Source organism: Triticum aestivum, chromosome 4A (assembly GCF_018294505.1).
Source record: "Triticum aestivum cultivar Chinese Spring chromosome 4A, IWGSC CS RefSeq v2.1, whole genome shotgun sequence".
Taxonomy (NCBI): domain Eukaryota; kingdom Viridiplantae; phylum Streptophyta; class Magnoliopsida; order Poales; family Poaceae; genus Triticum; species Triticum aestivum.
The window spans coordinates 753,812,690-753,884,778 of NC_057803.1; the positions used below are offsets into that span (position 1 = coordinate 753,812,690).

General features: G+C 45.4%; 2 protein-coding genes and 5 pseudogenes across 2 annotated transcripts; 3 read left to right on the top strand and 4 right to left on the bottom strand.

Moving 5' to 3' along the window:
* Positions 1-1,425: 1,425 nt before the first annotated feature.
* On the top strand, positions 1,426-3,022 carry LOC123083682 (uncharacterized; annotated as a pseudogene).
* Positions 3,023-4,705: 1,683 nt separating this feature from the next.
* On the bottom strand, positions 4,706-5,307 carry LOC123083683 (2-oxoglutarate-dependent dioxygenase 11-like; annotated as a pseudogene).
* A 27,686-nt stretch (positions 5,308-32,993) lies between these two features.
* Positions 32,994-34,578, top strand: LOC123083684 (uncharacterized; annotated as a pseudogene).
* Positions 34,579-35,250: 672 nt separating this feature from the next.
* LOC123084651 (2-oxoglutarate-dependent dioxygenase 11-like) lies at positions 35,251-37,001 on the bottom strand. The gene is made up of 4 exons (XM_044506130.1): positions 36,307-37,001; positions 35,964-36,235; positions 35,532-35,874; positions 35,251-35,343 (listed from the first exon to the last, which is right to left on the bottom strand). The coding sequence occupies exons 1-4, from the start codon at positions 36,523-36,525 to the stop codon at positions 35,251-35,253; spliced, it is 927 nt and encodes a 308-aa protein (XP_044362065.1). The 5' UTR covers positions 36,526-37,001.
* Positions 37,002-38,346: 1,345 nt separating this feature from the next.
* LOC123083685 (uncharacterized) lies at positions 38,347-39,943 on the top strand (annotated as a pseudogene).
* Positions 39,944-41,626: 1,683 nt separating this feature from the next.
* On the bottom strand, positions 41,627-42,253 carry LOC123083686 (2-oxoglutarate-dependent dioxygenase 11-like; annotated as a pseudogene).
* Positions 42,254-61,080: 18,827 nt separating this feature from the next.
* On the bottom strand, positions 61,081-62,659 carry LOC123083687 (uveal autoantigen with coiled-coil domains and ankyrin repeats-like). Its single transcript, XM_044505649.1, has 4 exons — positions 62,092-62,659; positions 61,660-61,956; positions 61,532-61,582; positions 61,081-61,278 (listed from the first exon to the last, which is right to left on the bottom strand). The coding sequence occupies exons 1-3, from the start codon at positions 62,360-62,362 to the stop codon at positions 61,554-61,556; spliced, it is 597 nt and encodes a 198-aa protein (XP_044361584.1). The 5' UTR covers positions 62,363-62,659; the 3' UTR covers positions 61,081-61,278; positions 61,532-61,553.
* Between the last annotated feature and the right edge of the window lie 9,430 nt (positions 62,660-72,089).

A 72,089-nucleotide genomic window follows, 5' to 3' on the forward strand; every position in this document is an offset into this window, starting at 1 on the left:
TGGCTAGGGTTAGCCCCCCTCGGTCACTCGGAGGAGAGACGTGATGGGGTTCGCTGGTCTCTCAAGATGCCACTGTTGGCCATCAGCTGCCCCTTGTCTCACCATATTTTTATGGACACCAATGCAAACATAAGTTTGTATGTGACAGGCAGCTTATTTCGTTCCAAAATTAAAAAATGATGAACAATTGCAAGAAACGTGAACAATGAAACTTTCAAGTCACAGCGTCTGTTATTCTCATTGGTTGTGTCCAAACTCAGTGCTCTAGCTCTTAGAGTCTTACTTAGTATATACACCTGAAAACAATATACCACTCTTAAAACCAGCCGACTAAATTAAGCTAGTAATCCTACCATGGATTTGCAAAGTTAAAAATATCATGAAGGAATGCTGGAGAACGATGAGGGTAGTAGTAACAAAAATTGATGATACTTAATTGGTGGTGCCATTTTGTACCATCAAGTATGGGTAGGGATGCGGTGGCTCATTTAGTGTTTTTCAGTCATCCGGCCCCAGCCCATTGAACACTTATCAGGGACAGTTTGAGGTGGGTGGGTGTTATCTTAATTAGATGGTCCGCATTCAGATATATACATGCGATATTACTGAACAATTTGAAGGTTTTTTGATTCGCATGATTCTCAAGACACAAAAATAGAGTGCCATGTCCTCTTGTATTTTGTAGAAAGAAAGAAAGAAAAACCGGAATTTAGATGGAAGAGTGTTTGATAGCACATGAAAACACGGGAATTCTACTAAAATCTTTGAGTGGATGAAAATTTTCTTTCAAAATGAAAATAAATCCCAAAAATTTCCATCCTCTAAATAAAAGATCAAAGTTCTTAGGAATCAACTGCTCAAAAAGAAAAACCTATGGAATTCCATTGAATCAAAGGAACCCTGAAGGTCGACGAGTATTAGTTATGGTCTTTGATGCGGAGGTGAGCGGGTGATATTTATGGACTTAATTATTAGTTGCTCGATGAGCAATCGGATCTGAGCTTTATCTCGTGTATATTGTTCACACTGTTTGGGTCGTTGGCACATTGATTAATAATTAAAGCTCTCAGAGTGCATATAAATATGCATGCATCGACCACTTAGTGATGTCATGCCTGATGGCGTCATCAATACAATATAGTAATGTACGTGCACCAGTGTCATTTCCAGTCATAATGTACTGCTCCCTCTGTTTCATATTAGTTTTCACTGAAACGGATGCATCTAGACGTATTTCAGTGCTAGATACATCCATTTAAACGACAACTAATATAAAATAGAAAAAGTATTAGAAACGTACGAGCGTGATTCATGAGTGCACATGCTTAGTCGGTGATTAAATTTGAGAAGCACGTATCAACCACTTGTGTTGAACATCTATAAATAGGCTCTTTCCCATCCATCCATGGTACCAAGTTACAACTACTACACACGCACACAACACACACATAATCCTAGCTAATAAGCCACAATGTCGCCTCAGTCTTTCACCTTGGAGACCACCACCACGACGCCTGCTGCCAAGGGGGCAAACCCTTCCTACTTCCAATCCGCTCCAGCTGGCCATGAGATGATCCAGCACAAGGAGCTTCTTCTCCACTTGTACGCCTACCAGAACGTCCAGAAAAGCCCAGATGCTAACCAGGCAGTCATAGTTGAGTCAAAGCGCCCCAAGTGTTTCGGAATCCTCGCTGCTAATGACTGGACCGTGTACGATGGTCCTGGCCACAATGCAAACCTTGTCGCGCACGCTCAAGGTTTGCACCTCGGGGCTAGCATGGCCAAAGAGAACTGGTTCATATGTTTCAACATGGTCTTCGTCGATCAGAGGTGAATTATTATTTTTGTCTTGCTTAACTATCTCTCTTTGAAATTTTACCGCATTGATTAAGTTTGCACTGGAGCCATAATAGGGTTTATGCAATTCAAACACCGTAAAGAAAATACTTCATCTTGAAATCGCGTCAACTATGTCTATATACTTGGAATAGGTTTACAGGTTCTAGTTTCAAGGTGATGGGGGACTTTCAAGGCACTGCCCACAACGGTGAATGGGCAATCGTTGGTGGGACCGGAGAGGTTGTAATATGCACAAGGTGTCATCGCCTTCAAGAAGACCCAACAATCCGAGAGAAACGCTAGGATCGAGCTTCATGTTCGTGCTATGTGCCTCTCCTTCTTAAGACCTCTGGTGTGTTGCTAGGCCGCGCCTACCTAGCTACTCTAGTATGTCCATTCTCTAGCTTGTTTTAACAACACCCGAGTCCGACCAGCTTTCTCTAGGTGACGGGAGCGTCATCGCCAAGATCGGCCCTTGGGGTAAAATAAGTGCGGACTTACTCGACATCCCCACGACACCGCAACGTCTAGAGCGCATCACCATCCGCCACGGTGTTGTCATTGATTCACTTGCATTTTCCTTCATTGACAAAGCTGGTGAACCATATAACGTTGGCCCGTGGGGTGGCCCACGTGGGGATAACAAAGACACGGTGGGTTCATCCGTTTAACTGATATTTTTTTCATATGTAAGCACTTGTAATGTGATTCCTACATGCAATTCTATTAACTTGATGATCTCTTCTCTTGCATACAGATCGAGCTTGCCGCTTCAGAGATCGTTAAGGAAGTCTCTGGGACAGTTGGTGTCTTCGCAGAAGATAATGTCGAATATAATGCTATAGCATCCCTCACCATTACCACAAATGTCCGCACGTACGGTCCCTTCGGAGAAACACAGAGCACCACTTTCAGTGTTCCTGTGCAGGACAATAAGAACATCGTGGGTTTCTTTGTGTGCGCTGGTAAATACGTGGAGGCGCTCGGGGTTTACGTGCGTTCACCCGTTTCAACCTAGTACGTCCCTGGGTGTTGCGTCACACCCTGTATGTCTTCCATGTTTCTATGTTGTGGCAATAAGGAAGAAGTGTGGTATCTATTTGTGGTGTAATGTTATATTTTTGTAAGCTTGTTGGTTTACTTATCAGCACAATTATCTTATCAATCAATGCAAAATAATGTTTGTACCTTTTGCAGAGAAACTTTATCACGCTTACCATATTGTACTCTATTAGAAAATAAATAGTGATGCATGAATTGTTTATGACGAAAAAGAAGACTTTCATCAAGAAATACAAAATGAATAGAGTCCAAGGACCACAAAAATTGTGAAGATCATTGATATATTCGTTTTCACGAGTCTAACAAGTATCAAAACAAAATGGAATGGTGAAGATCACTTGTGTTCATGAAATTATCATGGAGATCTTTTCTACTATGTGTAGAATATATGAGCAATTTTCCATTAATGGGGTTAAGACTAAACTTCCTTACCCCACTTGTCATGCATGAATGGGCCATATGGACCTATGAGATTTCCGAAGGATTATGGTAAACAGTAAGTGGGCTAGGCCCAATAATAACACTACAAATTGTTCAATGTTTTGATAACTAGTACAGGACCCCTCATCGCATGCAGTTTGACAAACTTAGTAGTTGCACTGTTTCGAGCGACCGAATGCATGCAGTTTTTTTCTGGGACTCCTGGTTCATCACAAGACAAGAATCACTCGATCTTTGTCCATTGAGTATCACGATAGTTGGTGGTGAGTTCCACGGTCTTCGTGCACTGAAATTCTGGCAATAAAATTCAGAATCGCTCAATCTTCAAGTAGACGATGTTACTGTATGAAAGAATTCAGATAGATTTTCTTGAGCTCACCAAATAGTTGAACGAGTCTATTTTTCTCTAAAAACAGAAGATGAGATTTTTTTTTCACAAACAACAACAACATCCACGTAATCAAATGTATATATTACCCGCACAAAATTATGTAGATACTATCAAATACTTTTCCCAAACATTCTTTTGAACTCAAGACAAATACATACAAGTTAGAAAACACACACAATACAGCAGCACCAAACAATCTGGTTGTTAGCTAAGCATTGAATTGAAGAAGGCGATTATATTACAGATAAAACCCTCACTCACAGAACATAAACCATCTCTTAATTTATTATCCTTATATAGGCAATCCCTGATAAAACTCTGTAAATAAACGAATTAAAACTTTGAACTTTTATTTTTATTTCAGGGTCTTGATGAATCTCTTCACTTGACGTACGAATAACTAACATTCAAAGAGCCCAACTAAGAAGTTTTCAGTCGAGAAAAAGAAACGAAAGCCTTGGCCTTGATTTTCCCATATCTTGGTGGTCGGTTCATCCAGCAAACTAGGCGCCGGCTCCAGCACCGTTTCCGCATCCACAGCATAAAACCTGGCTAGTGAAAGCCTCTCCTTGTCGGCATTCGTCACCACCCTGTGAAGCGGGCTCCTAAAGATTCCGTTGGTCATTATCTGCAGGCATCAAATATTTATTTACATACAAAAGATATATAACATAGGGACATTCTAGGATTCAGAAAATATATATGATATACAACACTGTTGATTGTAGATATATTATTCAAGAGAGCAGGTGCTTAGTTAGCTTCATATATACCTCCATGCAGTCTGCTACGTTAATCACCAACGTACTCCCTCTGTTCCTAAATATAAGTCTTTTAAGAGATTTCATTATGGACTACATATAGAGCAAAATGAGTGAATCTACACATTAAAATATGTCTATATACATCCGTATGTAGTTTGTAGTGGAATCTCTAAAAAGACTTATATTTAGGAACAGAGGGAGTATAAGGCTTGGCTGGAACATTGTACCATTTCCCGCCTCTCTCAACTTGCAAGCACCGACGTCGTGGTCGACCAAAAGTACGGTAAGGAGACCACCATCAGTGTGAGGCCTCCTGCCCAAAACTAGGTCAGGTCTAGGACATGGAGGGTAGTAGTTGAATCTAGCAAACCCAATAGCCTTATTTGATATTTGGTTGACGAAGTAATCCTCATCAAGGTCGAGGAGCTTGGCTATTGATCGCAATATAAGGTCTCTTGTTCTCTTGGTTTTTCTATGCATACTCATGTAGCAAATCCCTGTATGTAGAAAGAATGACTCCAGAATTAATACACCTTACATTTTGAAACGGAGGATAAAGGAGTAGGTAATTAACCTGAATGATTCCGGGTGAGTGGGCCACTTGGCGAAATTCCTCTCGTCTTCTGGCTCCACTCTCAAATGCTCAGGCTCTGATCCTGGGTGGTCACTACTTTGTCATTTCCATAGCCTTCCATCTCAAAGTGCTTGCCGTTTATCAGGTTGCTGTATTTCTGCTTTTCTTCGGACGGTTGCCTGAAGAAGTCTCGCGACGCACTCATCATGGCATCCATAAGGGACTCCTCGATTCCATGGTTGGTTGCCTCTTGCCTGGACAAAAAACTCAGCAAAAATTGAATAATTTTAGCTAGAAACTAATTAAGGGTGCACACACTCACCAGGAAGAGGCCCCAGGTCTGTAGAGCCGCTCGGACCTTGTCGGCCTCGTCGGCTTCCGTCAGCCGGCTAAGATCGATCAGAGGGATGGGCTCCGGCATCTCATCAGCGACCAGCATCTCATCAACCATGTACTCTTGCACCGCGCGTTGTCCGCACCAGCGACATATCCGTCTCGTTAGACGTAGTCATATTCTGTTGTAGTCTTGGATACTTACCAAAGTTTCAAATAGAAGGCTCTATGCCACTTAATGGCAGCTCGTACAAAAAATTATGAAATGCTATAGCATCCATATTGTGCTTTTCAGCATAAATCAGAAGAAGAAAATGAGAAGAAAAAAAATAAGCATACAATCCGTCATCTATATAACATATATAAATATACTTGACAATTGACATTTAACAACTAACATCCATATATATTTGCAAAAATAACCGCATTTTTTTAAATGAAGAATAAAAGAAGCAGTACAGATTTACAATAGTATATGACCGTGCTAAGTGATTATTGCTTATTGATTCAGCACCGATTGCGGAAACTGTAGCCATGATGTACATCTCTAGCTATCAGTCTATTAGATCTGATATTTACATCTCTATTGGATTGGATTCTTGATGCAGCCACCAACAAAACAGTCTAGAACGCACGCTAGGTAGGAAATAGAAATGAGGAGCATAATTACCTGATGTGTTTTGCTTGCTCGATCTTTGTCGGAGACCAAGTGGAGGTCGATCTCGTTGACGGAAGTGGCAGCAGCGAGCTGTTGGAGGAGGACCTTGGGGCAGGAGGAGGCCGGCGGCGACCTGAGGTGAGGTGCTAAGTCCGCCGTCGCCGTCTGCAGCCAGTGACAGCCGCACGTTGGCGATTCTTTCTCTGGAGAAAGGGGAGACGAGAGAGAGGGCTAGCTCTTCTTTGTCGGCCATATATGTATGTCTTGTGCTCCCAAAATATCTGACTCGCATATGCCCTATTTCACCTAATTAGTCACTAGAAAGGTGTTTATTAAATTGCATGTATGGTTTTCTCTATATTTTTTATAGTTGCACGGTCAGTGTCGGTGGGTGTACAGAATACAGACCCCGCGCGCGCGCGTGTGTGTGTCCAAAATGCAAATCTGAATCTTGTCCATCTATGGTTATCCATCTATGGAAACTTGAGATCTGGATCATCACAATGCCATTCTTTTTCATTCTTTTCGCTGATGAATGCTGGCTACTCCACATTACCAGGCGACTACACAGTTGCAGATTTATCACTTGCATTGTTATGTAAGTCACCTTGTACAAAAGCATCCGTATATCAAAAGATGCCTAATAAGATATCTCAAGGAGTGCAATCGGAGTTCATTATGAAGCTAGCTAGTACCCAAGAGCTAACTAGGCTGTATAATTTCAGATCATGAGACCACACAAATTTATTAAGGTACTCGCGCATTTATTGATGACCAGGGGACTAAAATATCCTAGTCCTCATACTTAAATAAGTTCTGTGCATCCTTAGGTGATGCATAAGCCAGGGAAGTGAAATTATCCCTCAATTTTAAGAGACTTGCTTGCATCGCCTTCAGGGGGCGCCTCGGGCGAACCCTAGCCGTCACCACCCCGACCATCCCTCCCTCCCTGCTTCCCCGCCGCCGCCAGAGGAGGCCGGCGAGCGAAGCTCGCCCTGCGGACGGCGTATGGCGGGATCTCCTCTCTCTGCGAGGGGATCTCTGGCTGAGACACGATGGCGACCCTGAGCGCCCGGCGTGAAGGCGGAGTTGGCATGTTTGGGCGGCGGCTGGGCCACCACGGCTGCGAGGGCAGCATGGGCAGTAGTACCTTCTACCTTGAGCAATGGAGAGTTAAAGAGATCTGGACACTTCTTCTGTTTTTTCTTCAAATATATGCTCCTTGGTCCTAAAAAATGTGATGAAGCTGTGATAGAAAATACTATGCAAAAAGAATCCAACCCATTAAGCATCGGGAGATTGGTGGCCAACCAGCTATGCCACATGGCGCAAGTTGGTTGGCCACGGTGAGCAACCTTCTGCAATGTTTTTTAGATGAAGTTGAGGATTTTTTTTTTAATGTTTCTTTGAATGATGGTCAGAACCTTTTTTTTTAAATGCATGGTTATGCAAAGTGGCTCTCGCCGGTAGGCTACGGTGGTAATTATTTCTGTTTGGCAACACAGTTTTTCCAAATCATAGTAATTAAAAACCTCAGTATTTCAATGTGTGAGAAATGAATACTATGGTTTTTAAAAACCACTTTTTCTTTGTTTTAGCAAAACTACCAACGTGTTTGGCAGGTACGGTTTTTCTCAGTTTTCTGGTTTTGACTTTTGACTACTCATTGCATAGATAATCCTGAAGATAGCTAGCTGAACCAAAATGAGCTACACTCAAGTGTTATACAACTACGAGATCAGCCTATGTAAATTAACAGCCGCCGCTTGCATGTAGTCCTATCTCTTAGACGCTAGGATCTGTAGTAGAGTTATCTTGTACCTCTAACCTTTGTACGCATGAAATTGATCGGCTAGCTAGCTTAGCCTGCTCTGTACAACTATGCTCAAGTATCAATCGATCTAGACCTCCACGCATGCGGATGTGCTAAGTTGACGTATGTGTACGTGCGCTATCCAATAGGATCAAACGTCTAGCACAATCTAATCTACAGGCTATCTGTTCTTGCGTTAGCACAATAGTCAATGATTGAAGAGATCAACGGCCAGAAAGATGGACTTGAGCGAGCATTTCTCAGTTTAGAAAAAATAGGTTGGGACCTCTTTCTCATATGCACCAAAAAACCATGGTTCATAAAACTGCAGTAATTGTCGAAGCCAAACACGTCAAAGTATTTAAAATCAAGTTTTCTAAAAAAAACATGGTATTCTCCTAAAACTCTAGAAATACCGAGCAATCAAACGTAGCCTTATTGTTCCATTCTAATAAATTCTTTTTGCATGATAATATGTGTCTTATTTATATATTATGAAAACATAGTACAAGCCATGTATATATCGACAAGACAAAATTGAAAAGACAACATAACGCTAGTCTTTGCACAAAAGAACACCTGCCAAGAAGTAAAATTACAAACAAGAATGAGGAATCCTTTGAGCTCGACACCAACACTCGCCACTTGTCTCTGACAACACCATAGCAGCCACCCTTGTTTAAGAATTCGTCTGATTAACCAGTTAACTTGCCAATTAATCCCTACTCATAGGTTCATGAGTAGCCGATAAGCTGATAGATCGTCCAATTAATTCATTAACTTACCGGTTAGCCTAGTAATCCCCTACTCGTGAGCCAACCAAGCGACTACCAATTAACTATTTCCTCAACAATGACAACAACCAAAGGAGAAAAATGACGGATTATTTCCATACCCGAGGTTGACGCGGCTCCATCGCTGATATGTAGCTTTACGGACCTTCAAGATGATTCACCAAAGGTGAAACCATTATGTTTGAACGAATCAGACTGGGGCAACACCGCGGACACGCCATCGAACTCCAGATCCAGCACCACCACGTGACTAAGATGTCGGAGGACGAAACCATACCTTTCATCCACGAACCATGGACCCAGTTCGTCTGATGTATAGCAGGTGTTGCTTAGGGGATGGTACATTGTAGTATATCATATACTGTAACAGCTACACTAGTAGAAAACAGGTCTTTGGTTGAGGCCTAGGTAAAGGCATTAATCCCGGTTCACTCACAACCGGAACCAAAAGATGCATCTGTCCCGGTTCGTGAGGCCAGGGCACTGGCCGGGCCTTGCGGGCCATTGGTCCTGGTTCGTCTGACCCCAGCTCTTGCACTGTTGTGCGCATCAGCGAGATATATGTCTCGTCGGACGCAGCCATTTTGTTCTAGTCGTGGGTAAATAGCGGGCTATATATGCCACTTAAATCAAGTGGGAGAAACAGAAGAAGAATAATAAGTATATAATCTGGCATCTATACACACACACACACACACATTTACTAGCTAGCTACTATCAGTATATTGGATCTGATATTTATTTACATCTAGCTATATAGTAGTAGTACCAGAGTATTGGGTCTGAATCTGATGCACCAACCAACCAAAGAGTACGTCATCGATCGACATGAGAAGGTTAATTAAACGACGGTAATAATTACCTGATGGGCATAATTTTGCTGGCTAATTGTCGGAGACGGAGTGGAGGTCGATCGATCTCGTTGCTTGCGTTGCGTTGCCGGAAGTGGCAGCAGCGATGGCCTTGGGGCGACGACAGTGACCAGGGGAATGGGAGGCGGCGAGCTGCTCAGCTCGCCGTCGGCAGCCACTCGTTCGCGATGTTTTCCTGAAAGACGAGAGGGGCTCTTCTTTTGTGGGCCATATATGTTGATGTTGGTGCTCCCAAAATATCTGACTCTCGCATGCATTCCCGTACGTCCCGGTGGGCCAAAATTGTCATGCATGTCGGCAGCTCGTCACTATTAGGCTGATCATAATGAGGAGTAACTTATACGAGTGTCATGCATATGACATTAGTCTAAGTTACTATTTTTCCAGTGCAAAGTAACATAATAGTAGTGTCATAGATTGCTTCATTTAGGTGGTGTTTGGTTCTCTAGTCCTAGGACTTTTTCTAGTCCCTAGGACTTTTTGAAAAAGACTCTCAAGGAGGTACTTCTAAGGACTTTTAGCAAAAAGTCTCAAAAAAGTCCCACCCTGTTTGGTTTGCTAGGGACTTTTTCTAGTCCCAACACAAAAAAGTCCCTGGAACCAAACAACCCCTTATTAGCTCATAGACTCATTTTACCTCGGAAAGCGTACCACAAGCACCTCTTTCCTCATTAAATACTTGTCACATAAGCAAAATCGTCTTGCGATGTGTTAAGTTACTACCTAAATTACCCCCACTATGGCTAGCCTTAGAATCTGGTTTTTTCCTGACTTCCAGAACTTCGCCGAGTCCATTTTATCGGAAACTCGCCAAACTACAGCTTGGTTCAAAATTAAACTTGGCAGTGATAAACTGCTTGGCAAAACTCTGGCTTTGCCAAGTTCCAACGAAAAACGACTCGGCGAACTAAATAAACTCGGCAGAATCTCAAGTTCACCGAGTTCCGGCAAGGAAAAAAACTTGGCAAAGCCTGGCCGGTGGGCCTTGCTGTAGAGCAAGCGACGGAGCCGTGACGGCGGCCTTTGTTTGCCGGGTTTCGTCTAATGGAGACTCGACAGGCATTTTCCATTTTTCATTTTTTTAAATAGAAAATCCAGGGGTCACATCTTTGCCGACTTTCGACACTTGGTAAACATTTTCCTTTTTTCATTTTTTAAAAAATTGCAGGATTTGCCAAGTTTTTGATAAAACAAACTCGACAATGGTTTAGTCCCACCTCGCCGCGCGAGGAGCGCCTTAAATAGCCGTGTCGTCTAAAAGCGGTAAGCTTGAATCATCATTGCACACTGTGATGAATATGAACTATTATTATGTGTATCTTCTCGGCTTATACCCAAAGAAAAATATTCTATCTTCTCTGCGTATAACCAACCAGAGAAGATTCACACCATATCCCTTTGATGGTTGCTCAACTTTTTTTTGAATCATTTCATCAAGCTCCATCGGTCCATACTGCTCGCCTGGGTCGCTATATTTTTACTATGACATCTGCACGGTAGTTTTGAGCTCCTGGTGGTTTTAGGGGGGTTTGAGGCTCCTGATGGGTTTCGGGGTGTTTGAGGAGGCAGGGCCACATGGTGCAGAGGTCACCGCCACCGGACGCCGCCCCGTGCTCATTACTTCTAGGTCATCGATGGTTTGATCGTCGAATGATGGCCAAGGGAACCCGTATGCAGATGGATTCTCGTCTGCAATAAACATTATTTGAAAGTAAAAGAACAAAAGGGTAAGTGAAAAACCGATTTAACTTAAAAACTCTCTCTCAATGTGAGTAGGTGCATCAATCCTTGCTTTGTGAAAGAGCTAACTTTATTAATGAATTGCTAGATGTACATCGACCTAATCATACGTGCATCTAGTCACCCCACACATACGTCCAATGCCGCATATACATCCAGTAATCACCCCGCAAATACGCCCAATGCCGCATATCACTATATACCCTAATCATACCTGCATCTAGTCATAGATTTGCTCATGATGCTACACAACAACAAAAAATATGCTACATGTCATAATCCAAGGTTGTATGCACAAGTTAAAGCCATTAAACTGCAGCCCCCCGCGAGTGGCCAGGAGCGAACCCTAGCCGCCCCCACTAGCCACACCCCGCCGCCGCCGGCAGGAATCGCCGGGCGAAGCCCGCGCGGCTCGGCGGCGGGGGGTTCCTTTTACTCCTCCCGCTCGAGATGGTGCAGCGCGGGCCGGCCGCTCCAGGGGGAGCTCGGGCGCGCTGGCGCTCGGGGCGGCGCGGCGAGGCAGCGCGGGGTGGCGGTGCGCGGTGCGCGAGCGGGCGCGGCCAGGTGGTGCTGGCGCGGCGAGGGGCATGGCGGCGCGTGCGTCGGGTGCGGCCTTGATGCCCCTCAACGGGATCTGGCGGGGACGGCATGGCGATTGGCGGCGCTCCGGCGGCTCCTGGCGCGTGGATCCGGCGAATTGGGATGCGGTCGGCGGCTCCTGGCTGCTTGATGAGGCTCCTCCCGACGGTGTTGCGGCTGCAGTGGGTTGCTCCGGCTTCGGCCCGGCAGCCCTGCTCGGCGGGTTGGGGCGGGGTGGCGGCCCGCCTTCCCGGCTTGGTGCTGACGAGCTGGCCAGTTTGCTAGCCCGGCATGGTGGTGGCTGCCGGGGCGGCGGCCCCGGATTTGGTGGAAGCGGCTTCGGCTGGGAGGTGGTGCGCGCATCTGGGCGTGGTGGGTCTCGGGATCCCACGGCCAGTTCGAGGTCGGCCTCGGCAGGATGGGGTTCGTTGGCTGCGTTGATGCGGGCAGGTGGTGGTTGAGCATCTCCGGGAGAAATCCTATGTCCGGCCTCTGCCGGATCTAGCGACGGCGACGCCCGTGGGCGTCGTGCTCTTTCTTGGAAGCGTTGCTGTTGTGTGGTGCTCCTCCCCCCCTCCCCGCGGCCTTGGCTCCGGAGGGAAACATCAGATCTTCGAGATCGGGCGATGAAGGCGCCTTCACGTCTTCTTCCTCCTTGGGGGCATCGTCTCGGAGCCGGCCACAACCTGGAGACCAGTGGATGGCGGCATCTTCGCCGCGTGGGTTGCGGCATCTTCGCCGCGTGGTTTGCGGCATCTTCGCCACGTAGTTTGCTGAGGCGGCCATCTCGGGGGCGCTGATTTCTGTTTGGCAACGATGATGGCGTCGAGAGGAGCTTTGGTCGCGGCTCGGGCTTCGGTAGTCGGATCTTACCGGCGTGTCCGAGGTGTTCTTCCGTTGGTTGCTTGGTTGCTTGAAGTCGGAGCTGCGGTGGAGTTGTCCATGCGGTGACGATGACAGGCGCTCAGTGGTCGGCTTCGGCGGGCACGGTCGATGCAAGTCCTGCATATTCCCTTGTGATGATCATCGTCAGAGTCGGAGCTGTCAGTTGTTCGCGCGTGTGGCCTTGTGTTGGCATGTGCCGTCATGTTTTCGGTGCAGCGATCCTCTTTGTAGCTCCGTGATCCCATGTCGGTGGCCAGGTTGGCCGGTGGTTCCCATGCTATATGGGTTGGATTGTATCGGTTTTAGCCCGGTTTTCCGTCAATTAACCGGGCAATTCTCACTCCTTCTTAATGAATGAAAATGGCAAGTCTTTTGTCTCGTTTAAAAAAAATTAAACTGCAGCCCTACCACAAGCAAATTGTGCCGCACCCCATCAGATACCCATATAGCTGATGTCTGATGGGTAGTGCCATTGATTGCCTATTTTGCGAGAGCAATTTGGCTCTCGAGATGGCTTCTAGTCAAAAAACGTTCAACATAAAAACTGTTTGTCTTGTCAAAACGAATAAATATGATTTTGGAGTCATTTCCAACCGAGGTCCTTTACTACCTCAAAAGTGACCCGCAACGTGCAGCTAGCTTTTAAACCAGATAGTTTTGGAAGGTTCAAATTCCGAGTTAGACCCAAACTAGGGTTTTGGACGTGAATCGGAATCTTTCCTTGCATAGGAAGTCCAAACCAAAGCTCCATTTTTTCCAATCTAAAACATAATACAAAAAAATTCTAATCTAAATTAGCCTAGACAGGGGGGCCACGGCCCCTGCAGAGATGTGCATAGCTCCGCCAGTGATGAGGGGGTGACTGCCGATTGAAACAACGACACCCACACAACACACTAGTCACTTTTTCATCTACGTTTTGTCTCTTCCTCGTTCTTAGTCGTTTTTCGTGTTGGAGAGCTGCGAATCCCAAGGTTGTAGGGGTGGTTGAACCGATCTAGGGCAACCCATAACCGCCGCACTCCCCGACGGGGTCCCTCGCGGGCGTGCGGTGTTTTCGGGTCTCAAAAGCTCTCGCCGCTCTCCTATGACTCGCGCCTCGGGCGAGGTGTCTTACGTACCGCGCTCGACGCCGGAGGTACATGTTGACGTGTTCGTGTGCGAACACTACCATCATCAGAGGTTGGAGAAAGTTGTTATTCACGAGACATGAAAGCAAAGACTAGGTGATTTGGGGCTCTTGAGGTTGTATGACCCACAAACTGACGGACACGCCTTTCTTCGTGGAACCTGAGGCACTTACTGTCAGAACAGGAGCACGGCCAAATTGAACATTGAACATATAAACCCGGAAGAACTGCTAGGCAGGACCAAGGCCTCCACATCGCATTTAAATCGCTATGAACAGTACTCGTGCCACCGCCTGCAAATTTTGTGCCCCACCGAGGGCATTTTAGTCTTTTCACCTTTGGGTATAAAAGGCAGCCCGCCCATGGAGAAACCCTAGCCGCTCCCTCCGCCCGCACTCGAGCCCCGCACTCGCGCCTCCGCCCGCACTCTCTGCTCTCTTCCCCGATCCCCTCCCACGAACACTAGCCTCTGGTGCCGCACCCCTTCCTTCCCCCGTCCGTCCCCACCACCCCTCCCACGCGCCGCGAGCCCCTCCCTCCTCTTCGTGCCGCCGGTCGTCGCGGCGATGCAGAGCAAGACACCGAACTGCGGGAGCTCGCCGTGCGCGTGGAGCACCCAGAGAAAAAGCGGGCAGCGAGAGAAGGACGCCGCATCCACCGCTCCCCCGCGTCGAATCAGCCACCGCCATGGAGCAAGAGAAGGACGCCGCGTCCGCCGCTCCCCCGCGTTGAACCAGCCGCCGCCAGGGAGAAGGACGACCAGCAGGAGGGCCAGCGCTGGAGGAGTAGCCATCAGGGACCTCGTAGCCCTCAACGAGCACCGGTGAGCGACAGGGAGACCACCATCTCATCATATCCTCCCAGATTCTTGATCTGGAGCAAGGGATAGACGCTGCCACAGGCTGTCGGGGATGCCTCTACATTGTCGTCGACTAGATGAGGGAAGCAGCAAGATGCTGACGTATGCATCGAACGTGGGCTGCTTCAGCTTTAGGGGTGATTTGATGATGGTGCAAGGGCCCCCGCTTCCTTGTTGTGAGGGCATCTCCAGCCGCGCCCCCAACAGGCCCTCCCTAGGCGATTTTGCCACGCCAGCGCCAAAAAAAGGCCCCAGTCGTGCCCCCAGAAGCCCGTTTGTTGCCGGCTCGGGCCAAAACTGGTGCCGGCGGACCCAGGCCGAACCCGGCGCCCTGGGGGCGCTTGGGGAGCCGGCACAAGCGAAAAAGGCGCGTGGGCCCGCCCTGGAGGTGACCCGAGGGCCTTTTCCCGCCGTTTCTTGATGCTTTTCCCTCGCATCTCTCCCGCTCGCTCGCCTTCCTCCCGCCATTCTCTCCCTTTCTCCCGCCAAACCCCCTCCCCCTCCCGCTCGCCTTCCAGTCACCGCCATGCCGCCGAAGAAGTACGCCATGCCGCGCGCGGCGGCAACCGTGACTGGCGCCGTGGCCCAGCCGAAGCAGAGGAAGCCGAGGGCGCCGCCATGGAAGCCCGACGTGCCCTCGACAAGGCCAAGGAGACATACAAGCCGGACGCGACAACTCCGGGCGCGTCAGAGGGGCGGCCGGACGGCCACAAATTGGCAAAGAAGGGGAAAAACGCCGACGCGGCAACCGCGCGAGTGCAGGAGTCCATCGAGCATTGCCTCGCTGACGCCCAGGCCCGGGCCGTCCTACGCGAAGAGAAAACCGAGGCGCGGTGGTCGTCGCTAATGAAGAACAACGCCATCAAGCTCGATCTGCTCCGGACGAACGTCGCCGTGAAGAAGAGGAACACCGACATGGCTTTTCTGATGGGCGGGGTGGACATGCTCCAGAGCAACGACGAGAAGCTCAAGGCGTGGTGCCTGGTGCAGCGCGGCCTCATCCTGAACGAGCTCCCGACGGCAACGCCGACGACACCGACGACGCCCACGACCACACGGACGCCAAGCCCGAACGACGCCTCTACATCGCCGCCCAGCAGTGCCGAAGCCGCGCCGACGCAGCCCAGCACCGAAGCAGCTCCAACACCGCCAACGCCTGGAGCCGAGCCCGCCGAGTGAAGCGTTGCGCAGGCGAACTTGCGGCGGCGGCAATCTGTTTTTTGTAATGCCAGACTACGTCCGATCGCCGGATTTGCGGCGTCTTTTGAGAGCGGGAACGACCAAGTTTAAGTTTCCCGCATCCTGGGGACAGCGCGTCGGGGCGTGACTGGGAGCTAGGTCGCCCCCAGAGGCCGAACTAGCGCCGGCACGCCCCCAGGCCGCTCTATTTAGGCGCCCTGGGGGGGCGAACGGCTGGAGATGCCCTGACGTTGCAGCCTCACGGGCCCTTCTGCAGGTATGCTAGCTCCTTCTCTCCTCTTCTTTCATACTGATGCAATTCTCTCATACTGATGCAAAAGGAGAGGTGCAAATCTGAAGATTATTCAATGAGGTATAATTGTTAAATTTGCCTATTTTGGCCCTTCTGCAGGCAAGAGTTATGTCCAGATGAGCTAACGCTTTACTATCCAAACCTTCTGAAGGTCATTGGCTCTGATTCTTTGGAAAAAAGGTTGAGAGCTATACACAACAACGCTAAAGATGGATTCCACGCAGGATTGCTGGGTCAAACACAGTCAAAATCGAACGGGCCACACGAGCCGTTGACCAGATCAGAGGCCATCGAACGGGCAGAACGATGCGAAATCGAGGGAGCCCTCTAATGGGCGGGTCGGCCAGCCTCCTTATATGTTAGAATGCGTCAATTTTAAAATATCCATGACTTTTTATTTAAAAAATCGTTCATTGATTCACAAAATGTTCATGATTAAAAACTAAAACGTTGTGTCTACAACAAAAGTATTGATGAATTCAAAAATGTTCGTCACAAAAAAATGTTTCTGAGTTTCAAAAGTTTTTCACAAATTTCAAGAAATATTTGCCTACGCAAAAAAGTAAACTTGTTGATGAGTTCAAAAAAACATGTACGCAGTTTCAAAAAATATTCTCTAACTTGTAAAAAGTTCATGAATTTAGAAAACGTTCGCAACTTCAAAAATGTGGTGAACATTTTGGGAGTGCATCTCCTCACATATATAGGGAGTGCAACTTAGAAAATTCCAAAAAGAATGTTCGCAACATGTACAAAAGACCAAATATATAGGGCATGCATCTCCTCACATATCTCTCGCGCGCGCGCACACACACACACACTTGGTATTCATGAATTGATTTTTTCTATGTTCATCAATTCAAAAAAATGCACATGATTCAAAAGTAAAAGTTTCAGTATACAAAAAATGTCCTTGAATTTATGACAATATTCAAGAAAATGCTTGGGATTTAGAAAAATATATTTCGTAAATTTTGAAAAAATGTTCATTGATTCAAAAAATATTGATGAATTCAAAAAAAATTCATCACAAACTGTTTCTTAATTTCAAAATGTATTCACGAATTAAACAAAAGTGTTCGCCTATGCAAAAAAAACTTGTTGATGAGTTCCAAAAAACATGTACGCCATTTCAAAAAGTATTCACGAATTTGTTAAAATTTCATGAATTAAGAAAAATTTCGCAACTTCAAAAATATGGTGAATATTTTTCCAATTCTATAAACAAATTTGAAATTCGAAAAATGTTCAGCCCAAATTTAAAAAATGTTGACTGATTTGAAAAAAATCATGAATTAAAAAATATTCGAAATTTCTGTATGCAGTGGGCTCAGGGAGGGGAGGGGGGTATGCACCATGTTGCTCGTGCCAAATAGGAGACTGCCAAAAAAGTGAACACGTACAAAAAACCAAAACACATAGAAGACAGCTGGGCCGTAGCTATAAAACAAAAGAAACAGGCCCGTACAGCCCAAAAAAAGACTGTGAATACCTAATTATGCTACTGACGGTGCTTAAATAACCGAGAACAATGCATGTCTCAGCTACCACACATCTCGGATCCTCGGTTCTCAGCTAACACGCTTCTTCAATCAATTACAACTATCTTTTTACAAATTAAGAAAGTTCGACTCAGATAATAAAACTACATAAAAACATATAATCATGTCTTCTTCTGAATAAAATATTGTAGTACACAACAGATTCAATTATTGTGACCGCTATAAATATTTATCTTCTAGTGCAAATATTTATATCCCTAGTTATTATGACGGCTATCTATATTTATCTTCTAGAGCAGATACTTATATCCAGAAGACATACATTTGCAAGTGTTTCTTGGTGCCAAAACCTACGTTAAGCTAAAATAAGTAGACACAAGCTTCTATTAATAGTCCAAAGAGGCCAAGTATGCATGCTTAAACAATACACCATGTCTATTTAGTCACATGTGAGCTCTTCTTGATCATGAAAGGTACCAGGTACCACAAAAATAGTTCAGCACCATCCAAATTGAATAAAGACCGAATAAATTGGCAATGAATCCTAATGCAATGATTGGAATAAGAATAAGACAAAAAAAGAGAAGCAACATAATAAACAGAGAAAGATTAAACGGACAGGTGATATAATGTCTGCCTCTTCTCGGAAAATCTAATGGCAACTCTATCAATTTCAAGTACTCTTATTGTAGATAACATCAGCATAAAACTTATGTATATCTATTGATTCAAGGCTATGGATTTCTTTCTTGAAAAGGAACGCAATTTATATATGAAAGGTAGCAGCTTTCATCGAAAAAGATTCTTGCTCCTGACACATAATTTCTTTACCGGTTTCTCAGCTATGAAGAAGAAAATGATTTCTTCCTCGCGGACAGAACTAATGGGCACCAAGAGCATTTGCACATTTCAATTCACTTGATGCTTTAACAAAGTGCCTCCTCTGCCCGAACAACTGAACACAAATGCGTCCTCTCATAGCCATGGCGGTGAACCTGCAGAGCAAACGCATGCAATGACTGAAATGAATGGGATGCTTTGCTCGGTTCTTCGAGGCCCATGCATACTATAACAGATTAATACCTGTGTCCGTCCTCCAAACAGGGCACGGCCGGCACGGTCTCCTCCAATCAGTGCAACGGACCACATCCTGCTTTGTTCGGCGGCGTCGGCGGCGTCCGTGGGGATCCGTGGCCATTTCTTTTAATGATCAAACATGACTCTTGCATAAGTGATATCAGTATCTGATTAAGATGATTTTTTAAGGCACCAAAACAAGAACTGGGTGAAGACAATAATAATAGATATTAGTATCCGACTAAGATGATCTAGCTAAATACCTGTGGGTTGCCACAGAATAACTCCTCTTGACATGCACGTCAATTGCCTCCCTTTAATAGCCTCAAATGCATAAGTTTACAACTACGAGTCGTGCACGGGAACAAGATGTACACAAACATATATTCATTTCATTGATCAAAATAGATTTATAATAACTAATTTCATTTTTCAAAATAGACCAGCAATCCTAGAAGAAGAAAAGTAATATACAACATATATTGTAACTCCGCACTACAGCCACCGGCTACATCACCCATGCGGCTTCACCTTCGACAACTAATAAAACGGGAAATTTCTAATATCATCCACCTTGAATAATATAATAACATCCACTTTCATTTTATTTTTATCTTGGAGCCTCATGGTCACATGTTCTAGGAAATTTTAATTTCAGACAGCAATGATATCTACCAGCAATAAGATTTCTAGATGCCCAGAAATGCAGTATATTTCTATGTATGGAAATATTTTTCAGTAATAATGCATAGGGAAAAGATATAATCATTTTTCTGACCTCAACCTCGACAAGCACAACTGCATCAAGATGCCCACTATTGACACAATATCTCCAGCGCCCTTGCTCAGTCCCGGCCTCTTTGTTCCTCACTGTGTAGGAAATCCGCACTGACGAATTCCTAACTCCTCAATCAGAACAAATTCCTCAGCAACCAGAAGAACTTCGTCTCTGTTACTGAAGAAATTGACTGAACTGTATGAGATTTCCAATGGCTTCACTCGAAGAGATTGGTAGGTGTAGGATTTTGAGTTGAGCATCACATGGAAATTTTTCCTTAGTATTTCCTCGACCCCCTTTAATAGTACGGTGTTTCCTATGGCTCAAGAAAGAGAAAATGAAACTACGAAAACAAAAGTCTTCACGCTTCACGTTCTTCGAATGATTGCCAAGTCTTCAAGGTCACACCAATTTTTTCACTTTCAAAGTCTTCAGAAAGTCTTCAGAAAGTCTTCAGAAATCCAAAGTCTTCAGTTGAAGAACTTCATTTTTAGGTGTCGACTTTCTCTGTAAATATCAAACTCCTCATAGACTTATAGACCTGTGTACACTCACAAACACATCAGTCGCTTAACCTATAAGTCTTCAATACACCAAAATCACTAAGAGGCACTAGATGCACTTACAATCTCCCCATTTTTTGTGATTGATGACAATATACATTAAGTTTTCAACGGGGATAAACATATAAAGTGTAAATACTGATATTGAGGAATTTGATTGCAAGATATAGAAGAACTCCCCCTGAAGATGTGCATAGTGAGAAATTTACTTTTGAAGCAATGCACACTTGAAGAGTATAATCATGGAGATCTCCCCCTATATCTTGTAATTCATACACGCATTTGACATATAATATGAAGAATTTGAAATGCATGATGAAATATGGTGACTGATGTAATTCAACATGCGTGCATTAACATTAATGAGGAATAAGCATGTAGAAGAACTTAGCAAAAGTATCAGGCCACCATAGAGTTTATGTTTACAACTCGATCCAGCAAAGTCATCAAAAGAACGAGAGTTGTAACTTAGCAAAAAAACACCCATATAAGATAGACCCGCTTGAAGACTAACTCAAATTTCTCCCCCTTTGTCATCGAATGACCAAAAGGGTTGAAAATGAGGACTAATGCCCCTGAAGAATATCATGATGATGGAGGAGCGCCAGCGTTGTTGGGGCCGTGTGTCATTGTAGGGCCTACCGCAGTGTCGTCCAAGTCTTCTTACTCGTCCGTGTCGCGTGATGAAGAAAATGAAATGGCCACCAAGGAAGGAACCTTGACCTTCTTGTATTTGTTCGGTGGAGGAGCAGACCAGTCAAAATCTTCCTTGAAACCCATTTGCTTCAGATCTTCTTCACCATAAATAGAGATGTGACATAATAGCCCAGGTGCGATAGAAGACTTCATGGAGGTAGTAATTGTTTTTCTTCACTACATTATGTGTGGCAGTTATATTGTGAAGAATAGAACCAAACTGACGCTTAACCCATTTGTGGTTTCGATCCACATTCTGGCAAAGACTAAGAAGCAGCTCACGGTCAGTCATCACACGAGGAGCAGTGGCTTGAGGATTTGGCTTGGATGCATTGGAAGTAGAATCATGAGTGGTAGAGTCATCATTGATGGAATAAGATGCAGCTTTGCGAAACTGACCATCCAATGGACGAATGCCTTCATCAATAACAGCTGGTGCTTTGCCCTTCTCATTAGCTGAGGAATATGTCCGCTTGAGGACTTCAATCGGGGGCAAGTAGCTGAGGTGATTCTGAAAATCAGCTTTGTAGTTGAGTGAAGACCTTGTTCTGAGGAATCTCATAATCCAAGGGGCATAAGGCTTCAGCTCAAACGGAGAAATTGCAACATTTGCAAGAGTCCTCATGAAGAAATCATGATAATTAATAGAAATGCCATGCATGATGTTGAATAGCAGATTCTTCATGATGCCAACAATTTCCTCATCAGATGAGTCGTGGCCTTTGATAGGACTCAAAGTCTTCGTCAGAATGCGATAGACGGTTCTTGGCACATACATCAATTCCTTCATGAGGAATTTTGTCCTTGGGGCTTGACCAGGCTTCAGAGGCTTCATTAGCACTTGCATGTAATGAGCAGTGAGTTCAGGCTCTTGGTACAGACAACGAGCACCTTCAGGTGGAGGACTGATTGGCAGGGCATGAAGCAATTCATAAGCCGGTGCCTTATAATGAGTGTTTTTGGTCATCCAGTCCAACACTCAAGTGTTGATATCATCAGCATCACCTGTGATGTGCAGCGTTGCGTAGAACTGAAGAATAAGCTCTTCATTTCAATCAACAATGTCAGAGCAAAAGTTGAGCAATCCTGCATCATGAAGCACACTGAGGACTTGAGAGAAGCAAGGCATTGATTCCATATCGACGTGAGGAATATGCTTGTGGTAGACTTTGTCTTTGTTGAATAGCAGTGAAGAATAGAAGTTGGCCTGGCTGGCAGTCTAAAAGCGCTTCCTTCTAAGACGAGCGGAGTCATAGGGATTGGATTCAGTGAAGAAAACATGCTCGCTGAAGAAGTCATCAGCCTTGAATTTTTGCTTCTTCGAGAAGGGATCCTTTGGCTTGGGCTGAGGAGTATCAGTCAATTGCATCACCACCTCAGGAATCACAGTCTCAGGGTCCACAGACTGAGGAATTTCAGGCTCTTCAGCAGCTGTAGCCTGGGTCTTCAATTCTTCATTTACATTTTGATCCGCACTAGTGGCTGGAATTTCTTCATGGATAGATGGGGTTGCATGAGGTTCTTCAGATCCCATTTGTACTTCAGTAGCAGCAGGGGACTGAGGAATTGCTTGAAGTGGAGTGAACATTGGAGAGTTGGGTGCTGACTTTCCCAAAAGTCATCATTCAGCACAGGTGTGGTACAACCAATATCCACAAGCTCATCTTTCATTTCTTCAACGCCAGCCTCTTCAGCAGTGAACTGAGGCATATGCGAGGGGATAACTGGTGTTGAAGGGATTGTATCCACTTCAATTTCTTCATCCAACTGCTCTGACGAAGCAGCAGAAGGATTCTCATATTCGCTTGGAATCACATAATCTTCACCAAAAGGAATAAGGTCCTTTGATGGCATGAATGAGACAGGAACGGCATCAATTGGGTTGTCAATTGAACTTGTCAGAGGCTTCATCTTCTTCAGAGCTGAAGAATCTGATGAAGTTGATGCCTTCCTTTTCTTCACAGCTGCACGCTCTGAAGCCTTGGTCTTCTTCACATCTGATCCAGATGGAAGGATCGGTGTTGGTGTAGGCGCAGTAGCAGCAGAGAAATTTGGTTCATTTTCCTTCAGGCACAACTGATGCAGTTGCCCTGACTTCTTCATTTTCTTCAGGCGCAGCACTAGTGGATGCCCTGGCAATTTCTTCAGCGTCTGGAATGCAGTCATCAGCCCTAGTACTTTCATTTTCTTTAGCAGCCTAATTGTCATCAGCAGTGCTGGCATGTTCTTTAGTAGGCTAAGCAGATGCTTCAGCCTGAGGATTTTCTTGTTGCGTTGGGACTGCAACATTGAAGTGGGTTTATCAATAATCTTCACAAATCTGACTTTGGCTCCAAGCTAGTCAGCATAGTAGCGATCAAATTCATCACTCAGTTGCTTGATCTCAGCTTGCAAGGCAATGAGTTGTTCAGGGGTAAGAGTGAGGACATTGTCCTTTAGGTAGCGCTGCTTTTTGTACTACGCTTTCTTCACTCTTCTTCCTCCTTCAAATTTCCACTTCTCTTCTTTTATGAAGGCAGTCAAAACATGACTTTGACCAGGAGTGAGGTTCATCTCCGGCAAAGGCGTGTTTGGGTCCTTGTGCCATAGATCAATGAAATCTAGGATCAAATTTGGATCCAATAACAGGGCACATTGCTGCCTTTCACTCTAGCGGCCCTGGCCTGCCTGTCTCTCATGATTTTGGCAAGTTCTTCATCATCAGCCTCATCATCAGAAGGCATTTGAAAAGCGACCTGCTTCTTGTGAGGACTTGGTCGAGAGCCTCGTCCAACAGTGTCCTTTTTCTTCAGCGGAGAGGGGCCAGTTGAGGAATTTGGTGCAGCTGAGGAACTCGTAGAAGCTCCTGAGGCAATTGAGATGCCGGTAGTCCTTTGGCACGTGGTGAGGTGCACAGGTGCAGAGGATTTAGTGGGAGCAGCTGAGGACTTTGTCGGAGGAGCTGATGACTTTGAAGGAGGAGGAGCAGTTTGAGGAATTGGCCGTGAGGGCTTTGAAGAATCTGGCCGTGAGGGCTTTGAAGAATCTGGCCGTGAGGGCATTGCTGAGGAACTTGGCCGTGAGGGCATTGAGGAAGAAGCATTTGGCTTGTGCGCAGGCTTCTTAGGCATCGCCTTCTTCGGCTTGCTTGCAGAGGCATCAACGGTGGTAGCAGCAGCAGCAGAGTCTTCATTAAATTTCCTCACGGCTTCCTTTGCTTGTTTGGCCAGTTTGGCCTGGCGCTTTGCCCATTCATCAGGATAATCCACACCGCGCTTGAGGCTGGTGGGATCTGTCAATTGGTCAGGTGCCAACGGAGGTCTTGGGCATGGAGGATTGAGAGCGAATTTCTTCATATACTTGGTAGTAACATATTTGTACTCCCTCCATTTCCGTGCCCATCTCCTCTCAATCTTTTGAATGCGCACCTTGCGCTGATTTCTATCATCCTCAGGGGGTGTGCAGTACCCAGCATAAATGTCATCAGGGATTTCAAAAGCAGTATTGACCTCAGGCCTCTTTCCACCCTTCTGTGGCTTCTTTCCATCAGCCATTTTCTTCAGCTGAGGAATATGAACAACTGAAGTTTCTGAAAAGGTATGCAACTTTTCTTCGAGAAACGCTGCAAATGAGTTAAGTTGATGAGAACCTAGTGATTCAGCAGCGGACATGAGTACATGTGAACAGAGTATACTTGCGGGGAATTTGAAGAGGTCATATGCGTTCTTAGAAGGTTTTTCAAAAAGAATAAGTTTGAGAAATTTGACCAGATGAGTCTTTAAAAATTTCATTACTATCATCTCGGGGTAGATACATGTACTCTATACTACACCCCATACGAAAACAATCAAAAGCAGCATGTAGGGTATTATCTCTTCGAGAGAGCCCGGAGCTAGGTAAAATCCCGTGTCCATGTTACCATCGCTCCAAGACACCTAGCTTAGGACCCTATTACGAGATACGCCGGATATAGAACCGACATTGGTGCTTTCATTAAGAGTCTGCTGGGCGATCGTTACGGATTGATGAGATAATCAGGTGATATTTTTCTAGTTAAATCTGTTTTACATAAATCATGTTTCTTCGCAAATCATTGCTGCCGAATCGTGCTACTTTGTTTGTAGACGGATAAGAAAATTCCAGCAGCGGCGGCGGCTATGTGCGTCACCTGGTCATATGTCGGATCCGATGTCTACCACGGACTGGCAACAGACACAGCTCGGAGTACATGTTGCACGCATTATGGAAGATCATGGCCGACTGCGTCCCAGCCGAGGGGTTCCCCATTAGGCGCACCTGCAGACAGCAAACTAGATTTGCTGGAAGGAAAAATATACGGTTCCGCCGGCGGAGTTGCAGCCGAGGACAATGCCGAGGACAGGCCATGTCTAATTTCTCCATGGCAGTATATCCCATGGAGATCATATTATCCGGGAAGTGTTCTTACTTTTTATGTGAGCTAGCCCTGGAGAACTCAAGACCCACGAGACTACTAGTAAAGTCCACGTGATGAACTTCACTCGAAAGTGCTAATGGATTGTCACGCCTTCCAAGGATGCATTGATACACGTATAAGGCCATACTGCTCTGCTTATGTTCAGCCTTTTTCACCTCAGATCTCTGCGTATTGCTCCTCCGAACAAAAATATCAAGTTATATTTTTCTAAATTACTTGTATTATATAAATTATCACACAGAATATTTTCTGCTGGTTTGCATGTTCTTTTCTGTGTATGGTTTTAGCGACCGTTTAAAATTCGGTCCATCGACACGGTCCGGCCAGTTCCGATACGAACAATTTTTGGCTAGCCAATTTCAACAGACGCATCCAAGAATGGCGTGTCCCCATGACCTACTCCCAACCGTGCAGCAATGGACTAGCTAAAAGAAAAATGCAGGGAATAATACTGGTTGTGTACAACCATCGAGGTTTGATTGATGGATGGTGCTAGCCCTAGCTACCTCCCACGTAATGCCATATAGCGCTTCGGGAAGTTCCTTTACTACGATGGCTACGGATCAAGTGCACTTATTCCAGTTTTGTTATTATGTATAATTTAGTATATCCAAAAAATTCTTTGCTTTCGGTGTGCACTTTTGATATGCAGGTTCATTGGTTCGGACGTTGCCGCTCCGGCACCGAGCCACGCAGGTTCGCCGCCCCGTCGTCATGGCAGGCTGACAGCCACTGCACCCGACATCTCAGCACAACAAGTTTGGATCATGCCATGCCAACGGTGTCGCCTCGGCGCATGTCCCTATGCCGGCGTCTAAACGCGGCCACTTCATCGGCCGACCTCGGCGTCCAGGCCATATTCCTTTAATTATTTACTTCGCTTAAGTTAATTAAGTAGAAGATTTTTTTAATAACGGGTATATTATTATTATCATTACTTGTTAGTACTTTTGTCTTGCACTATTTTATGTGTGCATGCAATCAACTTCGACTGCATCACGCGGTCAACTCTGTGTGCCGACGTCGTTGTCCTGCCTGCACCGGTCAAATTGTGGTGTCGTCTCAACGCGCGTCCCTGTGTGAACCAACTTCGACCGGCATGTGTCATCACCTCGGCGAGACAACCTTTGCCAGCATCGCCATGCCGTCGCTTCATCGCCCGTCAGGCAGTGGGTGTGCGGATTGAGTCCCAACTTTGGGAGTAACCTTTCTTCAGATTGCTACAACAAACAAACCAGGTGTTATTAGTCCTAGTAATTTTTCTTGCGTGGGTTTATTTTTTCGAGGAAGTATTATCTGATTTGTTCCATCATCTGTACACAGGTCTGTCAAATGATGGCCGCATTAACGATGATTGCATGATGGTTCGGTCAGTTTCACGTCCACAGTTCGGCAAACGCCTCATCGAGGACCCGGACCGCCCTGTGAACTCAGGCTTTGTCACGCCGGCATCCCGCACCAACATTGTTTCGACGCCAGACCACATCTCTTTAAAAAATTATTTTGCGTAAATAAATTATGCGAGGATTTTTTGTATGTTTATATTATTATTTTTTGGACTGCACTATTCTAGACGTGTAGGTAATCGACTTTGACTGCATCACGCAGTCACTTCGGCAAGCGGACGTCATCGTCCCAATCGGTATAAATCGGCTCGCGTGATTACCTTGTCGGTCGAATTGCCATACCGACATGTTCGGTCGCCTCGGGGACTTCGGCAACGCTGAGAGAACTCTACCTCATCGAGTGTAAATGATCCGGGTTGGACAGCCCTGTCACCTTGGCTGGACCGGGAGCTTCATCAACACTTCATCAAACCTACTCTGGGGACTCCGGCATCATCAGCTGACCAGCTTTGTCACCTCGGCTGGACCGGGGGCTGCTCCTCAACACGTCAACCACGCTATGTCGCCACTTCGCCAAGCCGAGCTCTTTTCTTGGACACTTCGGAACCGGTTTGGGAGCTGGGACCTCGGCTAGGCCGAGGACTATGTCTTCATCCCGCCATAAGTCCGGACCTCATCATCAACACCGAGCACACTAACCAGCTAATTAAGTCGCTTTCATGCTCAATTTGTTCTAATGATTAATTTTTTTTCGGTTTGACCGTGCATTATATTTATGTTAAACAAAAACTTTGGTTGTTAAAAACACTTCCTTTCCCATGTTAATTAGAGGCTCTTAAATTCATGTGAGCTGTTTTATAATAAGTGTTCTTCTTCTTAGTTATTGCAAAGTCTTTTTCTATCACTCCTTTTTTCGACGCGAGTGTGTAGTCGATAGCCGAGGAACCTAATTTCTCTCTCAAAGTTTAGTTTGCTAAACTGGCCTAACGAGAAGTACTCCACCTTCGGGATAGAAGGTTGAAGCCGTAGGCTGACCCGCTTGAAGTCTTGAAACAGGATGTGTCATGTTAAAGCACGACAGAAGCACATTTTTTTCTCTAAGACCAATTTTCGGATTGGCACCGAACACTTGATTTAGTTCAGACGTCAATTTTTTACTACAGTTTTTTGGTTTTCCAAGCCTATGGCACTTTTAAACTATTTGTGTGTTTCCAGCATAAGTCTCGTAGTGCAACGCCAGACGCCTTTAGAGATTCGGAAAAAACATTTTCGGATATTGTTATATATGCATCGGTTTTGAATTGTGTTTTCGGTCAATAGTTGGGTTGCTCGGCTCCTGTGCTTGCCCCCTATGTTCCGCTTTGTTCGGCTAGGTGTGCAAAGGGAGAACCACTGCGATTGTGCTTCCAGCTCGCATGGTTAAGCGCCTCAGTGGAGAAAGCCGAAATCTGACTGTCGCAATAAGCGTAAAATGGTCAGCGATCGGATGACTGTGTTCAAACTATAAGATCGATGGAGGTCACCCCATGTTAAATGACATGCCGTTCATAAGATCGGCCGAAGTGTTTACGGCTTGACCTCGGCTGTTGCCGAACACTAACCGGGGGTTAGTAACTCAGCTTCCGTCTTTAAGCTCCTATGACTAAGTGAAAGTCATAAAGTCCGCATATCTGATTGCCTCGTTTCCGCTAACACAACCGCCTTCGGGCACCGAGACGTCGGCTAAGGGTTGTTTTGTTATTGCAGAAACACCCTACGCAGCATCTACAAGGGGTGGAAGCTGACGGCGGGCCACTTTCAATTGATAAACAGTCGCAACGGAGTCAAAATAAACATATAATCACCATTTGTATTTAATATACGAGGGCTGCCTTCTACAATCATCGTTATAAACCCATAAATATGCATCAATTTGACTTAAGATTTTGGCCAAGCTGGGTTGCCTGGCTCCTGTGCTTACCCCTACATTCCTGATTGTTCGGCTAGGCGGTAAAGGGAGTACCTCTGTGATTGTTACTACCGGGTCATCCGAGCTAGTACCTCAGACTGGATGAAACCGAAAGCTAGCAATCTTAAAGGATCACATTGGTCGGCAATGACGGAAGTGAAAATTTTGGTTCATTAATACCATAGAGTTCGGGAACTTTCCCCGAACTAAATCCTCGACATTTTTCTCCCACATTGATCGAATCAGAGGTGAGGTTTCATGATCATGATCATAACAAGCATGACTTTCATGCAAGAGGACACCTAGCCGATAGCGGGACTATTTTTTTTTGGAAGATGTTTCTTACGTTAAAACGTAATATAAAAAATCTCTCCGTGTACCTTTGTTTATAAAACCGTATGGCCGGATTGCTCCAACTTAGTAGGTTCACTTCCATCAACAATATCTGATGATGGAAATGTGCTGCCTCCTCAACTCCGGGATCTTAGTATAAGCAGTTGTGAGAATTTGGTGGAGGTACCAAAGTTACATGCATCTCTTGAAAAATTGTACATCGGTGGTTGTCACAAGCTGGAGTCCATGCCAACAATTCTTGAGGATGTCAAAAATTTGAGAGTGCTCAAAGTTGATGAGTGTGACGCGTTGACAACATTTTCTGATGGAATGTATGGAGTCACTGCGCTCAAAGAGTTGTGGATGCATAGGTGCCCAAGATAGAGACACTACCGGAGGGACTCCTGCAGCAGCTCCCAGCCCTTGAGGAACTCTATGTCCTGGACTGCCCCAACCTGGAGGGAGCCTTCTCAAGAGGGGGAGCTTACTGGAATTTGGTTGAAGCAATTCCATGGAGATTTGTTGGCGCTTACTGGTGAGCAGACTCCAGCACAAGGAGCCATTTGCTATATGTGTCGCTTGCATTTGATTGCGATGGTTGTGTCCATTTTTGTGTATACTGTTGTGCTTGTGGGACGACTGTTGTAGTCGTTGAGTCCGCTGGCTACATGTATGTGTAAAACGTACTCCCTTCGTTCGGAATTACTTGTCGCGGAAATGGATGTATCTGCTTCTAGATACATCCATTTCCGCGACAAGTAATTTCGAACGGAGGGAGTAGTATTTTGGGAAAACTACCCGACACCCAATATGACGTGTTAACCTAGTATTTTGCATAACGTAACTTGTGATGTTAATTAGATCTTCTTGTATTTTTCTTTTCTTCAAACCTCCTCTGCTGCTTATTTTTTATTCTCCCAAAGCAGCAAGGACGGCTTAAGTCATAAGTAATTTGGCTAGTAATTTCTGATTAGTTGTATGTCTAAACTTGCTATCGACCTATAACACCTACCCTTTAAATAGCTCCAGTGACTTCTCATGGCGCTCAAGCACCAAGCGTATGACTTGCATATGACAGATATGTAAATTGGCCGTTTGGCATCACTGCAAACAAAAGAATTTTTTTTTTTTGAGGAAAAGGGTTCACCCAAGTGTAGTACAGCAGTATGTGCCAGTACTCTGTTGTTTGACAGTATATGACAGTATATTTTCACCTGAGTATATTTTTTTGAAAGAAATGTTTGACAGAGTACTTTGTACAAGTAGTAGTGAAACTGGGACGTTATAGACCATATGTCAGTACTGAAGAATGTAAGTATATAGTAAAGTGTTATTACTGAATACCTCTCTTTTGATTCATAATATGTGTGAGATCATCCTATATTGGGAAAAGTATTATTTTTTTTGTCCTGAACTCTCTCAAAAGTATAGAAATGGTCCCTCAACTCTGAAACCAGCAAAACGCAGTCCCTCAATTTATCAAACCGGATTAGTTTAGTCCCTCTGCTCTCTTGAAGTGGTTTTTGGGTTGACGTGGCGTGGTTTTGACCGTTCTTTGTCCACGTGGCAACATTACTCTATCATTTCTTCTTATTACTGCTGTAGTCATTTTGTGGAGCACATGGCGTGTGGTGTCAGCCGCTCCTGGCAGCATGCCTCTGTCCTGAGGTTCAGCGATTCAGAGCTTGTGATGGCGACGAGCAGGTAGATAAGAGAGCACACGGTGTGCAAAAGGCAGTAACGACTAATGAGGGATTGTCGGATCGAGTGGCAGCCGCATCGGGGTCGAACTCGTACTCACCTCATGACGCCCGTACCGGAGCTAGCCGGTGAGCACGACGCAGCGGCGGGCTGAGCTCGGCTGCCACAGAGCGTCCAACATCATCAGAGCTCGTCCGAGGACGGCGAGCAAGAGCAGCACCTGCTATCGTGATTCGCAGCGCGGCAACTACGTATTGCTGGTTTCAAAGTTAAGGGACCATTTATATACTTTTGATAGAGTTTAAGAACGAAAAATATACTTTTCCTCGTATATTTGTGAGGACGCATTGTTCACCATCTGAGTACCTGTCAAGTTGAGAGTATGATGAACTGTTGGATGGTTCAGGCTAAGATTCATTCAGACAAAGAAAAGTGCCAACTTTGGGGCAGAAATTTTGGCAGGGGTTTTAACCCAAGTGTGAAGTTAGCTTCTTCCACTAATAAGGAGTATATTCAAGTCAAGTCAACCCACCAAGCCGCAAAGCTTCAGGTGAAGCAATGCTGGCGAACACACGGGCACATCGGTCTAATTACTGTCAAGACCAACTCGACACCAAGCAGGCGGCTACCGGAGAGAGCCCCAGCCCCAGGTGCACCACGCCGCCGAGACCCGCTGCCATCCATGTTGAATATGCAACACCGCTCCACCTCTTAACCACTCCAGCCAACACTAGCCAGGGCCCCGGCCAGCCCAACCCTCCGCAACCCATACAAGCGCTCGAGCTCGGCCAGGCTCCGCGCGCCCTACACTAGCACCACACCATCGCCCAAACTGCCGTCCCGCGCCACACGGCCTTGAGTTGAGCGTGGAAGAGAGAGAGCCCGGCAGCATGCGCTGGTGGAGGTGAGGGGAGGAGGCTAGATGGGATAGCCTTGCCCCAGCGGCTAGGGTTAGCCCCCCTCGGTCGCTCGGAGGAGCGACATGATGGGGTACCCTCACGTGTGGAAGGAGGTTCGCTGGTCTCTCAAGATGCCACTGTTGGCCGTCAGCTGCCCCTTGTCTCACCATATTTTTATGGACACCAATGCAAACATAAGTTTGTATGTGACAGGCAGCTTATTTCGTTCCAAAATTAAAAAATGATGAACAATTGCAAGAAACGTGAACAATGAAACTTTCAAGTCACAGCGTATGTTATTCTCATTGGTTGTGTCCAAACTCAGTGCTCTAGCTCTTAGAGCCTTACTTAGTATATACACCTGAAAACAATATACCACTCTTAAAACCAGCCGACTAAATTAAGCTAGTAATCCTACCATGGATTTGCAAAGTTAAAAATATCATGAAGGAATGCTGGAGAACGATGAGGGTAGTAGTAACAAAAATTGATGATACTTAATTGGTGGTGCCATTTTGTACCATCAAGTATGGGTAGGGATGCGGTGGCTCATTTAGTGTTTTTCAGTCATCCGGCCCCAGCCCATTGAACACTTATCAGGGACAGTTTGAGGTGGGTGGGTGTTATCTTAATTAGATGGTCCGCATTCAGATATATACATGCGATATTACTGAACAATTTGAAGGTTTTTTGATTCGCATGATTCTCAAGACACAAAAATAGAGTGCCATGTCCTCTTGTATTTTGTAGAAAGAAAGAAAGAAAAACCGGAATTTAGATGGAAGAGTGTTTGATAGCACATGAAAACACGGGAATTCTACTAAAATCTTTGAGTGGATGAAAATTTTCTTTCAAAATGAAAATAAATCCCAAAAATTTCCATCCTCTAAATAAAAGATCAAAGTTCTTAGGATCAACTGCTCAAAAAGAAAAACCTATGGAATTCCATTGAATCAAAGGAACCCTGAAGGTCGACGAGTATTAGTTATGGTCTTTGATGCGGAGGTGAACGGGTGATATTTATGGACTTAATTATTAGTTGCTCGATGAGCAATTGGATCTGAGCTTTATCTCGTCTATATTGTTCACACTGTTTGGGTCGTTGGCATATTGATTAATAATTAAAGCTCTCAGAGTGCATATAAATATGCATGCATCGACCACTTAGTGATGTCATGCCTGATGGCGTCATCAATACAATATAGTAATGTACGTGCACCAGTGTCATTTCCAGTCATAATGTACTGCTCCCTCTGTTTCGTATTAGTTTTCACTGAAACGGATGCATCTAGACGTATTTCAGTGCTAGATACATCCATTTAAGCGACAACTAATATAAAATAGAAAAAGTATTAGAAACGTACGAGCGTGATTCATGAGTGCACATGCTTAGTCGGTGATTAAATTTGAGAAGCACGTATCAACCACTTGTGTTGAACATCTATAAATAGGCTCTTTCCCATCCATCCATGGTACCAAGTTACAACTACTACACACGCACACAACACACACATAATCCTAGCTAATAAGCCACAATGTCGCCTCAGTCTTTCACCTTGGAGACCACCACCACGACGCCTGCTGCCAAGGGGGCAAACCCTTCCTACTTCCAATCCGCTCCAGCTGGCCATGAGATGATCCAGCACAAGGAGCTTCTTCTCCACTTGTACGCCTACCAGAACGTCCAGAAAACCCCAGATGCTAACCAGGCAGTCATAGTTGAGTCAAAGCGCCCCAAGTGTTTCGGAATCCTCGCTGCTAATGACTAGACCGTGTACGATGGTCCTGGCCACAATGCAAACCTTGTCGCGCACGCTCAAGGTTTGCACCTCGGGGCTAGCATGGCCAAAGAGAACTGGTTCATATGTTTCAACATGGTCTTCGTCGATCAGAGGTGAATTATTATTTTTGTCTTTCTTAACTATCTCTCTTTGAAATTTTACCGCATTGATTAAGTTTGCACTGGAGCCATAATAGGGTTTATGCAATTCAAACACCGTAAAGAAAATACTTCATCTTGAAATCGCGTCAACTATGTCTATATACTTGGAATAGGTTTACAGGTTCCAGTTTCAAGGTGATGGGGGACTTTCAAGGCACTGCCCACAACGGTGAATGGGCAATCGTTGGTGGGACCGGAGAGTTTGCATATGCACAAGGTGTCATCGCCTTCAAGAAGACCCAACAATCCGAGAGAAACGCTAGGATCGAGCTTCATGTTCGTGCTATGTGCCTCTCCTTCTTAAGACCTCTGGTGTGTTGCTAGGCCGCGCCTACCTAGCTACTCTAGTATGTTCATTCTCTAGCTTGTTTTAACGACACCCGAGTCCGACCAGCTTTCTCTAGGTGACGGGAGCGCCATCGCCAAGATCGGCCCTTGGGGTAAAATAAGTGCGGACTTACTCGACATCCCCACGACACCGCAGCGTCTAGAGCGCATCACCATCCGCCACGGTGTTGTCATTGATTCACTTGCATTTTCCTTCATTGACAAAGCTGGTGAACCATATAACGTTGGCCCGTGGGGTGGCCCACGTGGGGATAAGAAAGACACGGTGGGTTCATCCGTTTAACTGATATTTTTTCATATGTAAGCACTTGTAATGTGATTCCTACATGCAATTCTATTAACTTGATGATCTCTTCTCTTGCATACAGATCGAGCTTGCCGCTTCAGAGATCGTTAGGAAGTCTCTGGGACAGTTGGTGTCTTCGCAGAAGATAATGTCGAATATAATGCTATAGCATCCCTCACCATTACCACAAATGTCCGCACGTACAGTCCCTTCGGAGAAACACAGAGCACCCCTTTCAGTGTTCCTGTGCAGGACAATAATAACATCGTGGGTTTCTTTGCGTGCGCTGGTAAATACGTGGAGGCGCTCGGGGTTTACGTGCGTTCACCCGTTTCAACCTAGTACGTCCTTGGGTGTTGTGTCACACCCTGTATGTCTTCCATGTTTCTATGTTGTGGCAATAAGGAAGATGTGTGTTATATTTTTGTAAACTTGTTGGTTTACTTATCAGCAAAATTCTGTTATCAATCAATGCAAAATAATGTTTGTACCTTTGCAGAGAAACTTTATCACGCTTACCATATTGTACTCTATTAGAAAATAAATAGTGATGCATGAATTGTTTATGACGAAAAAGAAGACTTTCATCAAGAAATACAAAATGAATAGAGTCCAAGGACCACAAAAATTGTGAAGATCATTGATTTATTCGTTTTCACGAGTCTAACAAATATGAAAACAAAATGGAATGGTGAAAATCACTTGTGTTCATGAAATTATCATGGAGACCTTTTGTACTATGGGTAGAATATATGAGCAAGTTTCCATTAATGGGGTTAAGACTAAACTTCCTTACCTCACTTGTCATGCATGAATGGGCCATATGACCTATGAGATTTTCCTAAGGATTAAGGTAAACAATAAATGGGCTAGGCCCAATAATAACACTACAATTTGTTCAATGTTTTGATCACTAGTACAGGACCCCTCCTTAGCGGCGTTCTTGTTGAACATCTAGTAGTGGAACATCTATAAATGTCCTATCGGATGCAGTTTGACAAACTTAGTAGTTGCTCTGTTTCAAGCGACCAAATGCATGCATTTTTTTTCCGGGACACTTGGTTCATCACAAGACAAGAATCACTCGATCTTTGTGCACTGAGTATCACGATAGTTGGTGGTGAGTACCACGGTCTTCGTGCACTGAAATTCTGGCAATAAAATTCAGAATCAATCAATCTTCATGTAGACGTTGTTACTGTATGAAAGAATCCAGATAGATTTTCTTGAGCTCACCAAATAGCTGAACGAGTCTATTTTTCTCTGAAAACAGAAGATGAGATTTTGTTTTCAACAACAACAACAACAACATGATATTTTTGTAAATACAACATCCTCGTAATCAAATGTACATATTACCCGCACAAAATTATGTAATATACTATCAAATACTTTTCCCAAACACTCTTTTGAACTCAAGACAAATAGATACAAGTTAGAAAAAAAAACACAGCAGCACCAAACAATCTGGTTGGATCTGCTACATTATTCACCAATGTGTAAGGCTTGGCTGGAACATTGTACAATTTCCCACCCCTCTCAACTTGCAAGCCACCGACGTCTTGGTCGACAAAAAGGATGGTAAGGAGACCACCATCAGTGTGAGGCTTCCTGCCCAAAACTAGGTCAGGCCTGGGACATGGAGGGTAGTAGTTGAATCTAGCAAACCCAGAAGCCTTGTTTGATATTTGGTTGACGAAGTAATCCTCATCAAGGTCGAGGAGCTTGGCCATTGATTGCAAGAGAAGGTCTCTTGTTCTCTTTGTTCTTGATGCGTACTCATGAAGCACATCCCTGTATGTATGTAGAAAGAGTAACTCGAGAATGAATACACCTTACATTTGGGAACAAAGGGTAAATTTAGGAGTAAGTGATTACTTAACCTGAAAGATTCCGGGTGAGTGGGCCACTTGGCGAAATTCCTCTCATCTTCTGGCTCCACTCTCAAATGCAAGCGGTCGTTCCAGCTCAGGCCCTCATCCTGGGGGGTCACTACTTTGTCATTTCCATGGCCTTTCATCTGGAAATGCTTGCCGTCTATCAAGTTGCTGTATTTCTGCTTTTCTTCATACGGTTGCATGAAGAAGTCTCTTGATTCCATGGACGCACTCATCATGGCATCCATAAGGGACTCCTCGATTCCATGGTTGGTCGCCTGGGCAAAAACCTCAACAAAAGTTGAATAATGTTTGCTAGAAGAAACTAATTAAGGGTGCACACACTCACCAGGAAGAGGCCCCAGGTCTGTAGAACCGCTCGGAGCTTGTCGGCCTCGTCGGCTTCGGTCAGCCGGCTAAGATCGATCAGAGGGATGGGCTCCGGCATCTCATCAGCGACCAGCATCTCATCAACCACGTACTGTGGCGGCGGCTCCTCGACGGCCACCGCCAGCTCTTGCACCGTTCTCCGCACCAGCGACATATCATTCTGGTCGGACGCAGCCATTCTTTTCTAGTCTTGGGTAAATAGCGGGCTATATATGCCACTTAATTCAAGGGGAAAATGTGAGAGAAACTTGACATCACAAGGTTTTGATCCTGGCACCGCCACTGCGACGCCCCAAGCAGCCCCCAAGCACCACCATGGCCCTGTCTACACCAGATCTGGGGCGAGGCCTAGCCAGTCGCCAACACCACACACCAGGGCCCCGCCCAGCCCAACCCTCCGCAACCCACCATACAAGCACTCGAGCTCGGTCAGGCTCCGTGTGCCATAGACTAGCACCACGCCATCGCCCAAACCGCTGCCTTGAGTTGAGCGTGGAAGAGAGAGCCCGGCAGCACGCGCCGGTGGCGGTGAGGGCCTGAGGGGAGGAGGTTAGATGAGATTGCCTTGCCCCAGTGGCTAGGGTTAGCCCCCCTCGGTCACTCGGAGGAGAGACGTGATGGGGTTCGCTGGTCTCTCAAGATGCCACTGTTGGCCATCAGCTGCCCCTTGTCTCACCATATTTTTATGGACACCAATGCAAACATAAGTTTGTATGTGACAGGCAGCTTATTTCGTTCCAAAATTAAAAAATGATGAACAATTGCAAGAAACGTGAACAATGAAACTTTCAAGTCACAGCGTATGTTATTCTCATTGGTTGTGTCCAAACTCAGTGCTCTAGCTCTTAGAGTCTTACTTAGTATATACACCTGAAAACAATATACCACTCTTAAAACCAGCCGACTAAATTAAGCTAGTAATCCTACCATGGATTTGCAAAGTTAAAAATATCATGAAGGAATGCTGGAGAACGATGAGGGTAGTAGTAACAAAAATTGATGATACTTAATTGGTGGTGCCATTTTGTACCATCAAGTATGGGTAGGGATGCGGTGGCTCATTTAGTGTTTTTCAGTCATCCGGCCCCAGCCCATTGAACACTTATCAGGGACAGTTTGAGGTGGGTGGGTGTTATCTTAATTAGATGGTCCGCATTCAGATATATACATGCGATATTACTGAACAATTTGAAGGTTTTTTGATTCGCATGATTCTCAAGACACAAAAATAGAGTGCCATGTCCTCTTGTATTTTGTAGAAAGAAAGAAAGAAAAACCGGAATTTAGATGGAAGAGTGTTTGATAGCACATGAAAACACGGGAATTCTACTAAAATCTTTGAGTGGATGAAAATTTTCTTTCAAAATGAAAATAAATCCCAAAAATTTCCATCCTCTAAATAAAAGATCAAAGTTCTTAGGAATCAACTGCTCAAAAAGAAAAACCTATGGAATTCCATTGAATCAAAGGAACCCTGAAGGTCGACGAGTATTAGTTATGGTCTTTGATGCGGAGGTGAGCGGGTGATATTTATGGACTTAATTATTAGTTGCTCGATGAGCAATCGGATCTGAGCTTTATCTCGTGTATATTGTTCACACTGTTTGGGTCGTTGGCACATTGATTAATAATTAAAGCTCTCAGAGTGCATATAAATATGCATGCATCGACCACTTAGTGATGTCATGCCTGATGGCGTCATCAATACAATATAGTAATGTACGTGCACCAGTGTCATTTCCAGTCATAATGTACTGCTCCCTCTGTTTCATATTAGTTTTCACTGAAACGGATGCATCTAGACGTATTTCAGTGCTAGATACATCTATTTAAGCGACAACTAATATAAAATAGAAAAAGTATTAGAAACGTACGAGCGTGATTCATGAGTGCACATGCTTAGTCGGTGATTAAATTTGAGAAGCACGTATCAACCACTTGTGTTGAACATCTATAAATAGGCTCTTTCCCATCCATCCATGGTACCAAGTTACAACTACTACACACGCACACAACACACACATAATCCTAGCTAATAAGCCACAATGTCGCCTCAGTCTTTCACCTTGGAGACCACCACCACGACGCCTGCTGCCAAGGGGGCAAACCCTTCCTACTTCCAATCCGCTCCAGCTGGCCATGAGATGATCCAGCACAAGGAGCTTCTTCTCCACTTGTACGCCTACCAGAACGTCCAGAAAAGCCCAGATGCTAACCAGGCAGTCATAGTTGAGTCAAAGCGCCCCAAGTGTTTCGGAATCCTCGCTGCTAATGACTGGACCGTGTACGATGGTCCTGGCCACAATGCAAACCTTGTCGCGCACGCTCAAGGTTTGCACCTTGGGGCTAGCATGGCCAAAGAGAACTGGTTCATATGTTTCAACATGGTCTTCGTCGATCAGAGGTGAATTATTATTTTTGTCTTGCTTAACTATCTCTCTTTGAAATTTTACCGCATTGATTAAGTTTGCACTGGAGCCATAATAGGGTTTATGCAATTCAAACACCGTAAAGAAAATACTTCATCTTGAAATCGCGTCAACTATGTCTATATACTTGGAATAGGTTTACAGGTTCTAGTTTCAAGGTGATGGGGGACTTTCAAGGCACTGCCCACAACGGTGAATGGGCAATCGTTGGTGGGACCGGAGAGGTTGTAATATGCACAAGGTGTCATCGCCTTCAAGAAGACCCAACAATCCGAGAGAAACGCTAGGATCGAGCTTCATGTTCGTGCTATGTGCCTCTCCTTCTTAAGACCTCTGGTGTGTTGCTAGGCCGCGCCTACCTAGCTACTCTAGTATGTTCATTCTCTAGCTTGTTTTAACAACACCCGAGTCCGACCAGCTTTCTCTAGGTGACGGGAGCGCCATCGCCAAGATCGGCCCTTGGGGTAAAATAAGTGCGGACTTACTCGACATCCCCACGACACCGCAACGTCTAGAGCGCAGCACCATCCGCCACGGTGTTGTCATTGATTCACTTGCATTTTCCTTCATTGACAAAGCTGGTGAACCATATAACGTTGGCCCGTGGGGTGGCCCACGTGGGGATAACAAAGACACGGTGGGTTCATCCGTTTAACTGATATTTTTTTCATATGTAAGCACTTGTAATGTGATTCCTACATGCAATTCTATTAACTTGATGATCTCTTCTCTTGCATACAGATCGAGCTTGCCGCTTCAGAGATCGTTAAGGAAGTCTCTGGGACAGTTGGTGTCTTCGCAGAAGATAATGTCGAATATAATGCTATAGCATCCCTCACCATTACCACAAATGTCCGCACGTACGGTCCCTTCGGAGAAACACAGAGCACCACTTTCAGTGTTCCTGTGCAGGACAATAAGAACATCGTGGGTTTCTTTGTGTGCGCTGGTAAATACGTGGAGGCGCTCGGGGTTTACGTGCGTTCACCCGTTTCAACCTAGTACGTCCCTGGGTGTTGCGTCACACCCTGTATGTCTTCCATGTTTCTATGTTGTGGCAATAAGGAAGAAGTGTGGTATCTATTTGTGGTGTAATGTTATATTTTTGTAAGCTTGTTGGTTTACTTATCAGCACAATTATCTTATCAATCAATGCAAAATAATGTTTGTACCTTTTGCAGAGAAACTTTATCACGCTTACCATATTGTACTCTATTAGAAAATAAATAGTGATGCATGAATTGTTTATGACGAAAAAGAAGACTTTCATCAAGAAATACAAAATGAATAGAGTCCAAGGACCACAAAAATTGTGAAGATCATTGATATATTCGTTTTCACGAGTCTAACAAGTATCAAAACAAAATGGAATGGTGAAGATCACTTGTGTTCATGAAATTATCATGGAGATCTTTTCTACTATGTGTAGAATATATGAGCAATTTTCCATTAATGGGGTTAAGACTAAACTTCCTTACCCCACTTGTCATGCATGAATGGGCCATATGGACCTATGAGATTTCCGAAGGATTATGGTAAACAGTAAGTGGGCTAGGCCCAATAATAACACTACAAATTGTTCAATGTTTTGATAACTAGTACAGGACCCCTCATCGCATGCAGTTTGACAAACTTAGTAGTTGCACTGTTTCGAGCGACCGAATGCATGCAGTTTTTTTCTGGGACTCCTGGTTCATCACAAGACAAGAATCACTCGATCTTTGTCCATTGAGTATCACGATAGTTGGTGGTGAGTTCCACGGTCTTCGTGCACTGAAATTCTGGCAATAAAATTCAGAATCGCTCAATCTTCAAGTAGACGATGTTACTGTATGAAAGAATTCAGATAGATTTTCTTGAGCTCACCAAATAGTTGAACGAGTCTATTTTTCTCTAAAAACAGAAGATGAGATTTTTTTTTCACAAACAACAACAACATCCACGTAATCAAATGTATATATTACCCGCACAAAATTATGTAGATACTATCAAATACTTTTCCCAAACATTCTTTTGAACTCAAGACAAATACATACAAGTTAGAAAACACACACAATACAGCAGCACCAAACAATCTGGTTGTTAGCTAAGCATTGAATTGAAGAAGGCGATTATATTACAGATAAAACCCTCACTCACAGAACATAAACCATCTCTTAATTTATTATCCTTATATAGGCAATCCCTGATAAAACTCTGTAAATAAACTAATTAAAACTTTGAACTTTTATTTTTATTTCAGGGTCTTGATGAATCTCTTCACTTGACGTACGAATAACTAACATTCAAAGAGCCCAACTAAGAAGTTTTCAGTCGAGAAAAAGAAACGAAAGCCTTGGCCTTGATTTTCCCATATCTTGGTGGTCGGTTCATCCAGCAAACTAGGCGCCGGCTCCAGCACCGTTTCCGCATCCACAGCATAAAACCTGGCTAGTGAAAGCCTCTCCTTGTCGGCATTCGTCACCACCCTGTGAAGCGGGCTCCTAAAGATTCCGTTGGTCATTATCTGCAGGCATCAAATATTTATTTACATACAAAAGATATATAACATAGGGACATTCTAGGATTCAGAAAATATATATGATATACAACACTGTTGATTGTAGATATATTATTCAAGAGAGCAGGTGCTTAGTTAGCTTCATATATACCTCCATGCAGTCTGCTACGTTAATCACCAACGTACTCCCTCTGTTCCTAAATATAAGTCTTTTAAGAGATTTCATTATGGACTACATATAGAGCAAAATGAGTGAATCTACACATTAAAATATGTCTATATACATCCGTATGTAGTTTGTAGTGGAATCTCTAAAAAGACTTATATTTAGGAACAGAGGGAGTATAAGGCTTGGCTGGAACATTGTACCATTTCCCGCCTCTCTCAACTTGCAAGCACCGACGTCGTGGTCGACCAAAAGTACGGTAAGGAGACCACCATCAGTGTGAGGCCTCCTGCCCAAAACTAGGTCAGGTCTAGGACATGGAGGGTAGTAGTTGAATCTAGCAAACCCAATAGCCTTATTTGATATTTGGTTGACGAAGTAATCCTCATCAAGGTCGAGGAGCTTGGCTATTGATCGCAATATAAGGTCTCTTGTTCTCTTGGTTTTTCTATGCATACTCATGTAGCAAATCCCTGTATGTAGAAAGAATGACTCCAGAATTAATACACCTTACATTTTGAAACGGAGGATAAAGGAGTAGGTAATTAACCTGAATGATTCCGGGTGAGTGGGCCACTTGGCGAAATTCCTCTCGTCTTCTGGCTCCACTCTCAAATGCTCAGGCTCTGATCCTGGGTGGTCACTACTTTGTCATTTCCATAGCCTTCCATCTCAAAGTGCTTGCCGTTTATCAGGTTGCTGTATTTCTGCTTTTCTTCGGACGGTTGCCTGAAGAAGTCTCTCGACGCACTCATCATGGCATCCATAAGGGACTCCTCGATTCCATGGTTGGTTGCCTCTTGCCTGGACAAAAAACTCAGCAAAAATTGAATAATTTTAGCTAGAAACTAATTAAGGGTGCACACACTCACCAGGAAGAGGCCCCAGGTCTGTAGAGCCGCTCGGACCTTGTCGGCCTCGTCGGCTTCCGTCAGCCGGCTAAGATCGATCAGAGGGATGGGCTCCGGCATCTCATCAGCGACCAGCATCTCATCAACCATGTACTCTTGCACCGCGCGTTGTCCGCACCAGCGACATATCCGTCTCGTTAGACGTAGTCATATTCTGTTGTAGTCTTGGATACTTACCAAAGTTTCAAATAGAAGGCTCTATGCCACTTAATGGCAGCTCGTACAAAAAATTATGAAATGCTATAGCATCCATATTGTGCTTTTCAGCATAAATCAGAAGAAGAAAATGAGAAGAAAAAAAATAAGCATACAATCCGTCATCTATATAACATATATAAATATACTTGACAATTGACATTTAACAACTAACATCCATATATATTTGCAAAAATAACCGCATTTTTTTAAATGAAGAATAAAAGAAGCAGTACAGATTTACAATAGTATATGACCGTGCTAAGTGATTATTGCTTATTGATTCAGCACCGATTGCGGAAACTGTAGCCATGATGTACATCTCTAGCTATCAGTCTATTAGATCTGATATTTACATCTCTATTGGATTGGATTCTTGATGCAGCCACCAACAAAACAGTCTAGAACGCACGCTAGGTAGGAAATAGAAATGAGGAGCATAATTACCTGATGTGTTTTGCTTGCTCGATCTTTGTCGGAGACCAAGTGGAGGTCGATCTCGTTGACGGAAGTGGCAGCAGCGAGCTGTTGGAGGAGGACCTTGGGGCAGGAGGAGGCCGGCGGCGACCTGAGGTGAGGTGCTAAGTCCGCCGTCGCCGTCTGCAGCCAGTGACAGCCGCACGTTGGCGATTCTTTCTCTGGAGAAAGGGGAGACGAGAGAGAGGGCTAGCTCTTCTTTGTCGGCCATATATGTATGTCTTGTGCTCCCAAAATATCTGACTCGCATATGCCCTATTTCACCTAATTAGTCACTAGAAAGGTGTTTATTAAATTGCATGTATGGTTTTCTCTATATTTTTTATAGTTGCACGGTCAGTGTCGGTGGGTGTACAGAATACAGACCCCGCGCGCGCGCGCGTGTGTGTGTGTCCAAAATGCAAATCTGAATCTTGTCCATCTATGGTTATCCATCTATGGAAACTTGAGATCTGGATCATCACAATGCCATTCTTTTTCATTCTTTTCGCTGATGAATGCTGGCTACTCCACATTACCAGGCGACTACACAGTTGCAGATTTATCACTTGCATTGTTATGTAAGTCACCTTGTACAAAAGCATCCGTATATCAAAAGATGCCTAATAAGATATCTCAAGGAGTGCAATCGGAGTTCATTATGAAGCTAGCTAGTACCCAAGAGCTAACTAGGCTGTATAATTTCAGATCATGAGACCACACAAATTTATTAAGGTACTCGCGCATTTATTGATGACCAGGGGACTAAAATATCCTAGTCCTCATACTTAAATAAGTTCTGTGCATCCTTAGGTGATGCATAAGCCAGGGAAGTGAAATTATCCCTCAATTTTAAGAGACTTGCTTGCATCGCCTTCAGGGGGCGCCTCGGGCGAACCCTAGCCGTCACCACCCCGACCATCCCTCCCTCCCTGCTTCCCCGCCGCCGCCAGAGGAGGCCGGCGAGCGAAGCTCGCCCTGCGGACGGCGTATGGCGGGATCTCCTCTCTCTGCGAGGGGATCTCTGGCTGAGACACGATGGCGACCCTGAGCGCCCGGCGTGAAGGCGGAGTTGGCATGTTTGGGCGGCGGCTGGGCCACCACGGCTGCGAGGGCAGCATGGGCAGTAGTACCTTCTACCTTGAGCAATGGAGAGTTAAAGAGATCTGGACACTTCTTCTGTTTTTTCTTCAAATATATGCTCCTTGGTCCTAAAAAATGTGATGAAGCTGTGATAGAAAATACTATGCAAAAAGAATCCAACCCATTAAGCATCGGGAGATTGGTGGCCAACCAGCTATGCCACATGGCGCAAGTTGGTTGGCCACGGTGAGCAACCTTCTGCAATGTTTTTTAGATGAAGTTGAGGATTTTTTTTAATGTTTCTTTGAATGATGGTCAGAACCTTTTTTTTTAAATGCATGGTTATGCAAAGTGGCTCTCGCCGGTAGGCTACGGTGGTAATTATTTCTGTTTGGCAACACAGTTTTTCCAAATCATAGTAATTAAAAACCTCAGTATTTCAATGTGTGAGAAATGAATACTATGGTTTTTAAAAACCACTTTTTTCTTTGTTTTAGCAAAACTACCAACGTGTTTGGCAGGTACGGTTTTTCTCAGTTTTCTGGTTTTGACTTTTGACTACTCATTGCATAGATAATCCTGAAGATAGCTAGCTGAACCAAAATGAGCTACACTCAAGTGTTATACAACTGCGAGATCAGCCTATGTAAATTAACAGCCGCCGCTTGCATGTAGTCCTATCTCTTAGACGCTAGGATCTGTAGTAGAGTTATCTTGTACCTCTAACCTTTGTACGCATGAAATTGATCGGCTAGCTAGCTTAGCCTGCTCTGTACAACTATGCTCAAGTATCAATCGATCTAGACCTCCACGCATGCGGATGTGCTAAGTTGACGTATGTGTACGTGCGCTATCCAATAGGATCAAACGTCTAGCACAATCTAATCTACAGGCTATCTGTTCTTGCGTTAGCACAATAGTCAATGATTGAAGAGATCAACGGCCAGAAAGATGGACTTGAGCGAGCATTTCTCAGTTTAGAAAAAATAGGTTGGGACCTCTTTCTCATATGCACCAAAAAACCATGGTTCATAAAACTGCAGTAATTGTCGAAGCCAAACACGTCAAAGTATTTAAAATCAAGTTTTCTAAAAAAAACATGGTATTCTCCTAAAACTCTAGAAATACCGAGCAATCAAACGTAGCCTTATTGTTCCATTCTAATAAATTCTTTTTGCATGATAATATGTGTCTTATTTATATATTATGAAAACATAGTACAAGCCATGTATACATCGACAAGACAAAATTGAAAAGACAACATAACGCTAGTCTTTGCACAAAAGAACACCTGCCAAGAAGTAAAATTACAAACAAGAATGAGGAATCCTTTGAGCTCGACACCAACACTCGCCACTTGTCTCTGACAACACCATAGCAGCCACCCTTGTTTAAGAATTCGTCTGATTAACCAGTTAACTTGCCAATTAATCCCTACTCATAGGTTCATGAGTAGCCGATAAGCTGATAGATCGTCCAATTAATTCATTAACTTACCGGTTAGCCTAGTAATCCCCTACTCGTGAGCCAACCAAGCGACTACCAATTAACTATTTCCTCAACAATGACAACAACCAAAGGAGAAAAATGACGGATTATTTCCATACCCGAGGTTGACGCGGCTCCATCGCTGATATGTAGCTTTACGGACCTTCAAGATGATTCACCAAAGGTGAAACCATTATGTTTGAACGAATCAGACTGGGGCAACACCGCGGACACGCCATCGAACTCCAGATCCAGCACCACCACGTGACTAAGATGTCGGAGGACGAAACCATACCTTTCATCCACGAACCATGGACCCAGTTCGTCTGATGTATAGCAGGTGTTGCTTAGGGGATGGTACATTGTAGTATATCATATACTGTAACAGCTACACTAGTAGAAAACAGGTCTTTGGTTGAGGCCTAGGTAAAGGCATTAATCCCGGTTCACTCACAACCGGAACCAAAAGATGCATCTGTCCCGGTTCGTGAGGCCAGGGCACTGGCCGGGCCTTGCGGGCCATTGGTCCTGGTTCGTCTGACCCCAGCTCTTGCACTGTTGTGCGCATCAGCGAGATATATGTCTCGTCGGACGCAGCCATTTTGTTCTAGTCGTGGGTAAATAGCGGGCTATATATGCCACTTAAATCAAGTGGGAGAAACAGAAGAAGAATAATAAGTATATAATCTGGCATCTATACACACACACACACACACATTTACTAGCTAGCTACTATCAGTATATTGGATCTGATATTTATTTACATCTAGCTATATAGTAGTAGTACCAGAGTATTGGGTCTGAATCTGATGCACCAACCAACCAAAGAGTACGTCATCGATCGACATGAGAAGGTTAATTAAACGACGGTAATAATTACCTGATGGGCATAATTTTGCTGGCTAATTGTCGGAGACGGAGTGGAGGTCGATCGATCTCGTTGCTTGCGTTGCGTTGCCGGAAGTGGCAGCAGCGATGGCCTTGGGGCGACGACAGTGACCAGGGGAATGGGAGGCGGCGAGCTGCTCAGCTCGCCGTCGGCAGCCACTCGTTCGCGATGTTTTCCTGAAAGACGAGAGGGGCTCTTCTTTTGTGGGCCATATATGTTGATGTTGGTGCTCCCAAAATATCTGACTCTCGCATGCATTCCCGTACGTCCCGGTGGGCCAAAATTGTCATGCATGTCGGCAGCTCGTCACTATTAGGCTGATCATAATGAGGAGTAACTTATACGAGTGTCATGCATATGACATTAGTCTAAGTTACTATTTTTCCAGTGCAAAGTAACATAATAGTAGTGTCATAGATTGCTTCATTTAGGTGGTGTTTGGTTCTCTAGTCCTAGGACTTTTTCTAGTCCCTAGGACTTTTTGAAAAAGACTCTCAAGGAGGTACTTCTAAGGACTTTTAGCAAAAAGTCTCAAAAAAGTCCCACCCTGTTTGGTTTGCTAGGGACTTTTTCTAGTCCCAACACAAAAAAGTCCCTGGAACCAAACAACCCCTTATTAGCTCATAGACTCATTTTACCTCGGAAAGCGTACCACAAGCACCTCTTTCCTCATTAAATACTTGTCACATAAGCAAAATCGTCTTGCGATGTGTTAAGTTACTACCTAAATTACCCCCACTATGGCTAGCCTTAGAATCTGGTTTTTTCCTGACTTCCAGAACTTCGCCGAGTCCATTTTATCGGAAACTCGCCAAACTACAGCTTGGTTCAAAATTAAACTTGGCAGTGATAAACTGCTTGGCAAAACTCTGGCTTTGCCAAGTTCCAACGAAAAACGACTCGGCGAACTAAATAAACTCGGCAGAATCTCAAGTTCACCGAGTTCCGGCAAGGAAAAAAACTTGGCAAAGCCTGGCCGGTGGGCCTTGCTGTAGAGCAAGCGACGGAGCCGTGACGGCGGCCTTTGTTTGCCGGGTTTCGTCTAATGGAGACTCGACAGGCATTTTCCATTTTTCATTTTTTTAAATAGAAAATCCAGGGGTCACATCTTTGCCGACTTTCGACACTTGGTAAACATTTTCCTTTTTTCATTTTTTAAAAAATTGCAGGATTTGCCAAGTTTTTGATAAAACAAACTCGACAATGGTTTAGTCCCACCTCGCCGCGCGAGGAGCGCCTTAAATAGCCGTGTCGTCTAAAAGCGGTAAGCTTGAATCATCATTGCACACTGTGATGAATATGAACTATTATTATGTGTATCTTCTCGGCTTATACCCAAAGAAAAATATTCTATCTTCTCTGCGTATAACCAACCAGAGAAGATTCACACCATATCCCTTTGATGGTTGCTCAACTTTTTTTTGAATCATTTCATCAAGCTCCATCGGTCCATACTGCTCGCCTGGGTCGCTATATTTTTACTATGACATCTGCACGGTAGTTTTGAGCTCCTGGTGGTTTTAGGGGGGTTTGAGGCTCCTGATGGGTTTCGGGGTGTTTGAGGAGGCAGGGCCACATGGTGCAGAGGTCACCGCCACCGGACGCCGCCCCGTGCTCATTACTTCTAGGTCATCGATGGTTTGATCGTCGAATGATGGCCAAGGGAACCCGTATGCAGATGGATTCTCGTCTGCAATAAACATTATTTGAAAGTAAAAGAACAAAAGGGTAAGTGAAAAACCGATTTAACTTAAAAACTCTCTCTCAATGTGAGTAGGTGCATCAATCCTTGCTTTGTGAAAGAGCTAACTTTATTAATGAATTGCTAGATGTACATCGACCTAATCATACGTGCATCTAGTCACCCCACACATACGTCCAATGCCGCATATACATCCAGTAATCACCCCGCAAATACGCCCAATGCCGCATATCACTATATACCCTAATCATACCTGCATCTAGTCATAGATTTGCTCATGATGCTACACAACAACAAAAAATATGCTACATGTCATAATCCAAGGTTGTATGCACAAGTTAAAGCCATTAAACTGCAGCCCCCCGCGAGCGGCCAGGAGCGAACCCTAGCCGCCCCCACTAGCCACACCCCGCCGCCGCCGGCAGGAATCGCCGGGCGAAGCCCGCGCGGCTCGGCGGCGGGGGGGTTCCTTTTACTCCTCCCGCTCGAGATGGTGCAGCGCGGGCCGGCCGCTCCAGGGGGAGCTCGGGCACGCTGGCGCTCGGGGCGGCGCGGCGAGGCAGCGCGGGGTGGCGGCGCGCGGTGCGCGAGCGGGCGCGGCCAGGTGGTGCTGGCGCGGCGAGGGGCATGGCGGCGCGTGCGTCGGGTGCGGCCTTGATGCCCCTCAACGGGATCTGGCGGGGACGGCATGGCGATTGGCGGCGCTCCGGCGGCTCCTGGCGCGTGGATCCGGCGAATTGGGATGCGGTCGGCGGCTCCTGGCTGCTTGATGAGGCTCCTCCCGACGGTGTTGCGGCTGCAGTGGGTTGCTCCGGCTTCGGCCCGGCAGCCCTGCTCGGCGGGTTGGGGCGGGGTGGCGGCCCCCTTCCGGCTTGGTGCTGACGAGCTGGCCAGTTTGCTAGCCCGGCATGGTGGTGGCTGTCGGGGCGGCGGCCCCGGATTTGGTGGAAGCGGCTTCGGCTGGGAGGTGGTGCGCGCATCTGGGCGTGGTGGGTCTCGGGATCCCACGGCCAGTTCGAGGTCGGCCTCGGCAGGATGGGGTTCGTTGGCTGCGTTGATGCGGGCAGGTGGTGGTTGAGCATCTCCGGGAGAAATCCTATGTCCGGCCTCTGCCGGATCTAGCGACGGCGACGCCCGTGGGCGTCGTGCTCTTTCTTGGAAGCGTTGCTGTTGTGTGGTGCTCCTCCCCCCTCCCCGCGGCCTTGGCTCCGGAGGGAAACATCAGATCTTCGAGATCGGGCGATGAAGGCGCCTTCACGTCTTCTTCCTCCTTGGGGGCATCGTCTCGGAGCCGGCCACAACCTGGAGACCAGTGGATGGCGGCATCTTCGCCGCGTGGGTTGCGGCATCTTCGCCGCGTGGTTTGCGGCATCTTCGCCACGTAGTTTGCTGAGGCGGCCATCTCGGGGGCGCTGATTTCTGTTTGGCAACGATGATGGCGTCGAGAGGAGCTTTGGTCGCGGCTCGGGCTTCGGTAGTCGGATCTTACCGGCGTGTCCGAGGTGTTCTTCCGTTGGTTGCTTGGTTGCTTGAAGTCGGAGCTGCGGTGGAGTTGTCCATGCGGTGACGATGACAGGCGCTCGGTGGTCGGCTTCGGCGGGCACGGTCGACGCAAGTCCTGCATATTCCCTTGTGATGATCGTCGTCAGAGTCGGAGCTGTCAGTTGTTCGCGCGTGTGGCCTTGTGTTGGCATGTGCCTTCATGTTTTCGGTGCAGCTATCCTCTTTGTAGCTCCGTGATCCCATGTCGGTGGCCAGGTTGGCCGGTGGTTCCCATGCTATATGGGTTGGATTGTATCGGTTTTAGCCCGGTTTTCCGTCAATTAACCGGGCAATTCTCACTCCTTCTTAATGAATGAAAATGGCAAGTCTTTTGCCTCGTTTAAAAAAAATTAAACTGCAGCCGTACCACAAGCAAATTGTGCCGCACCCCATCAGATACCCATATAGCTGATGTCTGATGGGTAGTGCCATTGATTGCCTATTTTGCGAGAGCAATTTGGCTCTCGAGATGGCTTCTAGTCAAAAAACGTTCAACATAAAAACTGTTTGTCTTGTCAAAACGAATAAATATGATTTTGGAGTCATTTCCAACCGAGGTCCTTTACTACCTCAAAAGTGACCCGCAACGTGCAGCTAGCTTTTAAACCAGATAGTTTTGGAAAGTTCAAATTCCGAGTTAGACCCAAACTAGGGTTTTGGACGTGAATCGGAATCTTTCCTTGCATAGGAAGTCCAAACCAAAGCTCCATTTTTTCCAATCTAAAACATAATACAAAAAAATTCTAATCTAAATTAGCCTAGACAGGGGGGCCACGGCCCCTGCAGAGATGTGCATAGCTCCGCCAGTGATGAGGGGGTGACTGCCGATTGAAACAACGACACCCACACAACACACTAGTCACTTTTTCATCTACGTTTTGTCTCTTCCTTGTTCTTAGTCGTTTTTCATGTTGGAGAGCTGCGAATCCCAAGGTTGTAGGGGTGGTTGAACCGATCTAGGGCAACTCATAACCGCCGCACTCCCCGACGGGGTCCCTCGCGGGCGTGCGGTGTTTTCGGGTCTCAAAAGCTCTCGCCACTCTCCTATGACTCGCGCCTCGGGCGAGGTGTCTTACGTACCGCGCTCGACGCCGGAGGTACATGTTGACGTGTTCGTGTGCGAACACTACCATCATCAGAGGTTGGAGAAAGTTGTTATTCACGAGACATGAAAGCAAAGACTAGGTGATTTGGGGCTCTTGAGGTTGTATGACCCACAAACTGACGGACACGCCTTTCTTCGTGGAACCTGAGGCACTTACTGTCAGAACAGGAGCACGGCCAAATTGAACATTGAACATATAAACCCGGAAGAACTGCTAGGCAGGACCAAGGCCTCCACATCGCATTTAAATCGCTATGAACAGTACTCGTGCCACCGCCTGCAAATTTTGTGCCCCACCGAGGGCATTTTAGTCTTTTCACCTTTGGGTATAAAAGGCAGCCCGCCCATGGAGAAACCCTAGCCGCTCCCTCCGCCCGCACTCGAGCCCCGCACTCGCGCCTCCGCCCGCACTCTCTGCTCTCTTCCCCGATCCCCTCCCACGAACACTAGCCTCCTGGTGCTGCACCCCTTCCTTCCCCCGTCCGTCCCCACCACCCCTCCCACGCGCCGCGAGCCCCTCCCTCCTCTTCGTGCTGCCGGTCGTCGCGGCGATGCAGAGCAAGACACCGAACTGCGGGAGCTCGCCGTGCGCGTGGAGCACCCAGAGAAAAAGCGGGCAGCGAGAGAAGGACGCCGCATCCACCGCTCCCCCGCGTCGAATCAGCCACCGCCATGGAGCAAGAGAAGGACGCCGCGTCCGCCGCTCCCCCGCGTTGAACCAGCCGCCGCCAGGGAGAAGGACGACCAGCAGGAGGGCCAGCGCTGGAGGAGTAGCCATCAGGGACCTCGTAGCCCTCAACGAGCACCGGTGAGCGACAGGGAGACCACCATCTCATCATATCCTCCCAGATTCTTGATCTGGAGCGAGGGATAGACGCTGCCACAGGCTGTCGGGGATGCCTCTACATTGTCGTCGACTAGATGAGGGAAGCAGCAAGATGCTGACGTATGCATCGAACGTGGGCTGCTTCAGCTTTAGGGGTGATTTGATGATGGTGCAAGGGCCCCCGCTTCCTTGTTGTGAGGGCATCTCCAGCCGCGCCCCCAACAGGCCCTCCCTAGGCGATTTTGCCGCGCCAGCGCCAAAAAAAGGCCCCAGTCGTGCCCCCAGAAGCCCGTTTGTTGCCGGCTCGGGCCAAAACTGGTGCCGGCGGACCCAGGCCGAACCCGGCGCCCTGGGGGCGCTTGGGGAGCCGGCACAAGCGAAAAAGGCGCGTGGGCCCGCCCTGGAGGTGACCCGAGGGCCTTTTCCCGCCGTTTCTTGATGCTTTTCCCTCGCATCTCTCCCGCTCGCTCGCCTTCCTCCCGCCATTCTCTCCCTTTCTCCCGCCAAACCCCCTCCCCCTCCCGCTCGCCTTCCAGTCGCCGCCATGCCGCCGAAGAAGTACGCCATGCCGCGCGCGGCGGCAACCGCGACTGGCGCCGTGGCCCAGCCGAAGCAGAGGAAGCCGAGGGCGCCGCCATGGAAGCCCGACGTGCCCTCGACAAGGCCAAGGAGACATACAAGCCGGACGCGACAACTCCGGGCGCGTCAGAGGGGCGGCCGGACGGCCACAAATTGGCAAAGAAGGGGAAAAACGCCGACGCGGCAACCGCGCGAGTGCAGGAGTCCATCGAGCATTGCCTCGCTGACGCCCAGGCCCGGGCCGTCCTACGCGAAGAGAAAACCGAGGCGCGGTGGTCGTCGCTAATGAAGAACAACGCCATCAAGCTCGATCTGCTCCGGACGAACGTCGCCGTGAAGAAGAGGAACACCGACATGGCTTTTCTGATGGGCGGGGTGGACATGCTCCAGAGCAACGACGAGAAGCTCAAGGCGTGGTGCCTGGTGCAGCGCGGCCTCATCCTGAACGAGCTCCCGACGGCAACGCCGACGACACCGACGACGCCCACGACCACACGGACGCCAAGCCTGAACGACGCCTCTACATCGCCGCCCAGCAGTGCCGAAGCCGCGCCGACGCAGCCCAGCACCGAAGCAGCTCCGACACCGCCAACGCCTGGAGCCGAGCCCGCCGAGTGAAGCGTTGCGCAGGCGAACTTGCGGCGGCGGCAATCTGTTTTTTGTAATGCCAGACTACGTCCGATCGCCGGATTTGCGGCGTCTTTTGAGAGCGGGAACGACCAAGTTTAAATTTCCCGCATCCTGGGGCCAGCGCGTCGGGGCGTGACTGGGAGCTAGGTCGCCCCCAGAGGCCGAACTAGCGCCGGCACGCCCCCAGGCCGCTCTATTTAGGCGCCCTGGGGGGCCGAACGGCTGGAGATGCCCTGACGTTGCAGCCTCACGGGCCCTTCTGCAGGTATGCTAGCTCCTTCTCTCCTCTTCTTTCATACTGATGCAATTCTCTCATACTGATGCAAAAGGAGAGGTGCAAATCTGAAGATTATTCAATGAGGTATAATTGTTAAATTTGCCTATTTTGGCCCTTCTGCAGGCAAGAGTTATGTCCAGATGAGCTAACGCTTTACTATCCAAACCTTCTGAAGGTCATTGGCTCTGATTCTTTGGAAAAAAGGTTGAGAGCTATACACAACAACGCTAAAGATGGATTCCACGCAGGATTGCTGGGTCAAACACAGTCAAAATCGAACGGGCCACACGAGCCGTTGACCAGATCAGAGGCCATCGAACGGGCAGAACGATGCGAAATCGAGGGAGCCCTCTAATGGGCGGGTCGGCCAGCCTCCTTATATGTTAGAATGCGTCAATTTTAAAATATCCATGACTTTTTATTTAAAAAATCGTTCATCGATTCACAAAATGTTCATGATTAAAAACTAAAACGTTGTGTCTACAACAAAAGTATTGATGAATTCAAAAATGTTCGTCACAAAAAAATGTTTCTGAGTTTCAAAAGTTTTTCACAAATTTCAAGAAATATTTGCCTACGCAAAAAAGTAAACTTGTTGATGAGTTCAAAAAAACATGTACGCAGTTTCAAAAAATATTCTCTAACTTGTAAAAAGTTCATGAATTTAGAAAACGTTCGCAACTTCAAAAATGTGGTGAACATTTTGGGAGTGCATCTCCTCACATATATAGGGAGTGCAACTTAGAAAATTCCAAAAAGAATGTTCGCAACATGTACAAAAGACCAAATATATAGGGCATGCATCTCCTCACATATCGCGCGCGCGCGCGCACACACACACACACTTGGTATTCATGAATTGATTTTTTCTATGTTCATCAATTCAAAAAAATGCACATGATTCAAAAGTAAAAGTTTCAGTATACAAAAAATGTCCTTGAATTTATGACAATATTCAAGAAAATGCTTGGGATTTAGAAAAATATATTTCGTAAATTTTGAAAAAATGTTCATTGATTCAAAAAATATTGATGAATTCAAAAAAAATTCATCACAAACTGTTTCTTAATTTCAAAATGTATTCACGAATTAAACAAAAGTGTTCGCCTATGCAAAAAAAACTTGTTGATGAGTTCCAAAAAACATGTACGCCATTTCAAAAAGTATTCACGAATTTGTTAAAATTTCATGAATTAAGAAAAATTTCGCAACTTCAAAAATATGGTGAATATTTTTCCAATTCTATAAACAAATTTGAAATTCAAAAAATGTTCAGCCCAAATTTAAAAAATGTTGACTGATTTGAAAAAAATCATGAATTAAAAAATATTCGAAATTTCTGTATGCAGTGGGCTCAGGGAGGGGAGGGGGGTATGCACCATTTTGCTCGTGCCAAATAGGAGACTGCCAAAAAAGTGAACACGTACAAAAAACCAAAACACATAGAAGACAGCTGGGCCGTAGCTATAAAACAAAAGAAACAGGCCCGTACAGCCCAAAAAAAGACTGTGAATACCTAATTATGCTACTGACGGTGCTTAAATAACCGAGAACAATGCATGTCTCAGCTACCACACATCTCGGATCCTCGGTTCTCAGCTAACACGCTTCTTCAATCAATTACAACTATCTTTTTACAAATTAAGAAAGTTCGACTCAGATAATAAAACTACATAAAAACATATAATCATGTCTTCTTCTGAATAAAATATTGTAGTACACAACAGATTCAATTATTGTGACCGCTATAAATATTTATCTTCTAGTGCAAATATTTATATCCCTAGTTATTATGACGGCTATCTATATTTATCTTCTAGAGCAGATACTTATATCCAGAAGACATACATTTGCAAGTGTTTCTTGGTGCCAAAACCTACGTTAAGCTAAAATAAGTAGACACAAGCTTCTATTAATAGTCCAAAGAGGCCAAGTATGCATGCTTAAACAATACACCATGTCTATTTAGTCACATGTGAGCTCTTCTTGATCATGAAAGGTACCAGGTACCACAAAAATAGTTCAGCACCATCCAAATTGAATAAAGACCGAATAAATTGGCAATGAATCCTAATGCAATGATTGGAATAAGAATAAGACAAAAAAAGAGAAGCAACATAATAAACAGAGAAAGATTAAACGGACAGGTGATATAATGTCTGCCTCTTCTCGGAAAATCTAATGGCAACTCTATCAATTTCAAGTACTCTTATTGTAGATAACATCAGCATAAAACTTATGTATATCTATTGATTCAAGGCTATGGATTTCTTTCTTGAAAAGGAACGCAATTTATATATGAAAGGTAGCAGCTTTCATCGAAAAAGATTCTTGCTCCTGACACATAATTTCTTTACCGGTTTCTCAGCTATGAAGAAGAAAATGATTTCTTCCTCGCGGACAGAACTAATGGGCACCAAGAGCATTTGCACATTTCAATTCACTTGATGCTTTAACAAAGTGCCTCCTCTGCCCGAACAACTGAACACAAATGCGTCCTCTCATAGCCATGGCGGTGAACCTGCAGAGCAAACGCATGCAATGACTGAAATGAATGGGATGCTTTGCTCGGTTCTTCGAGGCCCATGCATACTATAACAGATTAATACCTGTGTCCGTCCTCCAAACAGGGCACGGCCGGCACGGTCTCCTCCAATCAGTGCAACGGACCACATCCTGCTTTGTTCGGCGGCGTCTGCGGCGTCCGTGGGGATCCGTGGCCATTTCTTTTAATGATCAAACATGACTCTTGCATAAGTGATATCAGTATCTGATTAAGATGATTTTTTAAGGCACCAAAACAAGAACTGGGTGAAGACAATAATAATAGATATTAGTATCCGACTAAGATGATCTAGCTAAATACCTGTGGGTTGCCACAGAATAACTCCTCTTGACATGCACGTCAATTGCCTCCCTTTAATAGCCTCAAATGCATAAGTTTACAACTACGAGTCGTGCACGGGAACAAGATGTACACAAACATATATTCATTTCATTGATCAAAATAGATTTATAATAACTAATTTCATTTTTCAAAATAGACCAGCAATCCTAGAAGAAGAAAAGTAATATACAACATATATTGTAACTCCGCACTACAGCCACCGGCTACATCACCCATGCGGCTTCACCTTCGACAACTAATAAAACGGGAAATTTCTAATATCATCCACCTTGAATAATATAATAACATCCACTTTCATTTTATTTTTATCTTGGAGCCTCATGGTCACATGTTCTAGGAAATTTTAATTTCAGACAGCAATGATATCTACCAGCAATAAGATTTCTAGATGCCCAGAAATGCAGTATATTTCTATGTATGGAAATATTTTTCAGTAATAATGCATAGGGAAAAGATATAATCATTTTTCTGACCTCAACCTCGACAAGCACAACTGCATCAAGATGCCCACTATTGACACAATATCTCCAGCGCCCTTGCTCAGTCCCGGCCTCTTTGTGTACAGCAAAAGCAAGAACATAGCAACAAGACTGCTTGGACGCTATTGCTCCACTTGACTTTGTAGATTGCTTCCTCAGATGAAGTTTTAATTACCTCTAGTCCTGAAATAAAAGAATGAAAATAATTTAAAGCCTCAATGAAATGATGAGGGACTAACAAAAACTTCACTCATTTTTTCGAGGGAAAACTTCACTCATTTTGTTATACCTTCAAATTAAGGGAGTAAGAAAGTCCCTCAATGCGCAGTTGCAAAAAGAGTGGAAACATAACAAAGTAAAATAAACCTGACAATCGTCTAAAAGGGTCATTTACACTTTTTTTGTCTTATTTTTTCCTCATTTGAAAGGGACATCACATTGTTTTTGTGTAAGTGCTTTACATAAGAATATAAGAAGACATGAATCAGTTTCATTCTTGGAGAAGTGCAGACTATATGAATGTAACGCCATACAGAGGCATGTTTCATGTGTGGCAGAGGCAGAGGTAAGGCTAAAGATCAGGAGAACACTAATAGAACCTTACCTCTGCCACACATGAAACATAGATAGGAATTAACATGCATGAACACTAATAGAACCTTACCTCTGCCACACATGAACCTTACCTCTGCTAAATACATGAAAGTTGTGGTCATTTCTCCCACATAGATAGGAAATTCAGACCGAATTTCCTTGACTTTCTCATCAACTTTTTTCTGCATTTGTGGAGGTAGAGTTTTCCTCTCGGGTAAAATACACGTTCCAGACAGAGGCGACGAATCACCTTGGCTCCGCTGTAGGCAAACACAAGCATCAGCAAGAAAGTTTCAACCTCATATGTATGGCTTACTTTAGATAACAGGAAAACAAGCATTTGTGTGTCTTTTCACAAAGTGCCTAGAGGCCATATCACGCATCAAAACTACTTGGGGCCAATTAAAATTAACATGCAAAGCTCAAGAACAGGGTCACCAAGGCAGCAATATTATGCAATGAATAAAGCACTAGAACGAAAACTAATTAGACCAACGGAGGAGTCACATACCAACGAACAAATCCCCGAAACAGTTTGGTGAATGGGGCTTTGCACAAGGAGATCGAAAAATGCAGCAAAATGAGCAAGAACACGGGTTTGAACTGTGGGGGAATTTTTTCTGGAGGTAGACGAAGGAGATGGGTGCTAGAATAAGTGGAGGGGCGCACGTAGGACCCACGAGCCTGCCAGGCGCGCCCAGGGGGTGGGCGCGCCTTCTGGGCTCGTGACCCACTGGTGCATCCCCCTGACATGTTTTATATCTCAGAAATTCTTAAATATTCCAGAAAAAATCATACTTGAATTTCAGGGCATTTGGAGAACTTTTATTTTCAGGTCATTTTTTTATTGGACGGATAATACAGAAAACAGGAAAACAGTGATATTTTTATTATCTTTCTTCTAAATAACAAAAAGTAAAAGTTGGAAACATAAAGTTGTGACTTCTAAATTCATCCGTCTCATGTTCATCAAAAGAAATCCATCAACGAGGTTGATCAAGTCTCCTTGACGAACTTTTTTCGAATCACATAAAACCGGAGAATTTTCGAAAAATCACTAGGTTACCTCAACGGGGATATGCATATCCCCAACAATAAGTATATCATATCTCCTTGACAGTAGGTATGGGGAATTCAAAGCCTCCAATAATAATGGATGAAGATTTTTCAATAGAATTAATGCAATGAACTCGATATTGTTTCTTCGAAAAGTGCACCGTGTGCTCATTACCATTGACATGGAAAGTGACATTGCCTTTGTTGCAATCAATAACAGCCCCTACAGTGTTTAAAAAGGGTCTTCCAAGGATGACTGCCATGGCATCATCCTCGGGAATATCAAGAACAACAAAGTCTGTTAAGATAGTAACGTTCGCAACCACAACAAGCACATCCTCGCAAATGCCGATAGGTAAAGCAGTTGATTTGTCGGCCATTTGCAAAGAAATTTCAGTAGGTGTTAACTTATCCAATTCAAGTCTACGATATAAAGAGAGAGGCATAACACTAACACCGGCTCCAAGATCACATAAAGCAGTTCTAACATAATTTCCTTTAATGGAGCAAGGTATAGTGGGCACCCCAGGATCACCTAGTTTCTTAGGAGTCTCACCCTTAAAAGTGTAATTAGCAAGCATGGTGGAAATCTCAATATCAGGTATCTTTCTTTTATTAGTCACAATATCTTTCATGTATTTAGCATAAGGAGACTTTTTAAGCATATCAGTCAAACGCATTTGTAAAAAGATAGGTCTAATCATTTCAACAAAGCGCTCAAATTCCTCATCATCCTTTTTCTTGGATGGTTTGGGAGGGAAGGGCATGGGTTTCTGAACCCATTGTTCTCTTTCTTTACCATGCTTCCTAGCAACAAAATCACTCTTATCATATCTTTTATTCTTAGGTTGTGGGTTATCAAGATCAACAGAAGGTTCAATCTCCACATCATTATCATTACTAGGTTGAGCATCAACATGAACATCATTATTAATAGTGTCACTAGGTTCATGTTCATCACCAGATTGTGTCTCAGCGTCAGAAATAGATATGTCATTTGGGTTCTCAGGTGTAACAGCAACAGGTTTACTAGCATGCAAGTTCCTATCATCTTTTTTTTCTTCCTATTACCAGGATGACTAGGTGCATCGGCATTATTTTCTGAGAATCTTGCTCAATTCTCTTAGGACGGCCCTCAGGATACAAAGGTTCCTGAGTCATTTTACCACCTCTAGTAACAAATCTAACAGAATTATCATTCAATTCATTAAGCAAGTCATTTTGAGCCTTAAGTACTTGTTCTACTTGAGTAGTGACCATAGAAACATATTACCACCAACAAGTATGATGATGATGATGCATGACAGATTACCACCAACAAGTATTGCTAATGATGTGGTAGAAAAAAAACTATATTTGCTAGCCAATGTAAAAAACAAATAAGTAAGATGTCTACTTGTCATTGGATCAATGTCAGAAATGGATTATTTCTTTTGATTATGAACTTAGCACATTGTGAAATACGAAAATGTGTAGATTGTGAAGTTCAAAGAATGGCTGAAGATCATTAATTATGGACAGGCTCACATACTTTCATGTTGATTGCTTTTTACAGAGATAGCAGCTTAGATGAGAGAGATGCTGATCGTGGGTGGACCAATGAAGAATAAGAAAAAGAAGAAGGGTGATTTAATTGTATAAAAGGTAAACAATGTTACCTGATGTGCATGAGGGTCCTAAAGGTATGTTATTGAACCATAAATATGTTGCAATGCATAGAAAAATAATTAAAATATATGAAAGATAATGGTTGAAAGCACAATTCTTATTTAATAATGTGGGTCATAAAACATCACTTGTGTATTTTCCCTTGCATTTTTTAGTTGTTTTCCCTTATATTTTCATAATGTATTTCCCGTTGCAATGCACGGGCAATTTTCCTAGTGATATATAACGTCCGAGTTTCTTTCATATACCCAACAAATGTATCCATTGTGTGTTGAGACATGGACTCGCATTTGGAAGTAAAAAAAAGATTGTTTCTTATTTTCCTTAGAGAAAAATACTGGTTCTTTTGTGTTCTTCATTATTTCAATTGCATCTATTTTGCAGAAAAACTTCCAATCTATTCATCTTCGATCATGGCAGTACAACGAATACCAGAAATAAAAATTACATCCAGATTCGTAGACCACCTAGCGACGACTACAAGCACCGAAGCGAGCCGAAGGCGCGCCGCCATCATCGCCCCTCCATTGCCGGAGCCGGGCACAACTTATTGTAGTAGACAGTCGGGAAGTCGTCGTGCTAAGGCCCCATAGGACCAGCACCCCAGAACAGCAACCGTTGCCGATGAAAAATAACGTAGATCGGAAGGATCCAAACCGAAGACACACGAACGTAGACGAACAACGACGAGATCCGAGCAAATCCACCAAAGATAGATCTGCCGGAGACACACCTCCACACGCCCACCAACGATGCTAGACGCACCGCCGGAACGGGGGCTAGGCGGCGAGACCTTTATTCCATCTTCAGGGAGCCGCCGCCGTCTCGCCTTCCTGAGTAGGACACAAACCCTAACAAGATTGAAAAAAACGACTAAAAACGGAGCCCTCCCGCCGGCCTTGCAAGGATCCACCGCGCCTCCATGGCCCTAGGGCCACCGGAGACGAGGCGGACCTGCGCCGGCGCCGGCGAGAGGCACAAACCCTAACTTTCTTTCTTGGAGGAGGAGGAGGAGCAGGGTTTGATGCAGTACGTACAACAAAATAATTATTTCAATTGCATCTATCTATTTCTTTTGAGCTTCTCTTTTTCTTTTGAGATCTAGAATAGAAAAGTCTACTCACATTTTAGTCCCCTGAAGATATATATTGCTAACATCTTCACATCATTAAACATCGGTCAATGCAAAAGCTAACTGAAAAAACAAATAAGTAGAGAACGCTTGTTGCCACAGAAATCTGAATACACATGGTCATATTTGCCGGTAAGCGTCCCTGGTTGCAATTCAGAATAAGCAGTGCGGGTAAGGAACTAAAGCACGTAGGGAGATAAAACATGAGATAACAAATACGGCAGGAACCAAGTGTTTTTGAGGTTATATGTGGCTTTCTCGCCGGTCGGAACCTTATTTTCCATGAAAGGCAATATCCATCATAATTTCCACACGCCTACAAGAATGAACCAATAACTCAATCAGTCAATCACGATGTATCTCAAGCAAACAGCTTGGCACAAAAAGAGCTTTGTGTGCTAGCCAAGCAAAACAGCCACAACGAAGCAATATCCAAGAACCAAAACATACAAACCACGTAATCCCCTATTCCCAGGATGACATGACATGGAAGTGGGAGGGATCAATTAAATGAACATATATTCAGAAGAAAAATATACGTACAGATCAACATGAGTTCTGTGGTGTACCTTGACTCCTTCGAGACGTCCACTACTTGGAGAGGTCCAGGTTTTGCTCGACTGCAAAGAAGACAAAATTGATCGCATCACTCGGAATTCTTGAGTTCAAAAGAAGACACTCGACGGAGAGGAATTACCATCAAGCATGTCGGACATCTCTTTGGTAGTGTCCTTCAAGTACTTGGTAGTGTCCTTCAATTCTCTTATTTTCTTCGCCCACTCGGCCATCTTCTTCTTGAGTTTCGAGTTCTCCTCTTCAAGTTTGCCATTCTTCTCCCTCGCATCAGCAAGTGCCTTGTCCTTGTCTTCGAGCGCCTTCGCCCACTCGGCCATCTTCTTCTTGAGTTTCGAGTTCTCCTCTTCAAGTTTGCCATTCTTCTCCCTCGCATCAGCAAGTGCCTTGTCCTTGTCTTCGAGCGCCTTCTTCGTAGTATCTAAAGAAACAACATTGTTGAGTCGCGCTTGGAGTCGACGATTCTCACCACGCACTTCTATTCGAGTGGAGTCACTCGGTTCAAAGATGAAAGAAAAGAATTGATGGTTCATTCGGTTGACAAAAACAAATATACCTCCTTGAGTCCTCAGCTCAGCCTGGGCTTTCTCCAAGTCCAGCTGAAGCTGGTTGATCAGACGAAGGTCCGCAGGGTTGACATCTCGGTGAGGCTCATCCCCACCGCCATCGCCATATTTGTCCTCGCTGCCTTCGGTGTGGTCCGCGTGTACGCTCCCACCTTCACTGTTCTCTCCATCATGGGATTGCGTGAACGAACGTTGTTCATCTTCAGCACATATATAGAATGAAGTGACAGATGTATATGTACAAGAACATATAGGACGCATGAGTTACCTCCTCTTTGGGCCGCGTTGGCGCTTGTATCGATTGGGCCACCTGCCGTGCGCCTCCTCGGCGGGAAATGGCTCTCCGACCAACACAGAGTCGCTGTCGCCGACGGCCTTGGGTGCGGGCTGCTGCGCCTGCGCTTTTTTCGATCTCTTCCTCTTCACCGGCGACTTGACGACGGGCGTTTGCTTGCGGTTGCGGGTCGAGGCCCAAAGTGGTTGTTCCGTGGCCATAGCAGCGGCCGGCGGTAGGCCCTCCATGTCCATGGCTAGTTCAACGTCCAGCTCGCAGCTCCCTGGATGGCAAGGAGATCGTGGAGATGGATCTGAATTGTGGGGGGTTTTAAAAGGAGGAGATTGCGGGGGAGATCGTTTGAATTTTGATGATGATTTTCCGGACGATCAGTTTTGGTTGGCCGATCAATCCGGAACCGCGTTGTTGGAGCTGTCTTTGCTCATGGATCGATTCCTTCCATTTTAATTTTGATTTACTTACGTGGTAAGTATATTCCAGTTCCCTTCCTTAAATTGCTTATTACGTCCCCATGCCATCATATAGTACAATATATATTTTTTTTGCGGAAAAAACTTCCAATCTATTCATCTTCAATCATGGTAGTACAACGAAAACTAGAAATAATAAAAATTACATCCAGATCCGTAGACCACCTAGCGATGACTACAAGCACTGAAGCGAGCCGAAGGCGCGCCGCTGTCATCGCCCCTCCCTTGCCGGAGCCGGGCAAACCTTGTTGTAGTAGACAGTCGGGAAGTCGTCGTGCTAAGGCCCCGTAGAACCAACGCACCAGAACAGCAACCGCCGTGGATGAAGAGTGTAGATCAAAAGGATCCAACCTGAAAACACACGAACGAAGACGAACGACGAACAGATCCGAGCAAATCCACCAAAGACAGATCCGCCGGAGACACAACTCTACACGCCCACCGACAATGCAAGACGAACCACCGGAACGGGGGCTAGGCGGAGAGACCTTTATTCCATCTTCAGGGAGCCGCCACCGTCTCGCCTTCCTGAGCAGGACACAAACCCTAACAAAGCTCGAAAAAAGATCTAAAAACGGAGCCCTCCCACCGGCAAGGACCGAGATCTACTCCGCCTCCATGACCATACGGGCACCGGAGACGGGATAGACCGGCGCCGGCGCCGGTGGGAGGCAGAAAGCTAGGGTTCTTGGAGGCGGCGGCTAGGTGCGCGTCCCGTGTTTCCATGATTACCATCAGATTTGGAATACGTGATTGATTGATTGATTTTCTTTCTTTTTCAGTGTATGCACGCGGTTAATTTCCCCTTTTCCAAGGTATATATATGTGATTGATTTCCATTTACCGAGTGAAGTCTGAAATAAACCTTGTTTTCGTATGATCCACCTCCATATCCAGGTCGTTAGAGCCCTTGAGGTCTTCCCAAACAGGGATGGCGGATGTGGAGTGGGGCGAGACCTGAAACGCTGAGTCAGCTTCCCTCCCCCTCGCACTCTTTGCCCCCTAGTCTCCCTTTCTCTCTCTTGATGCATCGACTTCTTCTCTGTGGCGGCCATGGCGAAGAACGTATGATTGTGGCGACCTCTGATGAGCACTCCGACAGAAAAGAACAAGCATACATTCTTCTTCCGTGATGGTCATCATTCGGTGTTTCCCCCCTCTTCGGGCGCTATGTTTAGGGTTCAACAGGGGGAGGGGTCAAGTAGGATTTTTGGGAGGGGGGGGCGGATTTATGCCATGGTACAATAGTTCGATTTTTTGCTATGCACCAATTTCTTATACTTTGCTTCTAGTGTAGGATTTTCTCGTTGAAATCATGGAACCGACAGAGTTGTTGATTTTCATATTTGACTTTGGTGGCTAGTTCATACAAATTGCTCCACCTCTTGATTATGTGTGTGTGAGGGGGGGGGGGAGACTGGATTGTCGGAGATTGAGCGGACAAGATCTCATTACATGAGTTGAAAAGATGTAACAAGACGGCGCCAGAAAAGGTGTTTCGGGGGGCTCTTTAGGGGGTTTCCCCATATTTGAGAATTTATATAAGTGGAAATAGGTCAGGCGGAGCCACATGGGGCCCACAAGGTAGCAGGGCGCGCCATGTTGCCTTGCCATCTTCTCGTTTCATGTCTGGTCTCCTCCCAAAACTTCTAGGGTGTCTTATGTTCAGAAAAAAATTGTCAAAAAGTTTCATATCGTTTGGACTCTGTTTGGTACTGATTTTATGAAAAACCAAAAAGGCAGAAAACAGCAGCCGCCACTAGGCGCTAGGTTAATGCATATAAAGTATTTAAGATTGATAATATAATAGCATGAAACAATAAAAATTATAGATACAATGGAGACATATCACACCGCCGCTGCATGCTGCTATGCTCCGGCCGCTCGATCCTGCCCACTAGGATCCGCTCCTATGGCAAGATGCGCTTAACCGCAGTCCACTGAGAATCTCGAGGTGCATGAAGAAACTGATAGACATGGTTGACAGCATAAGAGACATCAGGACGGGTGATGGTCAAGTACTGCAAGACATCAACAATACTGTCATACTCAGTAGCCTCATCAGCGGAGAGAAGAGAACCATCGAGAGTAGAGAGTCTGTCAGTAGAGGACATAGGTGTAGTAGCCGCCTTGCACTGTAGCATACCAGCCCGTCGAAGAATATCATGAGAGTACTTCTGTTGAGTAAGTGTCAAGCCAGAACCAGAGTGCAAAACCTCCAGCCCAAGGAAATGGTGAAGCTGCCCAAGATCCTTAACAGCAAAGTCACCACTCAAAGCAGACACCAAGTGATCCGCAGCATAGTCCGAGGAGCTGACAAGGATGATATCATCAACGTAGACCAACAGATATGTAGTAATTGTAGGCGCTGAATAAGAAACAACGAAGTATCAGCCATAGAGGGAACAAACCCATGAGCCCGAAGAGTAGTGCCAAGACGTGCATGCCAAGCACGCGGAGCCTGCTTCAAACCATAGTGTTGGGTAACGTTGCAGAAAACAAAAATTTTCCTACTCGTTTCACCAAGATCATCTAGGAGTTCATCTAGCAACGAGTGAATAGATGCATCTACATACCTTGTAGATCGCGAGCGGAAGCGTTCAAAGAACGGGGATGATGTAGTCGAACACGACGTGATTCGAATCACCGGAGATCCTAGCACCGAACGGACGGCACCTCCGCGTTCAACACACGTACGGAACAGCCACGTCTCCTCCTTCTTGATCCAGCAAGGGAGGGAGGAGAGGTTGAGGGAGATGGCACCAGCAGCAGCACGACGGCGTGGTGTTGATGGAGCTGCAGTACTCCGGCAGAGCTTCGCTAAGCAATAAGGAGGTGGAGGAGGTGTTGGGGAGGGAGAAGGAGGCAACCAAAGGCCAAGGACTCAAGGTATGAAGTCCCTCCTCTCCCCCACTATATATAGGGGTGCCAAGGGGGGGTGGCCGGCCCTAGGAGATCCAATCTCCTAGGGGGTGCGGCGGCCAAGGGGGGTTTCCCTCCCCCCCAAGGCACCTAGGAGGTGCCTTACCCTCCTAGGACTCTTGCCCCCTTGAACCCTAGGCGCATGGGCCTATGTGGGGCTGGTGCCCTTGGCCCAAGCAGGCCAAGGCGCACCCCCTACAGCCCATGTGGCCCCCGGGGATGGGTGGCCCCACCCGGTGGGCCCCCGGGACCCCTCCGGTGGTCCCGGTACAATACCGATAACCCCGAAACTTGTCCCGATGCCCGAAACAGGACTTCCCATATATAAATCTTTACCTCCGGACCATTCCGGAACTCCTCGTGACGTCCGGGATCTCATCCGGGACTCCGAACAACATTCGGGTTACTGCATATACATATCCCTACAACCCTAGCGTAACTGAACCTTAAGTGTGTAGACCCTACGGGTTCGGGAGACATGTAGACATGACCGAGATCGCTCTCCGGTCAATAACCAACAGCGGGATCTGGATACCCATGTTGGCTCCCACATGCTCCACGATGATCTCATCGGATGAACCACGATGTCGAGGATTTAATCAACCCCGTATGCAATTCCCTTTGTCAATCGATATGTTACTTGCCCGAGATTCGATCGTCGGTATCCCAATACCTCGTTCAATCTTGTTACCGGCAAGTCACTTTACTCGTACCGTAATGCATGATCCCGTGACCAAACACTTGGTCACTTTGAGCTCATTATGATGATGCATTACTGAGTGGGCCCAGTGATATCTCTCCGTCATACGGAGTGACAAATCCCAGTCTCGATCCATATAAAACAATAGATACTTTCGGAGATACCTGTAGTGCACCTTTATAGTCACCCAGTTACGTTGTGACGTTTGATACACCCAAAGCACTCCTACGGTATCCAGGAGTTATACGATCTCATGGTCGAAGGAAGAGATACTTTGACATTGCAAAAACTCTAGCAAACGAACTATACGATCTTGTGCTATGTTTAGGATTGGGTCTTGTCCATCACATCATTATCCTAATGATGTGATCCCGTTATCAATGACATCCAATGTCCATAGCCAGGAAACCATGACTATCTATTGATCAACGAGCTAGTCAACTAGAGGCTTACTAGGGACATGTTGGTGTCTGTTATTCACACATGTATTACGATTTCCGGATAACACAATTATAGCATGAATAAAGACAATTATCATGAACAAAGAAATATAATAATAATGCTTTTATTATTGCCTCTAGGGCATATTTCCAACAGTCTCCCACTTGCACTAGAGTCAATAATCTAGTTACATTGTGATGAATCGAACACCCATGGAATTCTGGTGTTGATCATGTTTTGCTCTTGGGAGAGGTTTAGTCAACGGATCTGCTACATTCAGGTCCGTATGTACTTTACAAATCTCTATGTCTCCATCTTGAACATTTTCACGGATGGAGTTGAAGCGACGCTTGATGTGCCTTGTCTTCTTGTGAAACCTGGGCTCCTTGGCAAGTGCAATAGCTCCAGTGTTGTCACAGAAGAGCTTGATCGGCCCCGACGCATTGGGTATGACTCCTAGGTCGGTGATGAACTCCTTCACCCATATTGCTTCATGTGCTGCCTCCGAGGCTGCCATGTACTCCGCTTCACATGTAGATCCCGCCACGACGCTCTGCTTGCAACTGCACCAGCTTACTGCCCCACCATTCAAAATATACACGTATCCGGTTTGTGACTTAGAGTCATCCAGATCTGTGTCGAAGCTAGCGTCGACGTAACCTTTTACGACGAGCTCTTCGTCACCTCCATAAACGAGAAACATTTCCTTAGTCCTTTTCAGGTACTTCAGGATATTCTTGACCGCTGTCCAGTGTTCCTTGCCGGGATTACTTTGGTACCTTCCTACCAAACTTACGGCAAGGTTTACATCAGGTCTGGTACACAGCATGGCATACATAATAGAACCTATGGCTGAGGCATAGGGGATGACACTCATCTCTTCTATATCTTCTGCCGTGGTCGGACATTGAGCTGAGCTCAATTTCACACCTTGCAAAACAGGCAAGAACCCTTTCTTGGACTGATCCATTTTGAACTTCTTCAAAATCTTATCAAGATATGTGCTTTGTGAAAGACCTATGAGGCGTCTTGATCTATCCCTATAGATCTTGATGCCTAATATATAAGCAGCTTCTCCAAGGTCCTTCATTGAAAAACTCTTATTCAAGTAGGCCTTAATGCTGTCCAAAAGTTCTATATCATTTCCCATCAAAAGTATGTCATCTACATATAGTATGAGAAATGCTATAGAGCTCCCACTCACTTTCTTGTAAACACAGGCTTCTCCATAAGTCTGTGTAAACCCAAACGCTTTGATCATCTCATCAAAACGAATGTTCCAACTCCGAGATGCTTGCACCAGCCCATAAATCGAGCGTTGGAGCTTGCACACCTTGTCAGCATTTTTAGGATCGACAAAACCTTCCGGCTGCATCATATACAATTCTTCCTTAAGGAAACCATTAAGGAATGCCGTTTTGACGTCCATTTGCCAAATTTCATAATCATAAAATGCGGCAATTGCTAACATGATTCGGACGGACTTCAGCTTCGCTACCGGTGAGAAAGTCTCATCGTAGTCAACCCCTTGAACTTGTCGATAACCCTTAGCGACAAGCCGAGCTTTATAGATGGTCACATTACCATCCGCGTCTGTCTTCTTCTTAAAGATCCATTTATTTTCTATGGCTCGCCGTTCTACGGGCAAGTCAGTCAAAGTCCATACTTCGTTTTCATACATGGATCCTATCTCGGATTTCATGGCTTCTAGCCATTTGTCGGAATCCGGACCCGCCATCGCTTCTTCATAGTTCGAAGGTTCACCGTTGTCTAACAACATGATTTCCAAGACAGGGTTGCCGTACCACTCTGGTGCGGAACGTGTCCTCGTGGACCTTCGAATTTCAGTAGGAGCTTGATCAGAAGTATCTTGATCATTATCATTAACTTCCTCTCTAGTCGGTGCAGGCACCTCAGGAACATTTTCTTGAGTTGCGCCATTTTCCGGTTCAAGAGGTAATACTTCATCAAGCTCTACTTTCCTCCCACTTACTTCTTTCGAGAGAAACTCTTTCTCCAGAAAGGACCCATTCTTGGCAACAAAGATCTTGCCTTCGGATCTGAGGTAGAAGATATACCCAACAGTTTCTTTAGGGTATCCTATGAAGACGCATTTTTCCGATTTGGGTTCGAGCTTTTCAGGTTGAAGTTTCCTGACATAAGCATCGCATCCCCAAACTTTTAGAAATGACAGCTTAGGTTTCTTCCCAAACCATAATTCATACGGTGTCGTCTCAACGGATTTCGACGGGGCCCTATTTAAAGTGAATGCGGCAGTCTCTAAAGCATAGCCCCAAAAAGATAGTGGTAAATCGGCAAGAGACATCATAGATCGCACCATATCTAATAGAGTGCGATTACGACGTTCGGACACACCATTACGCTGAGGTGTTCCAGGCGGCGTGAGTTGTGAAACTATTCCACATTTTCTTAAGTGTGTACCAAACTCGTGACTCAAGTATTCTCCTCCACGATCTGATCGTAGAAACTTGATTTTCCTGTCACGTTGATTCTCAACTTCACTCTGAAATTCCTTGAACTTTTCAAAGGTCTCAGACTTGTGTTTCATTAAGTAGACATACCCATATCTACTCAAGTCATCAGTGAGGGTGAGAACATAACGATAGCCACCGCGAGCCTCAACACTCATTGGACCGCACACATCAGTATGTATGATTTCCAATAAGTTGGTTGCTCTCTCCATTGTTCCTGAGAATGGAGTCTTGGTCATTTTACCCATGAGGCATGGTTCGCACGTGTCAAATGATTCGTAATCAAGAGACTCTAAAAGTCCATCAGCATGGAGCTTCTTCATGCGTTTGACACCTATGTGACCGAGGCGGCAGTGCCACAAGTATGTGGGACTATCACTATCAATCTTACATCTTTTGGTACTTACACTATGAATATGTGTAGCATTACGCTCGAGATTCATAAAGAATAAACCATTCACCATCGGAGCATGACCATAAAACATATCTCTCATATAAATAGAACAACCATTATTCTCGGATTTAAATGAGTAGCCATCTCGAATTAAACGAGATCCTGATACAATGTTCATGCTCAAACTTGGCACAAAATAACAATTATTGAGGTTCAAAACTAATCCCGTAGGTAAATGTAGAGGTAGCGTGCCGACGGCGATCACATCGACCTTGGAACCATTCCCGACGCGCATCGTCACCTCGTCCTTCGCCAGTCTCCGTTTATTCCGCAGCTCCTGTTGTGTGTTACAAATATGAGCAACGGCACCGGTATCAAATACCCAGGAGTTACTACGATTACTGGTAAGGTACACATCAATTACATGTATATCAAATATACCTTTGGTTTTGCCGGCCTTCTTGTCCGCTAAGTATTTGGGGCAGTTCCGCTTCCAGTGACCACTTTCCTTGCAATAAAAACACTCAGTCTCGGGCTTGGGTCCATTCTTTGGCTTCTTCCCGGCAGCTTGCTTGCTGGGCGCGGCAACTACCTTGCCGTCCTTCTTGAAGTTCTTTTTACCCTTGCCCTTCTTGAACTTAGTGGTTTTATTGACCATCAACACTTGATGTTCCTTTCTGACTTCTACCTCTGCTGATTTCAGCATAGCAAATACTTCAGGAATGGTCTTTTCCATCCCCTGCATATTGAAGTTCATCACAAAGCTCTTGTAGCTCGGTGGAAGCGACTGGAGGATTCTGTCAATGACCGCATCATCCGGGAGATTAACTCCCAGCTGAGTCAAGCGGTTATGTAACCCAGACATAGTGAGTATGTGCTCACTGACAGAACTATTTTCCTCCATCTTACAGCTGAAGAATTTGTCAGAGACTTCATATCTCTCGACCCGGGCATGAGCTTGGAAAACCATTTTCAGCTCTTCGAACATCTCATATGCTCCATGTCTCTCAAAACGCTTTTGGAGCCCCGGCTCTAAGCTGTAAAGCATGCCGCACTGAACGAGGGAGTAGTCATCAGAACGTGCCTGCCAAGCGTTCATAACGTCTTGTTCTGCAGGGAGAACAGGTGCATCACCTAGCGGTGCTTGTAGGACATAATCTTTCTTGGCAGCTATGAGGATGATCCTCAGGTTCCGGACCCAGTCCGTATAGTTGCTGCCATCGTCTTTCAGCTTGGTTTTCTCTAGGAACGCGTTGAAGTTGAGGACTACGTTGGCCATTTGATCTACAAGACATATTGTAAAATTTTAGACTAAGTTCATGATAATTAAGTTCATCTAATCAAATTATAATGAACTCCCACTCAGATTTGACATCCCTTTGGTCATCTAAGTGTTACACGATCCGAGTCGACTAGGCCGTGTCCGATCATCACGTGAGACGGACTAGTCATCGTCGGTGAACATTCTCATGTAGATCGTATCTTCCATACGACTCGTGTTCGACCTTTCGGTCTCCGTGTTCCGAGGCCATGTCTGTACATGCTAGGCTCGTCAAGTTAACCCTAAGTGTTTTCGCTGTGTAAAACTGTCTTACACCCGTTGTATGTGAACGTAAGAATCTATCACACCCGATCATCACGTGGTGCTTCGAAACGACGAACTGTAGCAACGGTGCACAGTTAGGGGAGAACACTTCTTGAAATTTTGTAAGGGATCATCTTATTTACTACCGTCGTTCTAAGTAAACAAGATGCATAAAACATAATAAACATCACATGCAATTATATAAAGTAGTGACATGATATGGCCAATATCATATAGCTCCTTTGATCTTCATCTTCGGGGCTCCATGATCATCTTGTCACCGGCATGACACCATGATCTCCATCATCATGATCTCCATCATCGTGTCTTCATGAAGTTGTCACGCCAACGACTACTTCTACTTCTATGACTAACGCGTTTAGTAATAAAGTAAAGTAGTTTACATGGCGTTCTTTAATGACACGCAGGTCATACAAAAAATAAAGACAACTCCTATGGCTCCTGCCGGTTGTCATACTCATCGACATGCAAGTCGTGATTCCTATTACAATAGCATGAACATCTCATACATGACATATAGATCATTCATCATTCATCACAACTTTGGCCATATCATATCACAAAGCACTTGCTGCAAAAACAAGTTAGACGTCCTCTAATTGTTGTTTGCAAGTTTTACGTGGCTGAAGTAGGGTTCTAGCAAGAACGTTTTCTTACCTACGTGAAAC

Excerpts from the sequence above, each read along its gene's own strand:
- LOC123084651 (XM_044506130.1), bottom strand. The coding sequence starts at position 36,525 with ATGGCTGCGTCCGACCAGAATGATATGTCGCTGGTGCGGAGAACGGTG. Across the intron at positions 35,875-35,963 it reads ACTCACCCGGAATCTTTCAG|GGATGTGCTTCATGAGTACG; the intron begins GTTAAGTAATCA and ends ACATACATACAG. Across the intron at positions 35,344-35,531 it reads CCAGATTGTTTGGTGCTGCT|AGAAAAATAGACTCGTTCAG; the intron begins GTGTTTTTTTTT and ends TTCTGTTTTCAG.
- LOC123083687 (XM_044505649.1), bottom strand. The coding sequence starts at position 62,362 with ATGCGTCCTATATGTTCTTGTACATATACATCTGTCACTTCATTCTAT. Across the intron at positions 61,957-62,091 it reads TGAGCTGAGGACTCAAGGAG|ATACTACGAAGAAGGCGCTC; the intron begins GTATATTTGTTT and ends TTGTTTCTTTAG. Across the intron at positions 61,583-61,659 it reads GATGTCCGACATGCTTGATG|TCGAGCAAAACCTGGACCTC; the intron begins GTAATTCCTCTC and ends TCTTCTTTGCAG.